The sequence below is a fragment of the Emydura macquarii genome, unplaced genomic scaffold (assembly GCF_026122565.2).
Source record: "Emydura macquarii macquarii isolate MOO-44397 ecotype Brisbane River unplaced genomic scaffold, CSIRO-AGI_Emac_v2 contig_1644, whole genome shotgun sequence".
In the NCBI taxonomy this organism is placed as follows: domain Eukaryota; kingdom Metazoa; phylum Chordata; order Testudines; family Chelidae; genus Emydura; species Emydura macquarii.
Window position 1 is genome coordinate 6,572,964 of NW_027131781.1, and position 71,824 is coordinate 6,644,787.

The 71,824-nt window shown below is 45.6% G+C and overlaps 2 protein-coding genes across 2 annotated transcripts in view; one reads left to right on the plus strand and one right to left on the minus strand.

Annotated features, from left to right (window-relative positions):
- Nucleotides 1-6,246, plus strand: part of PARP16 (poly(ADP-ribose) polymerase family member 16) — an 8,911-nt gene extending 2,665 nt beyond the window's left edge. The window contains exons 3-7 of the mRNA XM_067555565.1: nt 1,034-1,171; nt 2,536-2,742; nt 4,084-4,255; nt 5,066-5,207; nt 5,493-6,246. Of these exons, the coding sequence (XP_067411666.1) occupies nt 1,034-1,171; nt 2,536-2,742; nt 4,084-4,255; nt 5,066-5,207; nt 5,493-5,637 (804 nt within the window). The 3' untranslated portion in view covers nt 5,638-6,246. The remainder of the gene's footprint in view (nt 1-1,033; nt 1,172-2,535; nt 2,743-4,083; nt 4,256-5,065; nt 5,208-5,492) is intronic.
- A 20,625-nt stretch (nt 6,247-26,871) lies between these two features.
- On the minus strand, nt 26,872-56,731 carry LOC137158306 (gonadotropin-releasing hormone II receptor-like). Its single transcript, XM_067556092.1, has 4 exons — nt 56,613-56,731; nt 33,627-34,142; nt 29,172-29,373; nt 26,872-28,330 (listed from the first exon to the last, which is right to left on the minus strand). Exons 1-4 carry the CDS (start codon nt 56,652-56,654, stop codon nt 27,921-27,923), a joined length of 1,170 nt encoding a protein of 389 aa, XP_067412193.1. The 5' UTR covers nt 56,655-56,731; the 3' UTR covers nt 26,872-27,920.
- Nucleotides 56,732-71,824: the final 15,093 nt, after the last annotated feature.

Below are 71,824 nucleotides of genomic sequence, written 5' to 3' on the forward strand. Positions count from 1 at the left end.
CTTTGTCCCATTCACTTCTGACTTGGGGTTTTAAGACTGCACAGTCCTTGCCTTACACTCTGATATCCCCAGAAAGTCAGTCTGCCTAAAGGCCAGCACCTGTGTGTTGCTTTCTCTCTGAGGCTATAAACAGTGTATTGCCGGCAGTTACAAGTTACCAAACAGTTCTTTCTAAGCAAATATTTTTCTTAAGGTAAAAATATTACAGAGAAAACAATAAAAATAATAAAACCACATTTAAACACATAGGAAACATACCAGGAGTCACCTCCTATCAGTCTTATGGGGCCTTAGTCGGTCAAAGTCTTTCCAACCTTTCAACAAGAATTGAATATCCCCTTGGGCAGAAGGTCCTGCCTGTTTGCTGGGTCAGAAAGAAGGCCTTGAGTCAGTTTAAAGGCAGGCTTTTTAGATCAAAACCCCTTTTTTTGTCTTATGGTCTCTGGAAAACCCAGTTTGAACCATTATATGCAAGCCTCCTTGAGGTGACATCTCTGGAAGTGTTTGCAACCTAAGTGAGTCACCTTAATCACTCCCCACTGTTTTGGTTTCTGGAGGAGTAGCGGTAATCCTCCCCTCTGGTGTTGCATATAATCCCTGGTCCACAGTGATACATAACTTAATATGGCATGGTCCCCAAAGATATTGCATAGGATTACAATATTGGTCACAGTTGTAACACTCCAGATATTGCCTCTATGTTGATGTGGTGACCACATTGAGATGTTTTGGCTGACTGTTCTTATGCATACTCCCTGGATGCTGCTGCTGAATATAGATCATAGAATTATAGATGACATGTAACTTTCTCAAACCTAGTACTCAGTGTTGCATGTCAGAACAAAGGACAAATTTCCCCACGTAATCTCTATGCAAGTTTTTCAGAAGTGATTCTTGTATTTGGAAATTGTTTTTCACTTGTAGCACAGAGCGCTCCATTAGAGTGAAATATTGTTTCCTCATCACTAGAGGTCTCTGTTTAATCGTCATGATGAAGAAAAGCAAACCATGCTAAACACCTTTCTTATGTCAGATTGCAGATACAAATGCTTTGCCAAGTTTAAAGGAACTTCCAGAGTCTGTTCCAGACACAGATAAAAGGACATGGGATCTATTTAGCTGGATTTTATCATCTAAATTCTTAACCATACAAAGTACTAGAAAAAAGGAGGTAAGATTTCAAACTCTTATGGAAGTGTCATGACATGAGTTTGCTGTTTAAGACAACCACTTGCAGGTGATTACCAGGACCTGGAATTTAAGGATTGTTTATTGTAAAGATTTGAAAAGTAGGTCGAGTGAACACACTTTCTGATAAACATAGATGAAAGAAGAGACAGTGTTCCTACCCCAAAGAGCTCAAAATCTAAATAGACAAGGAACAGAAGGAGGAATGTGTGCAGCAAAAGAAATGACTCAGTGGTGACTAAATTTTTTTTTTAAATATATATATCATTTCCTATTAAAACCCCAAAAATTTGTCTTAGCAAAATGTTATATTGCTAATGTATGGGTAATCACACTTGACCACTCTGTGTATATGTGGTACTCCTACCCTGTTTTTCTGTTTAGAAAACACCTAACGTTGAGGAGGAAGAATGGTCTAGTGCAAGGGTAATCAATTATTTTTTGTCAAGGTCCAAATTTCTTGGTCAAGGTATAGTCAGTGTCCAGACTCCAGAGAAAATATAACAACAACAAGTAAATTGAAAGATTTCAGGGTCCATTCAAAAGCATCTGACAGTCTAGATTTGGCCCACAGTCTGCCTATTGACTACCCTGGTCTAAGTGATTCAGATGCCAGCCTGGGATGCAAGAGATTGGGGTTTGTTTCCATGCTCTGCCACAGACTTCCTGTATGATCTTGGTTAGGTCACTTAGTCTCTCTGTGCCTCAAGTCCCCATCTGTAAAATGGGCACTACCTCACTGGGATGTTGAGGATAAATGTGTTAAACATTGTGAGGCACTCAGATACTACAGTAATTGGGACTGTGTAAGAACCTAAGAAAGTTGCGAATGTTGCTGGAAATGATAAAAATGTCTTAGTTCCTCATGTTTTTCTTTTTCAAGGAACATATCTCATGACTATATCTATATCATAGCTTTGTTTGTGTGTTGAGATTATGATACCATAAAAGTATGTGTCTCTTCTTTTCCTCCCTCTCACTGCATCATCCACTTAACTCTGATATCTGTGTCCCACTGTTGGGAGAGGAGGTGGGGGGAGATTTAACTTTGACGTAATATCCTTACCACTCAGCAATGATCGCAAATATTCACAGAGGAGCAACAAAGGGAGAAGAGGGCAAGAGAAGTTGTGGGGGTGGGGGAAGAGGGAAAAGAAACTCTCCTACAGTTTCCACAATCCATTTGATCTTCCATGATTACCAGCTAGCTGGGTATTAATAGCTAGTTGTAAATGCACATAGGTAAATATATAAAGGAACCAGGAAAGGCTCTGAAACACTAAACAAATTTCTAGTGAATAATCTAGACCTTTAAAAATAACACTAAGATTCCTTTCTGTTTTTTAGTATGAGAAGATCCAAGAACTGATAGGAATGTCAAGTGTTGCTGTTCCTACTCCTGACTTCTTGTTTGAAATAGTGTATTGTGATCAGATGAATGCCAAATTTGATGAAACCAGGGGAGAAAGGAACCTTATCTATGCATTCCATGGGAGTCGCCTTGAGAACTTCCATTCCATACTGCACAATGGTTTACATTGCCATTTAAATAGGGTAAGGTTTCCATTATTTCTTACCTTAACGTACAGCTTCATCCTTTTCATTTACAAATTCTGATGGGTGTTTTAAACATATGTACAAACTGGTATAGGGATAAAAATAATGTGATTTGATGTTGCTATTAGTTTTCTTTGAGGGCAACACAGCACTATGCATGTGATTGTACTGGGATCGATAATGCTGATTGAGTTTAAAAAATGCAGATGCTGTGAAACATAGATATTAAATTATAGTCCTTTCTCCAGTATGCCTGGTTGTAGCCATCCTTCACTTTACAAACAAACAAACAAACGAGATGAATTTAGTGTCTCTGAACAATGCTGGCCTGTTTGATGAAAGATCTCTAGAAGAAGGAACATGGTCAGTGTAGGCTCTTTCTGCCTAGGTCTCAATCCTGGCCCACCTCTAAAGGTGAGTAACTACCTGCCAATTGTGAGTTCCTATCATCTGCCAGGACTGCTAACAAGGATGTCATTTGGTGGGACTTTGTGGATGTGCACACCTGTTTGATAGAAACTAACTGGGACCATCACTTCTTTTCATGTAGGTTGTCACATAGCTGCCAGACAGTAAAAACATGTAATCACTACCAGTCTGGGCACGTGTGAAGCAGAGACTTGTTTTGAATTTCATCCCCACATTCTTACTCCCTCACTTTCATAAGCACCAAAGTTGACATTAAAAAAAAAGTTAAAAGGCCCACACTTTTAGGGTAACAGAGGGCAAGAAAGAATCTTTACCTTCCCAGGAGAGCACAGTTGGCATAGTGCATTTCCATTTTTTTTCCACCCTCATGAATGATCACATTGACTACTGTGGGAGGCCGTGCGCTAGATTAGATGGGGTGGCAAATGCTACATTCCTAAACTATTAAAGCAATTGTATTTGGAAGAAATTCATACTTGAAAAGTACTTTTCTCCCTTGCAAAGCAAGTTTCTAAATGTCACTAAGACCTTGTCCATGCACAAAAGTTGTACCACTTTGTACAGCTTGTACTATGCTGGTATATTTAATCTCTTTAGTGTGGATGCAGTTATACTGGTATAAAAGTGTTTATACTGGTATAGCTTAATTGGTTTAAAAAAAAAAGTCACACCACTAACTGATATAGTTATACTGGTACAAAATCTGTGTGTAGGCCAACGCTAAGGAGTTTAAGATCAAAGATTTCTGAATTTCACTGCTGTGTTTTTAAGCTCCAGAATGCTTTTGGAAACAATGCGCTGGCATTTGGAAAGGAAAGAGCATTAGTGCGCTGTATTATTCTTCACTGTGAACTTTCAGCGTGTTTGATCTGATGCAGTCTCTCTTGATTTACCTTTGTGCTATTTCAGACATCCTTGTTTGGCGAAGGTACCTACCTTACCAGTGATCTAAGCCTTGCTCTTCTTTATAGCCCTCACGGTCTTGGATGGCAACGCAGTGTTTTGGGCCCTATCCTTAGTTGTGTAGCTGTTTGTGAGATTATCGATCATCCAGATGTAAAATGCCAAGTGAAGAAGAAAGGTGAGTGTATAGAAATAATTACAACTAGACAGTGAGTTAGTCTGTTAATACTCCTCAGGTCTTAGGTTGTGTATATGCTAAGAATGTACTCGTGTGTACGCTAGTTTCCCTCCTGCAGAAACTGACTTGGGGGCACCTTTTCTGGATGACCCATTAGCAAATCTACAAAAGCTTTCTACAAAAATGAAAGAATAAAACTTGATCATTCTAGGAGCGGGACCCAGCTATATTAGTATAGAAACCAAAATAGCATCCTCTTTTGTTTTAAGGTAGCGTCAATACTATAACAAAACATGTTCCATAAAACAGAGTAATTTCATTTGTACTGGAAGTGAACCCAAGCCAAGGTATTCTGGTCACAGCAGGAGTAATACACATTCTGTATTTATGCATGTTAGACTCATAACAAGGCTATTCTCTAGTAGTTAGATTCATTTTGCTGTTTTTCCCCCCACAGTTCTAGGTTCTGTTGTATTATTTCTCTATCCTTTCTGATGTTTGCAATCCCTCGAGCATTGTGCTCTAGGCCTGCCTTGTCCTAATTCTGACATGCCTCTTCTCTGCTTCCCACCCAACAACCCATAGTACCGCCGTGCCAGGAGTGACCAGTAGGGGCTGGTGTAGCCTTAAGACCACTCTGAGTCCCCTTTGGAATGCTAACAGGAACCAATCAAATTTGAGGTAGAGCCAGGAACAAGAACCCTGTCTCCTAACTCAAAGTCCTATGCCTTGACCAGCCTCTTTTACTGTCATATATGTGCTTTTGCTTTCCTTTCCATTTCCAAGAAAACCTCTTATTTTCCTATACAGATTCAGAAGAAATAGACAGGAAAAGAGCGAGAGTGAAAAACAGCGAAGGGGGCGACGTTCCACAGAAATACTTCGTTGTCACAAACAATCAGCTTTTACGAGTTAAATACTTATTAGTATATTCACAGAAACAGCACAGGAGGTAAGAGTTCAGCTGGCCAGTATGATGAGCATGGTGCAGTGCCAGATAGACAGAGAGATTTTATTTGCACATCTCTCTCTAAAACAAAAAATGCAAAAGCCAGACGTGCTTCCACTGATCGGAAGCAAAGAGGGATCCCAAAGCAAATAAAAGCGCAAGTATAGTAGCTAGGACAATCTTTACCAAAGCTTGCAAGAGCATTTAAAAATAATAAAACATAATAAATGTGTCTTAATGACTTGATTATATTTGATGTAATTCATGCATTTTTTTTTCCTTCCACAGGCCTTCTAGTCAATCCTCTTGGTTTTTCAATCATCGTTTTGCTATAATGATGACAATGTATCTACTGCTGCTAATTGTTATAGGTGCCAGCAACTCACCGGCCTTCCTGTACTTCTGGAATAGAATGTTTGACACAGAAGGATGAACAAGCTGGTTTATACGCTGTTATATTCACCACGTGCCTTAATGATAGGAGATCTACAACTTACTGTATCTGTACCAAAGTTCTGGAAATGGGGTCTCAGGAAACATTTGGTTATATTCCAGTTGCATTACCTTCATGGCCCCCTTTCCATTTATTCTTATTTATTTAGTTTTGTTTCTTTGAGTAATGAGTGAGCCTGAGAAGACTGAAATGGGAGCTGCTGGTTTTGTCCGAGCGATGCTGAAGTAGAACGCGAATAGTTCTGTACAGACATGTTTTAGTCAAGGGTTCAAGAAAAACTTCATTTAAAATGAATGAAAACTTGTGTGGAAACTATCGGGGCATGTTTATTCTCTGACAGATTAAAATAGCAATATTTATTTATAGTGCTATTGGAAGAGAGGAATTCTCTTTGCCTCACACAAAGGTTTTATTTGCAATAGGTTTTGTTGCTTGGACTTGAGAGACCGATGTGTCTTTACTGAAGAGGAAAAGTGCTGTTTCTCCTAGGATAAAGCAGGATCATCTTAATTACAATTTTTGACAGGGGATTTTTATATTCGGGCACAGTGATTGTAACAAAACACTATAAATAAAACAGTAACCAAATTGGAAGAATCTGAATGTTCTTATATATGTTATCAAAAATAAAAATCAGTGGATAAAGAACACTGACTTGTATAGCACTGTAGGCTGACAAGAGGAATATGTCTTAAGTACAGTACAATGGGCCAGATCCTCCGCTAGGTCCACATAGCATAAAGGGCAAGTCTGGGGAGGTGGTGTGCAAGATCAAAGTTGACCTTGGCCCTTCCCCCCCTGGGGGGGCCACTATATGCAGAGCTGGTCCCTAGGTCTAAAAGGCTCAAATTGGAGCTCAGGGCAGGGCAGGGGATTCCCATCAAGAAGGAAGGGGAAGGTCTACACCAGTGGCAGCTGTCTTGGGCTGGGAACATTGGTTTTGCAGCCAGTGGTGCATTGCAAAGTGGTTGCATGATGCTCCAGGATCCAGCTCTGTGTTTGTACATGTCCAGTTTCTTTTTCTGCATTTGTGACCTGATACTAACTATTACGAATGTACCAAATATTTCCTAAAACAATGTTTTTACAAATAGAATATCTTGACAGCAGTATTTATTTTGCGTCTGAGGTCAGAGAGTGATGTCAGCTTAGTATATACTGCATTCAGCTTTCTCTTGATAACTGACCATTGTACGTGTGTCTGTAAGATTTACTGTCTACATAAAGTTATCAGACGGAGATTGGTTTTTCCTCTCTGAGAATTACATTATCTGTGTTAGGTAGGCGTCATGCTGATATGTAAGAAGTAGCCATATTTTACTTTGATTTAAAAAAAAATCACATTACACTAACCTCTCATTTATTATCTGGATTTGTTTGCAAATGTATAGGTTTGTGTGAGTTCTGTGTAGTACACACTTCGAGACTTGGAACATTTAAAGAGATTTGAAAATCCCTCCCTGTCTGAATGTTTTATCTGTACTATAACTATAAAACCACCTAAAAGTAGAAAAACTGAAAAAGCTAGCAAAAAGAATTCTCTGTCATTAGTTTATGTGATTCATGTGGTGATAACTCTGCATAGGGTCAGATTCACTATTTCTCCGTCTTAAGATGAGCAAGGTAGCAGAAAACCCCATATAAAATTGCCTTAATAAAATATTTGTGAAAGCTTCAGGACACATTATTTTAAGATTGGGCTATCAGAAACTGGCAGGTTTTTTAAATTAGTCAACATAATTCAAATCGGCACTGTCCCTTTAAACACTGGGTTTTTTAGCACTCTGATTTTGAACACAGTAAAACTTTAATTTTGTGAAGATGTGAGCATGGCTGATTACTATGGCTCTAGATGTTAATCACAAATCTAAGTACAGTGATATGGTGAAAGCAGGTGACCTACAGTTCCACATTTATAAAGTAGCACACTGTCTGGTGTAAACTTTAGTTGTGTTTTGAGACAGCCAGACTTGTTCAGCACAGAAGATCTACACCCAGCAAAGTGTTATGAAAGTAAATTCAGCACCAGACTAGACAGGACTGTGAACAAAGAGTCAGGAAGGAATGAACTATTCCAGACAGAACTATTTTAATGAAGCTTTTGGGTTGATATGTAGGCTTCCCGACTTAATTTGAAAGGCATTAGAGGAATTTTCTACAAACCAGAGACAAAATATCATTTCCTGAAATGTGTATTTTCTCACCTTTGTGAGACTTTGAAATTTTGCATTATGTAAATACAGCTTACATCTTTAATGGGAATGTCCATTCTAGGGTCTAAAAGTAGCCTCACAGGGAAGTAGTAGGTCCATTTCACAGATAGGGAAACAGAAGCACAGGCACTAAGTAACTTGCCCAAGGTCACACACAGGAAATCTGTGGCAGAACTGGGAATAGAAACCAAGTCTTGTGTCTTTCCAGATGGTATGTTAGCCACTAACCATCTTTCCTCTTTTGAGCTCATGGAAACTTGGTGCTTGTCCAGTTACTATGTAATATATAAAAGTAATGGGGATATTACTGATTTGTAATTAATATGAAATGGGGCATGGATAAAAACACTTATTCATTTTAAATGGCAGTTGCTCATATAAATCTGTTATGTCAGCAGTAGTTAACATGCTGGTGTGCTATAAACTGAGGCCATTTGAAGTGAATAATTCTCAGTGTGACTGAATTTCAGTGCTTATTGAGGCAAGATCATTCATCAGGAGGGATAAAGAAGCATAGCATTTCTCATATCCTCAGTCAGGAGTAGGGTTTGCTTTATTGTCTTTTATCTACCATATATGAAACCTGAAATTCCTCTCCCAATTCTTTTATTTTAATCTTGCATGGTGTAATTTTCCAAACGAGGTAGCCTGGTAACTTCTGTGGAGGATATAGCGACGTAATTGATAGTAGATCCCTGTCTTGAACCGTGTGTGTTACTGTTATCATGCACTCTCATAAGCCACTTGCAATGTGGCTGACAATCAAGGACCCAGTTTCTAAACCATGTGGGAAACAGATGAGCTTGGAATCTTGGGAGCCAGTTAAAATTCTTAATCTGGTAAAATATCATAATATTGTAATGGATTTTAGGCTATGGGCCCTATCCTGCCCTCAAATGCACATCGTGAGGCTTTCCTTTTAACGCGCAAATTACTGTGCATACGAATCGTGCAGAGTGAATATGATCAAGGCTGAATGAAGCCAGGATCCATGGATCTGCATACCTGGGTTTGGAATGTGCCCCTGGGACTCTGCCAGAGGGTTTGTGGTCTGCCTGGAGGGCTAAGAAGCAGCAGTACCATGAGCACTTTTGCTGAATAGCTAGGGGTGCGGGAGGGGGGTTGGAGCTTTGATTTGTTTTAAGGGCCTTTTTGTCAGCCCGTAATCCACCACTGGATGCATTAGCAGTGACTTCAGGGCAGATATGATACAAGATGGTGTGTGGAGTTATAGGTGCCGGGAAAATGGTAATTACAGCATTTTACAGTGAAAATGGATGGTTTTTGAACATTTAAAATGGCAAAGGAAACCACCTCTGGGAGAGATTAAATGACTTGCTTATTAGGGTGAGGAAAGACCTGTTTGAAAAAGTTCTGTGTGTTTAAAGGCGATCACATTAAAAAAAAATCACAATTGCAAAATTTATTAACAGCTCCTATGCAAAATCTGTTCTGAACCAAACTCTAGGGAAAAGGGGGGTATCGCCTGCATCCATAGTGAACTGTCTTTTTAAGATCCATGAAGGCCACGATTATGCTCTATGCTTCTGTAGCACCTTCATCTGAGGATTTCAAACTGGTGGGTAAGTACTAAATCCATTTTACTGATGGTTAAACTTAGGTACAAAGAGGTGACTTGTCAGAGAATATACAGCAAGTCTGTGACGTAGCTGGGAATAAAACCCACTAAACTACTAGACCACATTAGATGTCTAAACTTCTGCTGATGGCTGAAATGCTGGCAAAACACAGATTAGATGATTGACAGAGAGATCCAAGGCAAGAGATAAGTTAGATGCATGCAACTGCTCGAGATTGCAATCTGACTCTTAATATGCTTGATAAATGCAGCTTTTCATTGACCAGTGAACCCTACAGCAAGATCTACTTACATATTTCTAGCAAACGAGTCTAGGGTGACTAACTCACTGACTAAGTGTGTCTAGGAAAATATCTTTTTCCTAGATGATGGTCTGTCACTTAGTTGCTAGAAATAATGACTTGATAATTGGATTTTCTAACGCAAGCCCTCAAAATGAGTTCCTTCACAGCAACCTCTCTTTTAGTTGGATGGAACTAGAAGCATTTATTCCAATTAATGTATCTGCCAGAACGCCTTTATTTATGCACTGTACAGCTTGCAAAACAAGAACATTATCATCTAATGCCACATTGCCTTTCACAGTCCATTAATACTGCCCAAATTTACAGCAGGTAGCATTTCCTGCGCCCAAGTAACGGGCACTAATTACAGAGCTGATTCGAAATTAAAATACTTATCAATTAACAGTTTATTGCTCTGTGGACTAGAGGACAGAACCCTTGTAGGCGCGCTCATTAAAGCAGCTTCCCCTTTGGTTCTCCATTACAGAAATTAGATTCATAGGTGATCTCATTCCCTTTCATTAAGCATCTGTCTGTGTTTCTGGTACACAGCAGTGTGTGTGTGTTTATACACGCACATTAGTGCCATAGGTGTGCATAGTGAATTTGAACGATTGTGAGTATAACTAGCAGTGTGGCCATGGCAGCGTGGGTGGGACCAGCAGAGGTGTAGCTTAGCCGGGCCAAGTACGCACCCACGGGATGCAGGCAGGTTTGTGTCTGTCAACGCTGCCTGTGCTGCTGCAGCTAATTGCGATTTATGCTCACGCTAGCGACGTGTACCCGAGCTAGGAACTGCACCCCTAGCTCATAGTTCAGACGTTGCTAAAGAGCCAAGAGCGGCTACCGTGCTAACCCCTCAGTGTTTGCTCCGTTGTGTAGTCGCTGCAGCTAGAATGACTCGTGGAACAGGTGGGTTTTCAAGAGCCCTTGGAAGAAGGCGTGGGAGTTCACGTGACAAACACTTAAACCTCGTGGTTGTTCCACTATAAGGAGCAGGCACAAAACTGGGAGTGGGCGATTCATTGAGACAAAAGGAGCAGCTGGGAAGAAATACAGGAATTTTTGAGACTTTGGTGCTTAGCCCAGCTGGTTCTCTGAGGGCTGGGCAGGGCTGGGCGCCTGTAGCCCACAACTGCCACTGCAAACAGCTGACATTTTGTGTGAGAAAGGAGTGAACGTCTCTGTCTGCCAGCAGCTTTTAAGCATGTCTCCCCCCCAGAAAAGAGCCATTCTTTTGGGGCCCCGAGGAAGGCTAGACCAGGGGTTAGGGCAATAGCCTGGATGTTTGGAAACCTTGTTTCAATTCCCTTCTCTGCTACAGACTTCCTGTGTGACCCTCGACAAAGTCACTTGGCCTCTCTGTGCCTCAGTTTTCCACATTTGCAATGGGGATAATAGCTCTGCCCTACCTTGCAGTGTGTTTGTGTGACGGTAAATACCTTAAAGATTGTGAGTTGTTCAGATACTACAGTAATAAGAGTCAGATAAATACCTCAGATGATCATGCATTCTGTATTCAGCACCACATCCTGCCACCATTTGTAACCAGTTCCCCCCATTGATTCCCATGTGTATTTCCCAATGCCGGCAAGACACATTCACTTGAATTACTTTGTGGTAGAAGTCACGAGGTTATGCCAAGTAACTCCCAACGGTATTTTTATTGCTTAATGTGAACCAAAGGTTAGCATGTTTAACAGTTGGCACCATGCTTCAAAGATAGAAAGTGCTATAAAAGTAGCAAGTGCATGCTTTACTTAATGGGGAATGAACTGGAGTTTTGCCTGAACAAAGTCTGAATAAAGTGTTCAGGATTAGGCCCCAGATCTGTAAAATGTCTAGATACCTCCACTTATGGAAATGGCCAATGCGCCAAATCGTGAGAATGTTTTGCTAAGACACAGAACATCCGTCAAATGCCTTTTCCTAATTGAAAGAAATATTTTATTTCAGTGAAACCAATCTTTTAAGTCACTTGCATAATATTTTACTTTTGTTTGCTGTATTGTAACACAGAAATGGGGTCATTCTCTAGTCCAGTTTGGTTAAAATCTGGTGGAGTTTTAATAAAATAAAATAAACTAGTCCTCTGGGGCCTTTGGAGCCGAGATTTTGCACTAGTGGGCTAGCATGAGAATCCAAAAATGAAACATACTAGAAACAAACTGAGACGGACTGGTCTCTCTTCCTTGCCCATGCTGAGAGAAATGCAAACAGATTCTATAAAGAATCAAGTCACTTATGTTTAAAATTTCAATTTTAACAAATTAAGATGTGGAGAGAATTTTCTAAAAGCCCATATAGCTTTAACCTGCCATCATTCCTTGAAGCTATATTTCCAGTAGCCTGCCTCAAAGAACCTCAAGAAGATCCTTCAGAAATAAATCAAGGGAATAAACGTCCTGTTTAATGTTGCAGAGTTAAGAAAGTGAAGTGGGGAATGCTAGCACCAGGTGATCAGGCATTCCTCTGTGAGAATTTTATTTCTGTAGCAGCCAGACTTAGCAGCTTTAGATGAGCCGTCACACATTAGAAATACAAGTGAGGTGCAATATTACAGCAGTAAGTCACCATAAATAAATCAATAGAAATCACCAAGAGGCTTTATGTGGAAGTTACTCTTTAAAGGTTCAATTCTGAGCCTTGCCCACCACAAGCATTCCAGAATCATGATTCAGGCCCCCCTCCAAAATCACGTGATTTGCTTAAACATCATAAATGTTTGGGTCTTTCTTATTTGCTTTCTGGTTTCTGAGCCTTTAGGCTGCTATCGCTTCACACGTCAAATTTTCCATCACAACCCGGAGGACTAGAAACATGTTTTGATTTCAAATGAGAGCCGAGAGTCTCATGCAACCTCTTTCCTAACGCCCCAGCTGCTGGAATCAAAATCCCAGATATCGCAAGACTCACAATAACGTTGTGAGTGTTGGTGACAATGAATCCCTCAAAGGCTACTGAGTAAAGTGCTTACTCCAGGAGCAGCAGACCTGGTGCTACAGGGAGGCAGAACAGATGTTGTGTCAGCCAGGTGAGTTGGCACTTGCTCTCAGCAGCTCTTCTCTCTGGCTGCTAGTGATGCTACTCAGCAAACTCAGCTGTCCCTTCACCTAACCACCACCTTCTCCTTCTGCAAGCTCCCAGCACCTTGCTCCCAGATTCTCCCTCGCCAAAGTCTGCAACCTGACCTTGCTGTTCAGCAGTTCCTCCCGTACCAGCCAGGGAAATTCACTCTCTGCTGATTCCACTCAGCTGCCTCTGCCCCCTCACTGCTTCCCACTCTCCAACCCCATCCATTTCGCTTTCAAGAATTGGTCAGTTAGCATGGCAAAGAACACATTTCAGCCGGCTGGTGGTTTGCAAACTATTCTTAATTAGCCCAGCTGGGCGAGACAGGGCCTGGAGTCACATAGCATTGCTTCTGCTCCCTGATTTGGCCTTAGTTCAGCAAAACACCAAAGCACCTGCTTACGTCCCATTGCAGACAGCGGTAGCACAACCACTTCCAGTGCATCTGCCAAGGACTTCAGCACCGGTTTAAATGCTTAGTGGCATACGATGGGCTTGTCATGTGCTTCAGGCTAGACAGGGGAGTTTCTTGACTAGGGCCTGGATGAGAGCGAGTCCAAGATGGCAGCACAAACACTTCTAGTGGCAACAAACACCTGAGTATTTGCAAGACTCACGTTCTGCCAACATTCACGTTAATGGTCCGTGAAGCCCTGGTGTGAAGGTTGGTAGTAAAGTGATTGGAAACAGCGATGAAGCAACCTGTATGAGCTTTATTTTAAACTGGTTCTTATTACAAGAAGTTCTGTTTAAGACAAAGATCCCCAAACAAAAACTTCAGCGCTAGCAAGCTGAGGCAAAGCTGACAAGTTTTATGGTCTGAACTACCAGCTAGTTTATGGAGAATTGACTGATGGGTCAAAAACCACATTCACAGAGATGTGGCATGGATTATTTTTAAAAAACCACTTCGTCACTTTTAAATACCAGTCTGAAAATAATTGCGGTGACTCACAGAAAGATTGCCGGTGGAAAACAAAATAAACTAAAACTACTGCCTTTCGGCCTCGTTCCAGCTGACTGACGCAAATGCTAAGGTGAACTAAAAAGAGTAATAGGATTTTTTTAATGAGTGTCTGGCAATATAAATAAATAGTTGGATGAAATCATATCTGGTGTATTAAAGTGAATTCAATTCTAAGGAGAGAACTAGACGTATATTAAAAGGACTCAGTAGATATCCACAGAAAATTGAGTTGGTTCTATGGCTTCTCATCAATATTGCATTGTTCCACAGGGCTGTATTTTATCGAGGGAATGAAAACATTTCAGTGAATGTTGAGGTTTCATCTTTTTCGTTAACTGGGTAGCTCTGTCATCCCTGAAAAGGATTACTGGCACTAGAAAAGCTTTGTCCCATTTTAAGTTTTGTACTTAATGGGCTCGGTTCACACTGGATGTCTTGTATCGGACAGGGAAATTTGATCCCATGCTTGGTAAAGCATAGAATCATAGAAGATTAGAGTTGGAAGGGACCTCAGAAGCTCATCTAGTCCAACCCCCTGCTCAAAGCAGGACTAACCCAACTAAATCATCCCAGCCAGGGCTTTGTGAAGCCGCAGCTTAAAAACCTCTAAGGATGGAGATTCCAACACCTCCCTAGGTAACACATTCCAGTACTTCTGGAAGTCATTGCCTCTAGATTTTCTTGTTATTTAGTAGATAATTATTGGGGAGGTAGGATCCAGAAGCAGCAATGAATAGGGTGCTTAGCTTCCCAGGAAAATGGGAGCTTCTTATATGTCCTAATAAGGGATCATGCCTTGTAAGTGGCATGTAAGATCGTGGCCTCTTCCTCCTTGGTTGTAACATTTGGGGGACTTGGCAAAATTTTCTGTTCCTAAAGAGAAATATTATATATCCCAGGTTTTGCTGCCTTCGTAATAGGTGAAAATAATTGAGAAAGAAATCCCAACAGCCACCAGCATGGAAAGACATACAGCTCACAGCTTGCCTGTATAGCCTTTTCTATGGGACTCTGGAACAAACCCGGGGCTCGCTCTCGGATCGCAGTAAAATAAAAGAATGCAACGAGCATTGCACTGTAGTTTAAGTACCACCTTTGTGCCAGTGGCGTCTGTGCTGAGAAATGTAATCTTGTACGAAGCCATAGGACTAATGCAGCTAACGTTTCAGATACCAGCTGGAATTTGGCAGGAACCCATTGCACATTGCAGGGAATTAACCCTCAATTATAGAGCTATTGATAGAGTGAACTGTAGGGCCCAAAATGGTATTATCTGACGCCAGCTACTAATCTGACTTTCATTCAAGAGATGCACACTAGGATTGGGATTGCACTACAGGAAGCAGGAGGAGGAGGCATTCTGAGCTGGAGCTGGTTTAGGCTCCAGTTAGAAGACGAAGCAGGGTTAGGGTGTGGGTTCACGTTCACACTGCATGGTGCTAAAGTCTCCTGAGCTGTTCTCAAACTCAATACCCACCTCAGCTGAAGCAATGGACCCAGAACTGCAGGGGCAGGGCCAGACCCACAGATGAGAAGCCAACCACAACCCAGAATTCCAAGGGGGCTGGATTTGAGACTCAGGGCTTCATCCCACCTGTTTTCCAGAGCAACCGACCCATTCGCTGAGCTGGACCCAGCAAACACAGCCCCATGGCAAAGCAACCCACGTGCCAGCTCTGTCACGCCGCTCTCAGTTCTGTCTCGGTTTGCTTGCTGGTGTAGCGCTCTGCATGCAGGGCGGTATATCTGGCAATCTGCCTTTTTGGTGACATTTTCTTTTCCTCATGAAAGCTGTCTCTGTCAGGCTCCCTGCCTACCCCCAGAGCGTCCTGAAACTTGTAAATGTCAGACTCCAGCACAGACAAGAAACGGGAGAAAAATAAAAACGCCTCCAGCTGCGGGAAGGAAAGGACACGGCTAGCAGCTCTTATGCTTACTGAAGGGCAGAGCTACTGGACCGCTTAGAGATGAGCCTAATCCCCTCGGTCCCCTGGCTGATCGTACCCCTGTCTTGCAAGCCTGAAGGAGGTACCTCGCTAGAGGTGAAGCTCAGAGGCTCATGTACCTTCCTCAGGAAGCGGATTGGGGTCAGGGAGGAAAAGGATACCAAGCAAAGCTGCAAACAATAATGCAGAGCTCTTCGCTAACACTTGCTAGTAGGTCTCAAGGCACTTGACAGAAGAGTTCCCTCTCACTAACCCCATTTGTAAAATGGGGAAACTGAGGCATGCGGGGGGGGGGGGGGGAGGATTTTTGTGACTTGCCCAAGGTCAGCCAGCCAAGTCTCCTGCTGCTCTAGCCACTAGGCCACATCACAACAACACCCTTCTTCCCCACTCGCCACGCAAAGCACACCAATCCCTCATGACGCTGACTGCCAGGCCAGGCCTGTAGCTTTGCTTTTGTGCCATAACCAGCAGGGAATGAGGCGAGCTGACGCTGTCACTTGACGGGCCTGACCCTGGAAGATGCGGAGCAGCCTCCGGTCCCTCAACTGCCCTTAGGACAGAGGCCGCCAGCGTGCGGGGGGGATCAGGCCTGAGGGAGCCAAACTCCTTAGGGTGGCATAGTGCTTACTGCCTGCGAAGGCATCAGAAGGCTCTGCCCAAAATAGCGCTCCATAGATAAACCAAGAGCTGGCAGCACCACCTGGGGAAGAGCGGCTGTGTGCGCCTGCCAGGCAGTTCCAGGCGCTGCTTTCTGCTGGTGAGCAGGGCAGGGCAACGTTGCAGGGCACGCCGGATTTCCTTCATGCTGTTGCAGTCTCGTGCTGGTCCCAGACGTTTCAGCCACAGCGGCGCTGCTGTTGCTCTGAGGTAACGAGCAGTTCAACGCAGGCCAGGAAAGCATCAGCGCGGCGGGGAGGCACCATGAGTTGTTATATGGGGACTCAGTCTTTGGATGCCAAGGCCTAACAGAGGCTGGCTGCAAGGAGGGTATCCCTCTCCTCCCCCCTTTCCCCCCTTTTCAAGCTGCTTATTGTACAAGGAGAGAGGCCCCAACCCAGGTCAGGAGAGGCTGGACGGGAGGTGAAGAGAACCGCCCGGCGAGTCATCCAAACAGAAATGAAACATCTTCCCAAGAGAGCTCAAATCCCAGAGGGACCTGAGGCAACGGCATGACTCTGCAACAGGCCTCGGAGATGCTCGGACATGCATGCAGGGCAGCGCTTGAGACTAGCGTATGTGGGAAAAGGGCTGGCATAGCCAGTGAGCCCGAGTAAGGGTGAGGGCCTGGCTACAGGCTTTGCACACAGCTGTGAGGGCTATCCTAGTACCCACCTGCCCCTATTACCAAAGCATCTGAGCACCTCCCCGTCCTTAACGTGTTTCTCCTGGCAGTGCTGTTATCCCGTTTTACAGGTGGGGAACTGAGGCACAGAGAGACTAAGTGACATGCCCAAGGTCAGCTAGGAAGCCTGGGGTGGGGCTGGGAATGTAACCATTGTCTGCCCAGGCTAGTTTCCTACCCCGCAGGTCATCCTCCCTCTCTGATGGGGGAGGGTTAGACCCCCGCTCCCCTCACTGCAAGGAGGCAAACTCAATAACATGACACTTGGTCATTTTCCAAATCTCTGTAGCCCCCTCCCAGGTTTTCCTATAGCTGGAGCTGGTGTAGGGACATGAAAGAACAAGCCTGGAGACTAGCAGAGAGCTTCCCTGAAGCTCGTATTTCACGGACACCTTTCTTACTTTGACAGCTGGGCTCTTCTTTGCTGTTTTCTATCTCAGCTCTCTGCTATGGTCACCAGCCACCAGATCATGAAACCTGCACGCGCTGGGGGGATGTAAATATAGTTCTGCTAGTCCACAGCCCAACACCCCCATCCCACTGGAAGATTCAGTCTTCATTTAACCCAATCCTGCTCGAATTCTTTTTGGGGTTGAAAAATGAGAACCTGTCCCTTCCCTCATTTAGCTGTAGTCTCTGGCATTTTTCAGTATACCATCACTGCACTGAAGTGGTTTCATAGATATACTGCTAAAAAAAACCCAGAGCCTGTTAATAATGTAGCAGCTGCCCCAAACCTCCACTCGTTCCTGAAGATCTCATTGCAAAAGCTGTCTCAGGAGTTTCCAAATAAAAGCAAACGTTCCCCTTGCTATCTTTGTCTTGTGTTATGAAGACACATGAAACGTATCAAATAATCTGTTTATAATCAGCATTTTTCAGGGGAATTTTTATTTTAAAAATCAGTCAAATTGAATGATTAAAACAGATGATTAAATTGCGTTACTTTGTTATTTGTGTTGCAATAGCACCTAATCTAGTCATGCAACAGGACCCCTTTGTGCCAGGCACTGTACAAACACTGAACAAAGAGACAGTCCATTGCCCAAAGAGCTTACATCTCATTGCATTTTCCAAGGACACATACGTTTAACAACAGAACCAAACAGACCAGCCGCCACATCTTTCTGCCTTATTAACCATACATCAGGAAAGGGTGAGATAGCAGCTCCGAGCTCCTAGAAAAAAATACCTTGGATGGATGGATGGATGGATGGACACACCTTTTTAATTTGTATGTGGGTGCTGGAGAGTGGGGGAATACACTAAGATTTAGGGCTGCTAAAAAATATTCCATCAAACCAGTTTATCAATGGAAAATTGGGGTTTTGAAGATATTTTTTTTTCTGCAAAAAGTGTCGTTTTTCCCATACAGAATTTATTCCCCAAGACCAAACCATTTCACTGCAGATAGCTGCTGTGGGGCTTCACGGAAGCTGTGGTTTGGTTTTCTCCTCCTCCCCATACCACTCTATGGGCTGGGGTCCCCAGCCAGACCAATCTCTCATTATGCACCCCAGTAGGGTGACCAGAGAAGTGTGAAAACGGGATGAGGTGGCGGGTAATAGGCATCTATGTAAGAAAAAGCCACCCTGCCTCTCTTCTCTGTAACAGCCAGCCAAAGTAGGTGTAAACCAAGTGAGCTAGAACCAGCTCACAATGCAAAGGTATCCGCAACGACACATGGCTTTGAAACAGCCTTCCAGCCCAACCATCCGATAGCTACATACATCTTACAGCTGTCTGTGTGGATAGAACAAAGCCACGGAGACACATGTGGAGGAGCAGTGTTTTAACCCTGGTTGCTATCTAGACGAAAACATTTTATAAAAAGATTCCTGAATATGGTTAGCCTCTAACACGGGGCGAGGGGGTGTCTCTGTTCTTTTAAAACAAACATTTGATTGTGATGATGGAACTATTCGCACCCCAACATCAAAGTTCTGAAGCTATTATTGACATTTCTCTGGTCATTTTGACAGATTTGGCATGGAGAATTATATTACTGAAGGATGTAATTCTGCAGCCTTTCACTGAACAGAGCTTTTCGTTGACATCCGTGGACATTTTGTCTGATCCGGCGCCTTCAGTAGTCAATGGGAAGACACCAATGCATCGCAACATATTTGGCGTATCGGATACCAACTCATGCCTGCTACTGCTCATCTTAGTCACCGCCACTTTTACATGAACGGAAGACACAAAAGATTGACTGCCTCTGCTACCTCCTGGAAATGACAGGAAGCTTGTAATATTAGCTGGGCAATAAACCAAAAGTTGTGCTGCAAGTGGAAATATGAGACAAAGCTCTCTCTCAATAAGAAAGGACAGATTCCAAGGACTCAGTTCAAAACCGATAAAGGTCAGAGGTAGAGAAGAGACATATTAAGGTGTTGACAGGTTAATGCATAATAAACAATTCCAGCTGGCAAAATACTGAGCAGACGAGTAAGCTTCCGAAGTCTGGTATGTGCCTTTTCTTTGATTAAATGGAAACCAAAGGCTCAAAGCAATTAAAAGTTCCACCTCAGCTGCGCTGAAGATTCTGTTATAACATGTTCTCTGTCCGCTCTCTTGCTTCCAGATAAAAGGTTACAAACAAATGCTCCTGTACAGTCATCAGCCTGTTCCATCATCTCAGTGAAGTGCCTCTTGCAGCCGTTTCTCAGCATGGGCCAGGAATCTGTCTCACGTACCCCACTTTCTATACCAACTCACCCAGGGAAGGTCCCCAAGCTAACCCAAATATAGCCTGATTAATTGTGCTATGGGGACAGAAAAGGACAATGATTCAAAATGAGAATGTGGAAGTTGTTTCCTAGAGACAACTGGTTTATTTGCTGTCAAAAAGCCAGAGGCAACAACTTTCAGTCACTGGCTTCCAACCTGCCTTACATTTCACCCAGTGACATCCATGTGAAAGGCTACCTGCAACTTCCTGCACTCTCTCGTCTTGTTTTCCTAGCCCTCCACCCACCGGAGCCTGCAAACTTGGTATGAGTTATTCGATGACACATTAAAACATGTTCTGTGTAAGATCCTGTGTAAGACAGGTCCTGGGCTAGATGGACCATTGGTCTGATCCAGTATGGCCATTCTGTTCTGATGTCTCACACTGTCTGCGTATTCACACGCTGAGCCAGTGAATTGAGAGATTGTGAAATCAACATGAGACGAAATCTACAGGAAGAACCAACAGGGGACCGTCCGTTTCATGAATTATACAAAGGATGGATCTGGTATACCCTGGAGTGCAAAAATACACACTGAATCCTTCACCTAGGAGGCAACCTGGCAGCGTCTTTGTCCCATGAAAGAGGAGACACAGTCAGCCTGGCTGTAAGGATTTTGGGTGAGCAATGCTTAGTTAGACAGGAGAGGATCTCTAGCACCTGTGTTATGATTTTATTTTACATGTAACTGTTTGTTTCCAATACTTCGACTCCCAACAGCTTGGATCTCTGGGCTTTGCCGAACAAACGGGTATCTGATCTCACCACAAATACATCTAAGTCTTGCGTGTGAAGCGGAGCTGATCTGAGGTGGAACTGGGAAGCTGGGGTGTGCTGTTTCTGCAGTGAATCTGTGAATGCAGCGAGTGGCCCACGGACCAAGGCCTGGACGCTCCCGGCAGATGCTCAGGGGTCTGGAGGATTGGGATGCGCCAGTTGCGAAGCTGTAGAGAGACAGGGGGGCCAGTGAGGCTTAGAGGGCGGCGTTTGTGCTGCCCGTGGCTGATGGAGCAGGAAGCTGTGCTCCCCTCCCCTCCTCGCAGGCGCAGACAGTCCTCGTGCTAGGGGCAGGTGAGTGCGAGGTGCCTCACAACCCAGGCTGCCCCGGGGAAGTGTCCCAGGGCTGAGCTTTACTGACAATAGAGCACAGCCAGAGCAAAAGAGGGTTCTGTTACTTTAACCCGCTTCCCAGGCCAGGCTTTGATTGCCAGGAAGGTTTCCTGGCCAGCCTAGGGAGATAAGGAGACGGTCAACTGAAGGCAGGGGCAGATCCAGTGAGCGGCCCGCCTGCCCTGGCAGCCCAGCAGATATTGGGCTGTTAACGCCGTGCTTGACAGGGTTCCTTTCCGTTCCCCGTGTTCATGCCCCTCGAAAGAGGTCTGGGGAAGGTCCAGGCATGACAAGGGGAGCTATGCTGCTAGAGAGAGTGCACTGGGTGGGGTTGAGCTTTGTGGGGTGAAAGCCTCACTCCTTGATGCTTCCCTCAGGCCGCAAATCCCTCCTAGCAGAGGGGAAATTGCCACTGAGCCACCCGGGAGTTTTCCGAGCCCTCTTGCGGGTTTGCCCCGGGAAGGAGGAAGAGGCCTGGCTGTTGTACACAATGCTGGACTGGCACCATGCAGGGAACAGATGGGGAGTAGCCGCAGGAGATCGAAGCAGTGCCCGGCCATTTGGGGCTAGTCAGAAAGCCGGCCTTGAAGGCCTAACTCCCATCGCGTGCCCCCAGTGATTTAAACAGGGGAAAACATTCGCACCTCCTAACGCAAATAGCTCCTGTCACCTGGAAGGCATTCCTGCCTGCGGGGGGTCAAGTCAGGACAGCCTGTGAGTGGTTAGTTCTGCTCCCCGTTAGCACCGCTTAATTAACCTTCACCAGAACAAGCCGAGGAAAGTGAAAACATTAATTATGCATCTCATCGGAGTTTGGGAGCAGTCTAAAGGTTTCAAATTAATCCCTGCAAAAGCAGACAGCGCTCTCGGAGCTGTAATAAAAATTCTTACCAGGCAGCACATCTGGTGCGGAGGGAAAGACAAGTTATTTGGTATGGCTCCTACTCCCAGCCCACAGTCAGACAGAAACACACACACACACTTGCCCCATTGCCCAGAAATAATCAGCCAGGAGGTGCCATTTCCCATGCCTATGATTTAAATTTGACTGCCCACTTCCCTCTTTCCTAACAGAGGAGAAAGAACAGCCTGACCCACAGATGAAAAGGGCAACTCTGCCCTTGAAGGCACTAGCTAGCACTAGGGAATTAGGTAAACCCCTGTCTATCTGTGGTGGGAACCAGAACAGAACGGGAGCCCCCAAGGTAAAGACACAGGATTTGGATCTGATTACTCGGGGGCCGGTCTCTAGGGAGACTTCATCTATCTATCCCCTCCCAGATTCCCAGAGCTGGTCAGGAATTTTTCAACAAAACATTTTTTCATCAGAAAACACAGAGATTTACCGAAAGCCAAACTTTGCCTGGAAAAGGGCTGAGTTTGACAAATTTTTTTACTTGAAAGTTTGAGAGAAAAATGTGGGTTTTTTTAAAGAAAAATTCTGCTTTGCTGGTTCCAAAAGCATTGTTTCAAAATGTAAGCCAGTTAACACCATACAAAAAAAGGTGAAATCATATCAAAACATTTTTGTTGACCCAAACTATTTTTGAAAAAATGAGAGCTTATGCCCGCAGACGTTTGTTAGTCTTTAAGGTGCTACAGGGACTCTCCTTGAATAAAGACTAACATGGCTACCCCTCTAGAACTCTATTTGGTTTTTAGTTAATGAAAGGTTTCAAATTCTCACCCCAGTTTAGGAAAAGAACATTTTTCAGGATCTAGAAAACCTTACATAAGAGTAGAGAACCATTTCCCAGGCAATGCTACTCACAATTACTCAGCTGGTCTGGGCTGGCTCCTTCTATCCAGTACAATCCTTGCTTTGATTCTCTGCTCTGAACAGCCATCTGACTTCTGCTAGTACAACCCCAGCTAAGCTCAACCTCTCTACACATTAGCTCTACTCATAAGCTAGTGTTGTACAAAGGGCTCCATCCCCTACAGGCCTTCAGTAAGGGTGACTGTGCTGGGCAACAAAACAACCTCTCCAGCTCTCCAGATATGCTGCCCAGATCAGACCAAATACAAATAACTCCCTTGCAAACATTTTTAATGCTGAACAAAAGCACTGTCACCTAAACACAGCAGCCACCTGACTATCCAGCATGACTACCCAGCCACCTGAGTATCTATGCAAATTACCAAACAGTTAATTCAGTTCCATCTTTATACCAACAGGTGGTGCCAGCATTAATCCAACAATCACTAAACGCCGGCTCGCCTTCAACACATAAAATAAACCCAACAGCATTTCCCATCCTGGAAGGCTTGCTGGTTCTCCTTCCATCTCTCCGTTTTTTGCCCTCTTTCTCCTCCTGCCTCTCAACTCTTACCTTTAAACTGTTTTTTCTTCCTTTTGTAAATAACTATTTTTCTCTCCCCCCTTTTCTCTCTTCCTCTGCTCCCTTCATCTTACCCCCTTCTCACTTTCTTGGATCCTCAAAACAGGTTTAAACTGGGCTTAAAAAGGTGCCTACGTTGAGTTCTCACCCTCTGTCTTATCACCAGCAGATGCTCTGTGCCTCAGTTTACCCATCTAGCAAATATTTACTTGCCTCAGAGGGGTGTGAGGAATGGGAATGTCTGTAGGGATCGCTGGATACAAGTACCAGTGCAGAGAATTACTGTTTAACTTGCCTGCAGTCCCCAGGGGGAAGTCAAACTCAGACACTGTCCTGTCCATCACCCTCTGTGTCTCCACAGACATGCACTGTCAGTCTTTTCCACGACAACCCCACTTTCCACCACAAACTCTGCCTGACAGGACCTCCCAGCGGCATTGCAAGAGAAGTAGATCAGAGGGGGTGTGCAGCTTTCTTCTTTTGGAAGCCTCTGGATAGGAGAAGTGTGGCATTCGGGCTGAATGTATGGGGAAAGGATTCCCGCTGAGAAATACAGGAAATGGGCCAAACCCCAAGGTCCTTCCCTCAGGCAAACTCTGATTGAGGTGAAAGCCAATGAGAACTTGAGTAAGGGATAAATAAAAGTAGAGTAAGGACATCAGACCTACACGCGGATGGCTGAGTGAGATGGAGCCATCTGTCCGGTGCTCCTGTGAGGTCCAGTTCACAATGCTTAGCACCTTTCGTTGGATTGGGATATTAGAATCCCCTCTCTTTACACCACAGTCTGGTCTAATTCCCACTGACTCCTTTATTTTCCTCAATGGGAATTTTGCCTGAATAAAGAGTGCAGGATCAGGCCCTTTTTTTAAAATTTGGAAACCTGCATTCTAGCACAGAGAAGAGGAAGCTTGACAATAGAAGCGAGGTCAGCATGAGAATTCGTTACAATTGCCCTGATGCCAGTTACTCGACCGGCCCAGATCCTGCTCTGTCATTATCAACTTGTGGCGTCTGATTTGGCCATATCTCCTGCTTCCCCTACACACCCACCCGGGATAACCAGGGCAGGGGCGAGCGGGGCAGCCACCCAGGATGTGAAGGTGTGGGGGGCAGAAAAATGGGATGGCAGTGGGGGGAGAATGCAGGGTCTCATGGCCCTCCCCCCAGATTTCTGCTTTAGCACAGAGGTTTTCAAACTGTGCGGAGCACACAAACATCTATGCTAAATGGAAGGCAGACCCTGTGTGAACCCCTACGCATCACCTCAAGGGGGCCCAAATCTGCTTGCTTGCCCCATGCGCTAAAATGCCTCGTGATGGCACCCACCACCCTCTCTCACTACTGAATGAAAGCATACAGCTTATTCTGCCGGGGAACGGAACATGTCATAACTGAGATCAGCTAGACCGTCTTCCTCCAGATCCCAAAAGTAGCTGATTAACACGTCCTGCATTAACACCCTTCTGGTCTTCGTGCTCCTTCTCCTGGAGATCCCCAAACAGCCAAAGTGCTGATGCTGGGGTCCAGGATTTGCCCCATAGCATTTATAAAGCATGTTGAGAGCCATGGACAGACGGTGCTACAGAACTACCAGTGCATTAGTAACAGCAAGAGATGGGGGCGTGAATTTGAGACAGATTTCTAGCAGAAGCACTATTGGGATGTGCTGAAAGTGTGTTTCCTCTTGGATTCTAGTATTCAAAGGTGCTAGCAATGGGAAGATGGGAGCATCTAGGGATTTTCTCAGCATGAAAATAGGCTCATCTCATGGGAAGTACAAAGTAAAATCCACCTGTGGGGGCCAAAAGTCGGACACTGGACGAGGAGTCGTGCTTTCTGTTCCCAGCTTCGCTACTGACCTGCTGTATGCCCTTGGGCAAAGTGGCTTTCAGGGTCCTCACCTTTAAAATGGGGATAATGGAATGTATCTTCCTCTATAAAGCACTTTGAGATCCATGAATGAAGAAAGCACTATCGAGGAGTTCAGTACCATTATCTGTGCCCATCTCTCCTCTGCACAATGAGCCCATTTGCTGTGTCTTTACCCTTGAAGGGTTGAAGTATTATGATGAGAATGAAACAATCCCCTGCAGAACTCATTTGTTTCTCATTCCAGATACAATGTGGGATTTATGCTGAACATTTGGTCAGATGTACAAACAAGCAATCTGTGCTCCGATGTGATCATGATTGACTGCCAGCATCCTTCCCTCTTGAAATCCCAGCCTGGCAGATGGCCCAGGGGGGCCAGGATGCTGCCCACAATGGTGCTAGGGTTTTACTTGTAACTGACATAAGCATAGGAAATGTGAGGCTGGAGAGAGACTCTGGAGCTGACTGAATCTAGGTTTGTTTCTGGTTTGGACGTCATTCCAATTTGCAGGGCTGACTGGACTGTGGAAATGTTTCTTAGCCTAGCTCACAGCCTGGTGTGACCAAGGCTTCAGACAATTTACAACCCACAGTCCAGGTTCAGCCTACACTACACCCAGAAACAATGTTTGTAACTAGGTTAGAGAACAAGTGTGCTCTAACCAGTTTCCCAGACATCGTTCCATTTGCGGTGTAGACCTGGCCCACAGCCTCCTTTGATGATCAGCATAGCTCCGTTGACTTTCACAGAGTGATCCAGTTTACACCAGCTAAGAATATGGCCCAGAGTCTGTATGTCCCATCTCTATCCCACTGCAAGTATTGAAAAGGCTGTCAGAGCACTTCCGATAAGGATAAATTCAAAGGGCCACTCCCTGAGCTGCATTTGAGCATGGTGCATCTGGCTCAGCGCATTTACTGCCTATAGGTCTCATTCCCCACTTGGTTCCTCTGCTGCCTCTCCATGTAACACTAATGTAACAGAGGGGCGAGTCACGCGCTCTGTTGATACAGGCGCTGGTTTCTGTGCCTTTGCTGTATTTTGGTTAGTAATTCTGTATGAGTCCATTTCAAACTTTTGTATAAAGTGCCTGTAGCCGGCCAGCTCAGGCCCCCCTGCTGCTCCGGGCCTACGGTCCCACAAACCATGCGCAGATCACAGCTTCGTGCTCCCACTTCATGCTCTTTATTTACAGGCTTTTACAAGTACAGTGCAGGCTCAGGGGCCACACGGTCTCAGCCTGAACTGGGGGCAGCTCCCCGCCAACTGTGGATTCTCCCTCCCAGGCTGACCACCCCTGCTGCTGCTGCTCCTGCTCTCTGGTCAGGACGCCCCCCCTTGGGTGCCTTCCTGTGAGCCTGTATAGGGCTGTCAAATGAGCGTAACCGCTGCTTCCGTTAGCCCCATCCCCACAGGCTCGCTTAGCTGGCTCCACTCCCCCTTTGGTTAGGGCTCCAGTGGCAGAGGGCTGGCTTAATCTTCAGTTCTCAGCCAGTGCCCTGTCCCAGTGCCTCTTTGCCCCATAGACGAGTCAAGAAGAAAACCCAGAAATCCTAGATCATGTATAAAAAGCTAAGGGCCAGATTTTCAAAAGAGCTCAGCTCCTGCTGCATCACATGGACTAAATGCGAGGGCATAATGTGGCTGCCACTGTGCGAAGGTGAAACAGGAACAAACTGCGTTGTTACACTGCCCTGATCGGGCAGAAAACCATACGCCCTCAAGCTACTAGAATACCCACACTGGCATCTTTTATTTGTAATCACGTCAACTCAAGCATAGCTCGGAGAGTTCCCGGGACAGGTGCAGGGCACGGACACAGCTAAAGATTTTCCACACACAGTCCATTGACTGTTTATTTCCACTGTATGTATATCCAAAAGTACAATGCAAGCGCTCTGCGCGAGTTCACTTCCCAGGGATTCGAAACAGTCACAGGAATTACAGTGGAAGGGTTCGGGCTGGATCTGCAGGTTCTGACGCATGGGAGTAGCATTTAATGCTGGACGGGTGAGTGGAAATCCGAGGAGGAGGTGATGTCACTAGCAGGCTGGCCGGGAAGACAAGACCATGACTTTGTATGAAAAAAACCTGAAATGTCACATTTTTGTCATGGAAGTCATGGCTGTGAGAAGCACTCAGCCTTTGCGCCCGGTTCTGCAAACACCTCCGTCCCTGCGTGCCTTTAGCCCCATGATGCCACAGATGCCGAAAGGAAAGGACATTCTTTTGCAAGGCTGGCCCGTTCTCTGTACATTGGAGAAGCCAAGATATTTTTCCCAAAAAACAGTGGTTGGAAGAGGCTGGCAGATACCGAATTCTGGAATCATTGCGGTAGGTTGCATCTGGTCCCAGAGCGGCCTAAGAAGGCCAGAAAACGGGTGGAACCAGCCCACAGGGAACACTATCAGCATAAAGGACTTCTGCAGAATGGGTGGCGCAGCAGGACGTCAGCCCTTCTCTCAGTCTCTCCCATGTTTCCAAGGGGTCCTCGGAAGCAGAGCACAAGGAGCCAGGCCCAGACTAAGGGGAAATCAATGGGATTCCTGGGAGAGCACAGGGAAACTCAGAGTAAGTGCGGCAGAAGCTGGCGCTTGGTTATCAATTTCGGGTGACTGTTCCAGTCTAACCTAATTTAGGAGGGGCGGATGGCTGAACGACATGCCAGTGTCAGTACTGGACATCCCCGGTAATCTCCGTAATAGGAGCGATTGGCCAATGCAACGCCCCTGATCAAGAACACCAAGTTCCTGTCCTCCTGCCAGATGCTTTTCTTTAGCAGACCGTGTGGATGGTTGTGCCATTGGAAGCACCTGAAGCCACTCCCCCATTTATAATGTAATCCTTTATGTTCATCTCAGAACTTGACATTGGTTTGTTTCTCTCCTGCCCCGTAATTACCGTTTCAATTCCTCTAAGACACATCCTTAGGTCCTCTCGGAAGGAAGGGGTGTAGAGTCCGTAAATGATAGGATCAGTGCATGTGTGCAGCAAGCCGAAGAGAAAGAGACTGTGGTTGATGTACTCGGGCATGCTTTGAATCATGTCTGGCTGGAACCAGTACCACAGGCCTAGGAGATAATATGGAGTCCAGCAGATAATGAAGGATGCAACTATCACAATGGTCATTTTAAGGGTCTTCATTCGCGCCTTGGAGATGTGGTCATTTTTGCTTCTTGCCAGACCTGCCGGGAAGAGTCAAAGGGATAATTGTATATGCTGCAGCAGCAGACAACCAAGAAGGGACCAACATTCACCGCCCTGTCCCCGTCAAAGTCAGTAAGACTTCAAGACTTAGGGTCTGATCCAAAGCCCGTTGGAGTCAATGGGAGAGTTTCCATTGAGTTGAATGGGCACTGGATTAAGCACAAGGTGATGCTGAATTGAGTTACCATAGGGCTGAAGTAGAGCCCAGAGGCCTGCACTTGCCCTCTGTATTGGGGTGTATTTCACCCTAAAGGGCTTCAGTGGGACTTAAAGTCATGAACAAGGCCCGGGTTGGGCCTCTCCCAGGGGGTCGATGAATAAGGATGTCAGGTTTCAAGGCTTTCCTCACCATAAATTCACTTGACTGAACTGAGGCCTACACAGCCTTGAAGAAGTATAAAGAAGAGAAAGCCACCTCCCTTCCCTATCTCCCTGGCCCTTGCACACCCTCCCCATATCTTCTCATCAGGCCTGCAGAAGACAGTAGCAGGTGTGGGCATGATAATCCTGGAAGAAGTGGGCAGAGAGGGGTGGCAGATTCCATGGTCTGCACTCCTCTCCACCATATGTACAATTTCTCTCACCAAGTATTACATTTTACAAGGCTCCCCTATGAAAATGTTCATCAGAGAGGACGTCCCATCCCCAGAGACACATCTGCTGCTTCTCATTTTCCAAGCTTGGAGATGTCAGGCAATTATGCTGATTATGCCACATAAGATGCCTATGAAATCTAAGGGCTCTGGCAGGGAAAAGTACAATGTCTCAGCAATACCGATAAGATCACACGGAAGTATAAAATAGCCACAGCCTGCTCACCCTTGTTGATCTTCAGTTGCTTACTGATCTCCCAGATGATGCGGATGTAGCAGACAATCATGACACTCAGGGGGGCGATGTAGAGGGTGGTAAAGGTGAACATGTTGTAGATGGTTTCTTCCCAGTGCTCTTGGAAACTCCCGTGGGTCACACACTGAGTAAAATTGATACCCGGGACAGTGTGCAGATGAAAAAGGAAAAGCTGAAATTAAGAATGAAACACCCATTCAGAGAGCATTCGTTAAGGGGCATTGTCACAATGAAAATCGCCTTCCTTGGCTGACTGGGAACACCTTGCGTCAATTATTAAACCCAAAAAGCATTTAAAAATGCCTTATTACATAGGATTTGCATCAGACCACAGGTCCATCCAGTTCAATACCCTCTTTTGACAGTGGTCAGCACTAGGTGCTTTAGAGGAGGGTGGCAGATGTGGCTGAAGTGGCAGATGTGAGATAATCTGTCCCCACATTAAGGCTTGTTCTGTCTCTCTTTGTTAGAGCATGAGGATAAATATTGACTTTGCACCATATGTTCTCTTTGCTGACTCAGCCCGTCCCTCCTTTTGAGCAATAGTTTGGTCCGTTCACGGTCAATTCCATGGTCCAGTTCTCATGCACTAGTACCACACTGCAACGTTTGGGTTGCAGCTACAGCAGGAGAAAAATGGCTTCGGTTGAACTGAAAAGCTCTTTGTTTTTTTCTCCAGGCCTTGATAATAAACCTCAGCCATGACTGTAATTATTCCTTACTTGGTGCAAATAGACAAAATTGTACCAACTACTGGAAAATGCATCAATTAATTCTATAAGCCCAGGTTCTTATAAATAAATCAGAGATAAAGTCTGTGATTTGAGGTGGATTTGTCTCTCCTTTCCATGTATTATGATGCTGTTCTGCATGATAAAAATGATTCCAGTATCAAAAATATACTCGGCCTACTAGCAGAAAATAACCCCCAACACGCTCTTAAACCAATGGATGGATTTTTTAAATGTTGTTCCCAGCCATGCAATATTTGATGGATTCAGAAGCTGGGTGAGGAGCCATTTCTCTCTCTCAGGAACTCAGAATTGTTTTGTGCCACTACTGCACCATAGATCTCATGCTCACAAGATTTATTTTCACTTGACGGTGGCTTCCTGTTCTGAACCAACAATACACCCCACTTATTTCCATTAGTGTCAGACGTTTCAATTGCTGTCTGAAGCAGCAGCATCTTGTGAATGAAAAGTCTCCATTTTAACCTTTAAGAATGCCAGTCACTCTATATTTTCAGTCTCCCAACTTGGCTGCCCTTGCAACACTGAAATTGCACACCAAATAAGCAGCGGGAGGAGGACAGGTTAAGTAGTTTGTAACAGCTGTTGTCCAGACACACCATATTTTGGATATGAGAGATCAAGACCCAACTCCTCAAAGGCAGTTAAGTGCCTAACTCCCATTGGTTTCAATGGGAGTTAGGTGTCTAAATACATTTGAAGATCTGAGCCCTATAGCCCTTCCCAAAGAGATAGTCTGATTATCATCTAGCATGGTGTTTCTCAATGACCAGTCTGTGGACCGGTGCCAGCCCCTGAGATCTCCCTGATACAGTTTAGGAAGGCAGCAAGCCGGTCTCTGGTACCAGAAAGATAGATTAACAGGTTTCCTCATCCGTACAGGTAGCTAGTGACAGCGTTACACCAGTGGGCATTTCCTGCTGGGTGCTTTTGACTATTGCATTGATGAAACTACTGAATTTAGAACGAGCCGCTTGAAAGAGTGGCAGAAGCAATAGACAGGAGAGGAAGATGGCTAGTTCTGTGCACACTGCAGTGATTGCATTTGAAGCCCTTTTCCAAGGTGGCTGCTCCAGCCCAGCATAGTTATGACCTGGTTCATGTCTACACCTTGCCTTGAAAGAATGCTGCAGGCTGCCTAGAAGAGTGGTCTATGGAGCTGGTCAACAGGGAGATTTTTGCCAAAATTTCCTACTGTTGCTGCCAGCATTTCAGCTCTGTGGGGAGCGGCAACAAGAGGGGATTTACTGTAGGCTGCGTTCCAGGCAGCTGATGGTGTTTTAAGCACCATGCTATTTCACCTCGGTTCAGCAGGTCTTGCCAACATGTTGGCTTAAGGCGCTGGTGGTCGCTGGCAACGTGGCCGTGCCAGCGAGTAACAACTGGAGGAAATATTTGGCAAGCGCAGACAAGGCCAGGAGCTCTGTCTAAGTCAGTAGGGTTTTCAAATCTCCGCACAATGGATTGGGAAGCTGCTAGCTGCAGTTGGGGGTGCTCAATGGGCTGAGTCTAATTCCTCAGGGTTACTAGATGTGCTGAGGAGCAGGGCAAAGAGATGTTCTGATGGGGACTAATATGGGACAGATGCTCTCTCCCTGTCAGCAAGCACTGAGGTTACATTTACGCTGCAGAAAAAAGCTTCAGCAAGTCTCAGAGCCCCGGTCAACTGCCTTGGGTTTGCATTGTTACACAAGTGGGCTTCCACCCACTCCCATTGCCAGGTCTCGGAGCTTGCGCGCCAGCCCGAGCAGGAATGTCTACACGGCTAGTTTTAGCCCCATAGTGCGGGGCCCGTGAGCCTGAGTCAGCTGACCTGGGCTTGGAGACTCGCAGACACAGGGATTTTTTTTTGCAGAGGAGACATACGCCTCGTGGTGAAGTGACAATACTCCACCTGTTTTTGGATTACGTTTTCTCTCAGACTCAAAAGGTTTGGCTTATTTGCACACCGCAAAATAACCCATCCTCCACAGTGAGTTAAACAAGGCCACTACAGTTGCGGTGTTGATCAACCCCACTGCACGTCATGAAAGCTGAAAGCCATAGGACTAAATTCTGCTCTCATTCCCAACTGTGCAACACACCGAATAAGGTCATTTGTGCATAACAGCAGAATCTGGCCTGTAGTTTGAGCTATGGATTGATTATCTTTTGGATGTCCAGCTATTGTATCAATAGCAGATTTGTATGTAGTTCTCTCATGTGAATTTCTTAGGGCAGATAAGAAGGTGGCCAGGTAGGTCATTAAAAAGGTTCTATCACTAGCAAATTTACCCCCCTAGAAATCTGGGGTCAGAGCCGCAGCTGGTGTGAATCAGTGTAGTTTCATTACACTTCGAATCAGCTCACACCACATAGGAAGACTAGAATTCTATAGCAAACGCATGCCCAGTTAAGTGAATGGAATGCAGTAGCTAATGCATCCCCATGCAAAGAATGGGGTTCAAGAATGAATGGTTCCCATTTTAACTAATGGACCCCAGGAGCTACTGCCTCCAATGCTCAGCCCAGTCGAAATGTCAATTGACATTTCCTGGCTGCTCCCTGGTACGGCATCACCACGTTTGACTCACTCTTCCTCACAAGATGGAATAATCAGAAAGTGGCAGTGAGCCAATCAGGGCTAATCTGAGGGCTCATCTCAGTTCCAGGGTACTCTAGTCTGCAGAATGCACTGACCACGGATTTTTGAGAACTTGGAGCGGTTCCAGAGACAGGCATGGGGCAGAGAATAGAAGTTTTAATCCTGGCACAGACAGTGAGTTCTTCCATGACGCTGGGCCTGTTACTTCATCTTCCTGTGCCTCACTTTCCCAGTGTGCAATGGAGATTGTAACAATTACCGCTGTCACTGGGGTGTGATGAATGAATGAACATCCATAAGACGAATTCTCTGAAAACAGCTGCTCCATGTTTGGCAGCAGTCAAAAAAGCTAACAGAATGCTAGGAGCCACCAGGAAAGGGATAGATAAGAAGATAGAAAATCTAATGCCACTACAGAATGCCATTATGGGCCCACATCTTGAATACTGTGGGCATACAATGGCATTATATTGTGGCATTATATTTTCTATCTTCCTTATTAACGTTGTGCACACCATTCATGATGTTATAGATTTCTATCATACTCTCCCTTAGTCGTCTCTTTTCCCCCAGTCTTTTTAATCTCTCCTCAGATGGAAGCTGTTCCATACCCTTAATCATTTTTGTTGCCCTCCTCTGTACTCTTTCCAATGCCACAAAATTCAGCAACAAGTTAGGACCTGGGTTCATCTTGGAAAACAATGGGCATATTAACAATCTCTCCGAGGTACTGCAGATGGCTCCCCATCACTGCAGTACCTGAACACGCCACAAGCTCTAATGCATTTATCCTCACAACACCCCAGTGAGGTAGGGCAGGGCTATTATGCCCATTGTACAGACTGGGAATTGAGGCACAGAGCCAATGAGCGATTTGCCCAAGGCCACACAGGAAGTCGGTGGTAGAGCAGAGCCTTGAACCCAGGTCTCTAGCTAGTGTCCTAACCACTGGATCATCCTTCCTCTTGATTAGGGATTATCACCCAACCATTTGCCCAGCCCAAGGTGGCCATTCACTTTTGCTTATTCCAAAGTCTGGCACTTCCTGTTTGAAGTGAACCCGGCTTTACAACGGTGTTGAGCTCATACCTGAGGCGAGGCCAGCAGGAGGCTCATGACCCAAGCTACGCATAACATGACTCTGTTGCGTCGACTGGAATTAGCGAAGGCAAAGGGATGGAGGATGGCTGAGTGCCGGTCTATGCTGATAACCACGAGCACCAGTGCTGAAGAGTACATGGCAAACAGCTTGAGGAAGTTCAGCAATTTACACGGCAGATCCCCGGCATACCATTGGACTGTCACGTTCCACACGGCGTCCAGGGGCATGACCATGAAGGTCACCAGTAAATCTGCCACAGTTAAGCTCAGTATCAGCAGCCGGACATGGGACTTCCTTCTCTTCCTCATGATGCTGTACAACGCTATTGAGTTGCTGGACGCTGCTATCAGGAAAAAGCAGATGGTGATGATCACCCGGACCCTGGCTGCTAGAGTGAAAGTGGGTTCGATCCAGGGCTCGGGGTAGCTGGAAACAGAGAGGTTTTCATCCACGACACCAGCTGACTGAGGAGGAGTCATAAGGTCCTGCTCTTCAGGCATTCCCTATAGAAGAGCAAATGGCAAAATCAGACAAGAAAGCTAGTCCCGAAATCCCTGTCAGGTGCCCATTCAGCATGATACAGCTTTAAATGTGATGGAGAAGGTAGCTTAATAGGCTTAGTCAAGGATTCTCACATGTTTTAATGTCCTTATTCTGGTAGTGTCTTAACAGCCCCAACCAGGGCTGGTGGCCCATTGTGCTAGGCACTGGGGTCTGACTAGATGATCTAAAGGTCTAGTCTAGCCATGAACTCTATGAAATTTCAACTCTATTCAAACCAAAAGGCGGTCCCTATCCCAAAGAGCTTACAGGCTAAAAGACAAGAGAGACAAAAATAGGCAGAGACAAGCAACAAACAACCAATTTGTCAACAGAACAGTATAATTTCTTCTCCCTTTCCCAGTTTCCATAGTGTGGGCTGCATCCTACTGGAAAGATGATCTCATTGAGCTGCATCCTCTGCATGGACCATCTCCTCCTCCTCTTCATAATCACACATCATCCCCATGGAGACTATAGCAACTGCTCACATGGAAATAGATTTGGAGCACTTTTCAATGCTGCTTGGCAGGTGGAAACAAGGAGGCAGTTCCCATGTGACCAGCCAACCATGCCGTTGACCAATAAGAGCTTTGTGGGGCCCAGATGGTCCACTGACCATAAATAAAGAACTTCTGGTCTAATGAGGAGCTTAAATGTATCTGAAATACCAGGAATTCCTGGAACTGTGGCTGGCACGTTCTGAAGTAGATACACTGGGTTCCATGAAGTTTAATCTGGATGTGGCGGGGAGTATCCATGTGATAAGACCTTAAAAACCAAGGCTCTGACTCCTTATTGAAAACCCTTTGGCACTTTTCTTTAGAGTAGGGGTGTCCAACCCAATGTCCTTGGTTAAACTCTTCCTGTGTCTGCTGTTGTGCAGTGTGCTTGAATCTGAGGCTTTGGGGACAGATCCACTGGCTGTTGTACGTGAGTGTGCAGAGAAATCTCATCCATTCACACCACAATCCCAGGAAAGCTCCAGGAGGTGGAGACCTACGGAATCTTCCTTTCCTCGTGTGTATTTCCATGGGAGGAAGAAATCTGAGCAAAAATACCTCTCCTATCCATGTTAGCACAGTCATGGCACCTCAGGCACGCACATATTGTGCTGTCCAGGTCACTGGGATTATATTATTATTCTTCAGTATTTATTATTTATATTACTGTCGTGCCTGGAAGCCTTAGTCATGGACCAGCACCCCATTGTGCTAGGCGCTGTACAAACACAGAACAAAAAGACAGTCCCCGCCCAAGGTACTTACAATCTATGTATAAGACAAGAGGAAACAGATAGATATAGACAAACTGATGGAGGAGCACAAGGAAACAATACGACAACCTTGGTCAGTAGGACAGGCAGTGGTCTCTGCACACTGGCAGCCGATAACACAGCAGCCTATATTGTGAAAACTTGTCCTGCACTCTGCCCATGGAAATACCTAGCAATAATCATCCAGTATTTATTCACTCACAGCATGGACATGTTTCAGGGCTGCCAATTTTCTCTGTTTATTTCCTGGAATATAAGAGCATTGAGCTATATTAGCACAATACAGACCACACTTAGAAGAATTAGACACCGCAGGTCACCTTTGGTGTGAGACCCTTGTAGTCGGTCTGTATTACACCAGGAATGAATTGGGCCCAAGGTGTTGGGTTTTTTTTAAATCTCTGATCTAAACTCATCACGTGCTAAGTGGAGATGGGCCATTGGCCTGAGTCCTCTGAACTTTGGAAGGCCAAAAAAAAAAAAATAGGACCCATGGCTGGGTTGGCAGGTTTGTTTTACAAACAAAAAACATGAATGGCAAGTTTTAGAGAGAGCACACCATGCCTGATTTTGCTCTGTTTGAAATAGATAGGGACCTGTTTTAGAATCATTTATGCCAATCCCTATGCACACACACACTCCTGGAGCATTGTGGGTTCAGAGAGAAAAGGATCAGATTCTGAACCACTGCCAAAATCACTGCAAAACCCAAATCAAATGACATGATTTTTCCAAACCAGCTCCAGGTATCACCCATCTTTGTGGTCCAGATTCATGACACTTTTTCAGTCATTATGAATCTGCTCTCCAGGGCTGCCTGTCAATATTTTATTCTGATTTCCAGTGTAAACAAACCCACAGACCTCACCTGCTGCTTAGTGGAACAGAGACATGCAGCAGAGGTCTGGGTTCAGTAAGCAAAAGGAAATAAAAGATGAGGTTAAAAAAAAAGAGAGAGAGAAGATTCTATTTCTTTTTCCTTTCTGCTCACAATAAAGATGCATACAAGCATTTCTCAGTGATGTGAAGAGGTTCACACCCCCTCTTTCATTCATCTTGATGGTGAACATGAAGTCATTCCCCATATGTTCCCCCCCAGCCGTCTCTAAAGAGTTTATATATGGTTTTTTTCCCTAGAGAAATCTGCGACCCATACAATTTCAATATCAGGATGCTCGCCCAGGTGACAACAGTACAGAATCACCATTGTTCCACGTAAATCGCCCTGCGCTCCGGTACAGAATGATATTGTGAACAAACCAAATTTCCAGGGCAAAGACTTTCAAACTTAGAACACCAACAATCAGCACCAAGGAACGCGAGCACCTTGCAAAGCGTTTCATGCAGCCAGGGCTGATGCTTCATTTCGCTTACACAGAAATAATCTCCTTTCCCCTGGTGAAATTACAGAAATAAAACAATCAGCAGAGACGGAATCTACATCCTGCTTTCCAACTAATCTATTGCTACTATACATTTACACTTGCCATACCTCTTAACCTTACTGTCATTTATTCTACACTCCACATTTAGTTCCAGCTATGTGCTTTGCTGCAGCCCCCACAAAGAAAGTAAGCACAAACATTACCGGATTCCTAGATCAAAACCAAAAGGCAAACAAAAAGCAGTAGCAACGACAGTCCCAAACTGGTTGTTTCTCCTATTATTGCCCATCCACAGAAAGGAGGCATGACACCGAAGGAAACCCTGTATCTTTGCTGATTGGAGGTGCTGTATCCAATTCATTGGATGGGAACGCACCTGGAATCCACACGCCCCTAAGGGAAAGGAAAACGCTGCCTCTCTATTTTTTCTTCCTAGCCAGTGCCAAAAATTTCAGCCGGCTCCTCTGCTGCATTGATCCAGCAGTCTCCATGATGCAGATCTGCCTCCCAGGAAAGAGAAGGTGCAGAGAGATAGCAGGGTGGATGGGAGTGCTGTTACAGTGCTTTGTCTGTGCACAAGAGGAGCGCATCCTGATAAGTCTCTCTGTACTCCTGCCACTGGAATTATCATAGAGAGACCCCACTGCCCAATGTCATACAGGTTAGCCTAGCAAAATGCTTTAACAATGTGCAAGGAAAGGGGGGGGAGCGCTCCTCAGTTACTCTGCTCCAGGGCATTCAGGGCTTAGAAGAGGTGTTTATTGATGCACGTTAGGTCTGTATTTTAACTTGATTTGCAGAACCTCTGTGATGGGATGGGGTCTGAATGGGAAGCTCTATATATAATATTGCTGCATCCTTATTATTATCGTATTGCTACAGAGATCATGAAACACACACATTAACCTGGTCCTGAATCAAACTGCTCTAAAGAAAAGCAGAAAAAATTCTTTGCCATGGGTCAAACCTTAGGTCCTTATTCCATTTTTTACCTGGTCCATATACAGGCAAACCTGCAGATGGACTGGGTAAAACCAGAACATGGACCTCAAGATTTGGCTCATATGTGAAAACAGATATCAAGCAGTGAATGTCCAGGTACCACAGACATTTCAGTAGAGCACTTGGACTGGATCCATGCAGGGACCAGTGTGGGAGCGCTTTGGGTTTTCAAATGTTAATGATTAAATTGGCCTCTTTTCTCGTTAGGATATAATGAGCCACCCACTTGAGGATTTAATGAGCAGGCATAGGAGACAATGGCAGATCTGCTGTATTCAGAGAAACGGCCACATTCAGACACTGCACCTGCTTACAGTGCAGCTGAATTTTGCCTCTTCAGGCACAGCATCACCATTCCAGTGCATTGGCTGTCCGTAAATCGGTAATTATTACATGAATTCTTTGTGAGCACGTGGTTGCTTAGACAACTGTGATGCTCACACACACACGCATGCATACAAAAGCACACACCCAGCAATGCTCCAGGATCATATAGCTCTTTATTAGCCCCACTGATTGAGATTAACAAGGAGGGCATGTGATTCAGAATGGAAAGTCACTAATTGGGAATTAAATACAGAGAGAAGAGGAGGACAGGAACCAAAGGTCTTGGTTAAAATTTTCAGAAGTTCCTTAGTGACTCAGAAGCCCATGACCCGCCTTCAAAAGAGACTTTGGCGCTCAGCACTAGATCCACAAAGGAATTAGGCTGGCACCCAATTTTAGACATTCTGCCCCCAGTGGAATCGTCAGTCCTGAGTTAGATGCCCAGGCTCTCTATACAATGCGTGGAGACAGCTGGGCACCCACGGACGGGATTCCCAGAAGTCAGCACGCTGAGCGGGGAGCTGCCTAAGATAGCCAGTAGGAAAGGCTTAGGAGAGGGGTGTGGCTTAAGCTCTGCCCCTCAAAGGGACTCAGGCACCTCCCATTGGCCTGGACGTAGCGTACACCATAACCACCTGCCCCCTCTCCCTGCCCTCAGAGGCATTAGAGCACAGGCCCCCTGGCGGAAATGTAGGGGACATTACCAGCAGAGATGTAGGCAGCAGCTGAACCGAGGTTCTGAAGATCTATATTTTGGATTTAGGCACCTAACGTGGCAGTTAGGTACCTACATCTCTTCGTGGCTCTAGTCCTAAAAGACTAAATCTCATGGCAAGTCAATGGGATTTAGACAATGCCGGAATCACTTTTGAAAATGGGACTTAGCGTAGCAAAACCAGTGTGACTTAGAGAGCTGAGTGGAACAATGCCTAACTCCCTGTACAAATCTGTGCAGAGGATCAGCTGTTCAAAGGATCCTCTCCTGCCAGATGATCTAAGGCGAGGTGTTGAGGGTTGCATGTCCTGCTCTCTGGCCCATGGGAAGGAGATGCGGAAGCAGGTGCTGTAAAGAAAGAAGAGTTCCTGGGATGACATAAGGACAGTGATGAAGAGATGGGCTATAACACCCGTGTGGGTAACTAGAAGTCTCACACACACTGAATTGTGTGTATCAGAAAGAAAATCACATGAAAGGGTCAATGCTAAAACTTAGTTAATAACTTTGGATGCTGTCTTCGACATTCATACGAGTCTCCAGAAGATGGCGCCTCCAAGTAGTCAGCGGAGGTATGGTTCAGCCTTCAGCTCCCAGAGCTGGGTCAGTTTTCTGTAACCAAACCTGCAATGGGGTGATGTACACGTGCCATCAAGTTTTATTGCAAAGCCCAGATGCAGGCCAAGATTGCTGAGGTTCTCAAACCTACCAGCAAACCTGTTAAATCTGAGCTGAATATTTCATGGGCAGCACACAAAACAAGATGGCTTTGTGCAAAACCAAGTGGTTTCGACCTGAAAGTTAGGCAAAACTTTTTGCCAAGTTTCAATTTTGAAGCAGGGAATTATTCACACCTGCAACTCAAAGTAAACCTCAGGGTGTGTGAACCCCGAAACATTGGCTCTGTCTGTGATGCCCTGCAAGTGAGTGCAGAATTCTAGGTGTAATTGAAACATACAGGCAAAACCAATAGACCCAAGGAGATTAAATGGCCAAACTCCCATTGATTTCCATGGGAGCAATAGCAAGCCACATTATTTTCCCTGGTTTCATGAATAATTATGGATTCGAGCCAAACGCTGTGACCTTTAGAGAAGCTGTTACAATCCCCTGGAGGAGAGGCAATAACGATATTTATTCACACAAAAGATCTGAGTGCTAGTGACTCAATATAAAATAAGGCAACCTTTTCTTCCAAGGGGCCCTGTACAAGAAACTACATACAGATAAAACCACCCAGAATTACACAGATTAACAAAGGAAATGAGAGGGAAAGCCCTGGAGAGCATGACTTGCTAGGTGCCTAACGGTTATGTGCAAAATGTCCCTATATTTGCACACCAAATGCGTGCATGGAAATACTGCAGCTGTGTACACAACGTGGATATCTGTGAGTGGAAATGAATTAGGGTCGTTTGTAACTGATTGATTTTTGAGGGGAAAAGTGGTTAATTGCCTGTGCAAACAGGTGAAAAAAGGAGCAGAGGGAGAGAAATGTTTGAGTGAAAAACAAATAGACCACGGAATGGCTGTGGGAATAATGGATTGTTCAGTTTGCTCAGAATTAAAAAAAAATAATTTTAAAAAGTAGTTTCGGGTTGAACCAAAACTGACCTTTTTCAGGATTTGGTTCATAATATGCTGCCTTCCAACTTCGCTTCTCAAACAATCGCTGCTGAGCAGATGGACATTGGATTACTTACAAAACACACTTGTTCCTGGAAATGTCATTTTGTACCAAATGGTGACATCAACCCGTGGACTACCCCCGAGGCCCAGACAGTGTCATAACACAGCTGCAATTCAGACAGCATGCATAGATCAGGTTTCCTGAAGACAGTGGAGGAAGAGGACAGCTTCCTGTCTTGCAGCAGAACATGCTTCTCCACGAAAGATAAAGCCATGCAGAACTCATCCAGGAGATTAGAGAGGCTAACTCGCACCGAGTCCCTCTCCATTCATTAGCAGCCAATGATAACCGGAAAACTGTGGGCATATTTTGCTCCGGGATGCCTTTTGGTTTGAGTAATGGTGGGGGAAGGGCATGCATTCCTCCAGCATTATTTTGTGTAGCTGTAATTTATGCCCTAGGAAAGGCTTTTGTTATATCAGGCCTGTGCAGTGACATACAGATGCTAGCCTCCTCAGTGAAGCCATTCAAGGTACATCTACCCTGCCATTAAACGCCCGCGGCTGGCCCGTGTCAGCTGACTCAGGCTACGGGGCTGCTTAACTGCGGTGTGTAGGCATCCGGGCTCCAAAAGACAATCACAGTAGGCAACAGTCACCCCTGTGCCTGTCCACACCGTACCTTGGATCAGGACGTCAGTGAGAGCTCTAATAGGGGCAATGAATTCTCACTCAAGCAATGAGCATTCAGTCTGGCCATCTTCAACACAATCAGCCATCTGGGAGCAGCTGACTTTGCCTGTTTCCAGCTGCCGCAGAAGAGCACAGAAAACAGGCGCCTGGTTACATTTTTTAATTCTTCGCTGATTTGGGAGTTCAGCCTCTAGTCAAAGCACTGACTTTTCCTCTTACAGAGCTGATCCCAAGGCTCTTCATAATGGAAAGCGAGCTGGTTGCAAAGAGATCACCAGGGGCCTCACGTTTGATCAGTACAAGTGTATTGAAGCCCAGAGCTTGATTTCAGCCTGTAAAAATGATCTCAATTCAGTTTTATTCTTATTGAGAGAATGAGAGTCATTTCTGGCAATGCTGTTATTTACTGAGTGGGGGGTGGGAACACCTGTCAGGCTGGGATACAAAGGAGCTGCTTCTTCACCAGGAAAATTGCTATCGCAATGTGCTTCTCTGATAAAACCACTTGGGAGCAGTACCTGTGTATTTGAGGGAACGAGACCCCACAACCTAATTATATAACTTGACGAGTCAAACTCTCCTCTTAGATACACCAGCGTAAGTCAAGCTACCTCAGTTCATACTGGGGTAACCAAGGGCTTGTCCACACACAGTTTTTGTACCACTTTAACTATATTGGTTTGAAATGGACATAATTAAAATCAGTAAAACCCCTAGTGTGGATGCAGTTATATTGCTATATAGGTGCCATAGACTGGTACAGCTTGGTACTGTATAGCTACATCCATATTAGGATTGTACCAAGTTAACCGTTTGATTACAAAGCCTGTAACCTTACAGGTCACTTGGTACAAACACTGTGTATAGACCAGGCCTGAGTTTTGCGTGAGGTCAGACTAGATAATCACCTGGCCCCTTCTGGTCTTAGAATCTATGAAAGAGGAGGAGTTGGTGCAAAGTACCTTACAGACATTATTAGCTAATTAATCCCCACAGCACCTCTGATTTTACACACAGGGAAACTTAGGCACAGAAAAATTCAGTGGTCACACACACGGAGTCATTGTCAGAGCCAGTATTAAAACCCAGGTTTTCCTGGCTCCCAGTCCAACATCAGACAAATGTTGACTCCGGGTGCCCAGGGAAAACCTGCACTTGCTCTACAAACCATTCATAAAGCCAAGGATGAAGACAGAGAGAGAGTAGATGGATTGTCAGCAAACAGCACATTTAACCTCAAGTGGAGAGAACAGGTTTGGAGGAGGCTAGAGGCTGACAAATCTGCTTTTCAGACTATCTGGCAGGGACGCTGAATGGTTTTGTAAGCATCCACCAGTACATGTTGTCCTTCTTAAAAACAAAGGGAACAAACAAAGCGTTAGAAAATCCCTTGTGATCTCTTCATCATCTGCTAAGATACTCAGCAAGGAAACACTCACCAGACAGAGAACGTGCTGTTCAGATCGCCACACCATTGACATGCACTAGAGTGATGTGCAAGTTTACCTGTTCTAAAAACCCTGGGCTAGCACAAGAGGTTTCTTCTGATTAACTCCTGTATACGGAGGGACAACCAAATGGGGGATGGGCATATTATTTCCTTCTGTAGTTTATTGTTCGGTATCACACACTGCATCTGATCTAATGAATGCTTTCAAACACTGTAACGGGCTCTGGCAGACAAAGGTATAAAAAGATCCAGTGGTGGGAAGCTGAAGCTCAGTAAATTCAGACTCAAAATAAGGTGCAATGATTTAATAGCGTGGGTAATAAACAATTGCAACAACTTGCTGAGGGCGGTGGTGGATTCATCAGCACTTGGCAATCTTTACACCAAGACTGGATGTCTTTCTACAAAAATAGGCTATGCAGTGTAGCTTAGCCAGACATTATGGGCTTGAGGCAGGAATCACTGGGTAAATTTCAATGGTTCACATGATGCAGGGGGTCAGACTAAATGGTCATCATTAAAATATATTTACAATTTACAATATATTTACAATTGTTTGTAGACAAATATCAATTTACTATCACATGGTCTCCTCTTTACACACAGTTGCTTCTCCCGGTCAGGAGGGGACACATCCTTTCACTGGAATCGTTTGGCTCTGTTGCTGCTAAGCTGTTCTCCAGGAGCTTGACTGTGTTTTCACATGTTTCAACAAGGTAACGCATTATCTCCTCTGAAAGCAAATCTGCTCCATCTCCAATGCAAAAGACCTCTTTGGCATAGGTTCATGTCATGGAAATTAAAGGAGGTTTTTGCACCTTGTGACCAAAACAAGGGCCCAGGCTACAGTCTGACTTGCAGGGAATCGGTCAACTGCTTAACAGGGTGTGAAATAGATTTACTTTAGAGTCCAAAAACACCCCAAAGAAAACACTGAGTTCAGGCTTGTCTTTCTTGCTTTCACTGTCTCTTCCTGAAAAACATTGGGCCTGAAGAATCTCACACACCAGTGAGAATCAGGAGTAACACTGTTGAAATCAATGGAGTCACACTTGGTGTAAAATGGTGCAGACCCCTTCTGAATACAGACCCATGAATGAAATACAGAAATACTCTACACCCTGGGTCCTCAGTCTGGGGGTCAGGACCACCCGGCTCTCTCATATTGTTAAATAAGAAGGGGTCCCGGGTAGATGAGTGGGAAGTCGTGGTTTGGTAAAGGCTGAGACCAGGCCCTATAATCTGCCACCGCAAGAGTTTGCAGCACATAGACACTGAAGAATGTGATGTGCCTTTCAAAAGAATGGCTAAGTGTTTGGACGTAATCCAAATAGTAGCAAAGACCAGGGGAATGGATGGCTCAGCAGGGCTCTGACAACTACAGCCCCAGCCAGCAGGGAGTGACTAGCATTACCTCTTACGGCAGTGAGCTGCCGGGAGGTTTGTCAGTCCAGTTTCCTTCACAAAACACGCCCCCTACAATTGGCACCTTTCCTGGCAATCTCAGCAGAGACGCAAGTGAAAGGATGGGCCATGGCATGCTGGTCTGTTTCGACTGTAAGCTCATTGGGTCAGGTGTTGGCTCTCCCAATGGGTCTGCCCAGCCGCCAGCATAATAGGGCCCTGCTCTGTGATGGAGATCTCTGACGGAGCATCTAGGTGCTCCTTGGCTGGGCAAGGTGAGGCCTAACACTCAGCTCACTGCCGTTTTGCTGCTTGCCCATCCGTGCGTCATGGGATAACTTCGGAAGATCCCATCTGCTCACTTCTAAAACGTCCGGGACTGGCCTAGGCGGCAGTGGGCAGAACCCTAGTGATTATGGTGGCACCAGAAATGCCTGACCTCCACACTGTGCCCATTGGACGCGGCCTGCGGAGGAGCATTGTGACATCAGAGACAACTCGGCCAGTCATCCCTCCCTCTCTTCCGCCAGTTCATTTGCATACTTCCATCCCATTGGTTGAAGTGAGTCAGCAAATGGAACTGCAGGTCAGGACTGAGGTGCTTTGACCGAGAGGATGGGGCGCCAGGGGTGCGGGACTGGAAGGAATAGCAAGGGCTGCATCAGATCAGGCGCTGTACTGGCCGACGAGGAGTCAGGCTGGAGATTTGCACCGCGGCTCCCTCCACGCTATGCTTGGCTCAGGCACGTGCATTTACCGTCGCCCAGTCGGAACTGTTTGAGTTCAGTGAAACAGTGCCCCGCCGGGGTTTGCTTCCTCTACCTGCAGCACCAGATAGGCACTGTCTAGCGGAGAGACGACCAAGGCAGGCTGCAGGGTTCGGCTTGGCGGAATGAGCAACGGCTGGCTGAGGTACCGTTCATGTCACAATGCTACTGCTCTGTCTCCTCTGCCTGCAGCACTGCAGGGACCACGTCGAGGGGAAGCGGTTGACATGAAATGGATAAAACGACGATGAGAAGCGGCTTAGACAACTTAAGAATAACAGTTAGGGCTAATGGCAGTTACAGGTTCCGGGAGAGAGACTACGTTCCTCTCCCGCCCACTGCGCCAGGTCAGCCCGCATCAGTAACCACGTGTGCAGCCGGAGGAGAACCCCGGTGTGGCTCTGAAGTGGCAGGTGAGGCTCTGATGGGGAAACAGTTCCAGTGGGAGCAAAAGGCAATGGTTTGCATCTCTTGCTTCTTTCCAACAAACAACTTAATGGAAACCTTGATGCGTGTTTTCCCCCCACTTGGTTCAGCTGCCCTGTTTTCTAGATTAGTTCTTGTTATGAAGCCCCTTTTGTCCCATAGGAAGCACAGCTATCCATTCTGGAAAAAAAACACAGTCCCGGCTGAGACAAGTCAGCATGGATCATTTTACAATAAACCCATAAATGACGCAGAGTGGAGGCTGAAATGCTTTTGCTGTTTGTTTGTGGGCAAGCCTGGCTCTGTTCCAAGCCTAGAAACACGGGTAGGAAAAGCAGTGTGTTGTATCTAGGTCGGTGCAGCTAGCTTCCCCGGTTTGTGTTTGTAAGTTTGTTCCTAGGAGCTCCCTATTGCTCTGAGTCCAGGAACTACAATTCCCAGGATGCACCCACAGGAGGAGGAGGAGGAGGAGAAGGAAAGGAAGAATGTGAGCTCTGTGAAAGGTTGAGAGGAATAAACATTTCCCTTTCTGTTATCAAGTTTCCTGAGTCTTCCTCAGAGGGGTTCACGTACAAAACAGTAGTAGCATTTGGTCTGTATTACCTGTCCAGCCACCTAGGGTTTGTCTACACTGCAATAAAAGACCCGCTGCATACCCATGGCTGGGCCAGGTCTCGAGCTGCAGGGCTATAAAATTGCAGCATAGATGTGAGGTGGAGCCTGGGCTCTGAGATCCTATGTGGGGGTTTGTGTCTGTGTTTTTCTTGTTCTGTTGAAGCTTGCTGTCCAGTTATTCTGGAACCCCTCCAGCAAACTGGATCTTCACCACTAGGCCACCAGTTCAAATCCAACCCAGGTCTGTAATGTCTGTCTGAAAGTTGACACACATCTAATGGCTGTTTGGTGGCCTGTGTGAAGTAAGTCTATCACCTGATTGGCATTAATCTGTCACACTTGTTGCCTCCCAGCTGCTGCCTCCTGTCCTAGCCCAACCACCTGCCATTCTGCCTCCTGTGCAGGAGATAAATCATCCACCATAAGGAAGATGAGGAAGAGTGTTGGGGAATGGAAAGGGAGAAGGTGATGCCTGCAGACAATGGAGAATTGAGCCTGATATGTTTACTTACAGTTACATTAGTCAACCACTAGGTGCCTGTGTTATATGGAATTCCAAACAGAATGCGGCCTCTGGTAAACAAGGCAGACAAAGCTGGAACATGAGCTGAGTGGAAGCCTGATTAATGTAGTGGTTTTCTTCAGTCAAACCCTTCTGTTTAACATGGACTTTGATTCCAAAGAGCATGACAATCTCCATGTATTTTTTAATTCATTCTTTTTCAACTGCCCTGAACCCATGAAATATCCAGGCAAGAATGTATACTCTATTTGTGCTTCTTCCCCCATTGCAAACCTCCCAGTCTAGAGAACATCTCTCCACTTTCACTACTGCATGATGTCACAATGGATCAGGATTCTTCTTTTGAAATTTCCAGCCATTAGTTATATTAAAAAAAGGCTTCTGTTCTGGTTCAGGGAGGATTTTTTTTTTTAAATCATGCTGTCATGCAGGAATGTATTGGCCAAGGATAAGCCTCATTTTAATGTGCAGTTGTGTGTATTAAAATTATTATTTTCTGCTTTTGCACAATAGCTCTTGTCTGTTTTCTCTTGCCTCTCAAGAGGTCTTCTTGAAAGTTCTGCAACCATCAACTGACGTATTATCTAATCGGTTTGACTATCAGATTTTTGGTCATCAAGATTATGAAATAGCGTTAGATAGCAGAACCAGAGGACATTGTTTCTCTGCTGCAACAGTCTGTACATCTGCAAGGAAGTTGCATTCTGAAAGGATATAAAGGCCAAGTTCTGATCTATTACTCTAGTATAAATCTAGAGTCTCTGTTGGAATAAACTGTTAGAATTTACTCTAATAGAATCAGAGTATTGAGTCAGCTTTACACTGGCGTAACAGAGAGCAAAATTTGGCCCTGTACATTTAGGTATCACGTATGTTCTGAAATATTTGTGGTTACAAACGAATAATGGGAAACTATTGTTCTTATTACCAAAAAAAGCAACTAAAAGTGAACAGGAACGATATGAAATTCCCATGAGCTACTTTTATCAGCTGCCAAACCTGACATTCCCAACGCTACACATCTGAGTCCTCGCTTCAAGATACATGTAGAGTGCCATGCCTGGAGGAGCTGAGCACCCTCCTCTCCCACTGACTGCAATAGAGTTGAGGGGCCCCAGCACATCACAGGATCAAGCCGTCAAAGCAAAACAACATTGCACAAATTTCCGTCAGCTGTTTTCAGCACTTAAAGAAAAGGTTAATGACAAAGGTAACCTGCGACATTGGCAAGAGAGCAAGGTGATCTTAATACAATGTACTGTGTGTAACGTCTCTTTGTTTTGGTAATGAGAATAATCTACATTTATTATCTATTTGTTCACATGGATATATTTCTGTTTGGTCAGAATAATTTATAGCCTCAAATAGAGTTATTCAGATACTGATTTTTCCCCTTAATTTTTTGTAAAGGCTTGTGTTGTTTCAAAAGCAACTTGTCCAAGGAAACTTCTGCCTCATGTTGGATTTGAAACAGCAAGTCTAGTCAGGGAGGACATCTAACGTACAGAGTTTCTGTGAGTAAATACCAGCATCCATGCCGTCATTTCCTTGGGTTAGGAGGGAAATGAGCTCACTGCTGGAATGACTTCTTGATACCGGCCAGAAAGTTCACAAGTTAAAAATATGTTTGCGAAGTTCCCATTTATCATTAAAAACATTATCTGGGCTCCATTTTCAAAATCACTGTGCTGAGCTAGAACTAATTCCATAAAGCGCCTCGCGTGGTGGACACGGCTCTGTCAGCTGTGTAAATAAAGAGAGTAACCATGGACTTCCAGAGCAGCCTTCATGCCAGGAGCTCAAAGTCCTTTGAAACATTCACCGAGCCTGACAATATTCCTGTGAGGCAATTCATCTTCACGCCAGAGCGAGGGAAACTGAGGCACAGAGCAGTTGAGGCAGGCTAGCTCGCACAGAGAGGTTAACTTGCCTAAAATCACTTCGAGAAAGCAGTGGCAGGGCCACATATACAGTCCAGTCATCCTGGCTACTAGATCCCTTCTCTCCTCCCTCACTCCACTTATGCAGAAGCAGAAGCTCATTACTTTTAAGAAAATTCATAGATTCATAGAGTTTAAGGCTAGAAGGGACCATCTAGTCTGACCTCCTGTATAGCTCAGGACATTACATTTCACCAAGAGCTGGATGCTTTTATAAATACAAATATCCATCACCCTGACTACAACGATAAAGGTTGGGAGCGTACTTCAAGGACCGCTTCACTTGTGTGTGCTGTACAAAGAGTTCGTGCTACGCTGGCGGGGGGATGGAGACGTGCCCCAACCATGGGTCTGAAACCAGCACAATGTTTTGCACATTAATGAGCAAAGAGAAGAAAACTGGTGAAACAAAAAGAATGACGTCCAATGGGGTGGAGTAATATCTACCAGTACCTCTTGGGGCAAAACGTCAGCCCAGCACCCAGCCTGGGTGCGAAGGGGGAAAGGAATCCAGCCTCCTCTCAAGCCACAGAACTGCACCATGGCAGCTATCTCAGCTCTGAGGCCACAGTAGCACCCTAACACCTTTACAGAAGCACACCCTCTGGCCCTGCCTTGCACACGCGTGTAACAGCTTCCTGCTTGTGTCAGCAACAAGGTTTGAACCTAGGACTTCCAGGACTACATCGCAGACCTCTGCTGCCTGAACTAGCAGAGGAACTCCATTAGTTCCTACATAGTAGGCTATTATCTTCTAGTGGACCAGCCACTAGTGGGAGATGTTCTACATTTGGCCAGCATTGCAGCGGGATGCAGTGAGCCACCCAGATCCTTCCTGCCCTTGCACAGTACAACAACCCCAGGAGGTAGAGGCGGAGGCAGGATCCAGCCTTTAGCAAGAGCAGAAACTAGTGCAAACGTTGCCTGATTCTGTCCACACCAGTTGTTTGGTTTTTTGGAACTCCTGCTGGAGCCCGAAAATGGAACTCTAATTAGTCCCCACTCGTCTGAGGACACATTTATGACTCCTGTGCTGCACAAATTGTGCTCCGTGGATAACACGGAGGACATGATCTACTGGGTGTTCATGTGACAAGATCGTAGGGAGGAAAGAGTTTATTTTCCTTAGTGGTAGATGTCTGATCAAAGGAAACATTTGAGAGCTACGGCATACTTATTCCACAAGGCTCTCTCTGTTATTGGACCTCAGTTCCCATCTGCAGTGAACCCTGCGGTAATTGCTCTCACACCTTGCCTTCATTAAGGCACACAACACACTTGGTTTCCAAGGCTGGTGTCATAATAAGGAAAAATCGTAGCCGAGGGTTATAAAAATGTATAAAACGCCCAATGTTCAGAAATGCTTTGGTAGCTGAACGGGGGTGTTTGGGTCTCAGTCTAGATTAGGGTTAGACTAGGGCTCAGAGTCTGGGTGAAAGGCAGAACCAGGCTGCGATTCCGAGTTAGCCAGTAACAAAATCTCATGATCTCCACCCACAAATGGTGAGAATTTCACACCATCAGCTGTTCTTGTGAGATCTCCATCGCCTACGCCCTATTCAGAATCAGACCCCTTCTGATCTGCGATCTAATCCAGAAAGGGGTGGGGATCCCAACACAAACATCCCATCCCTGGAACGTATTTGGGTGGAGGGGCATACAGAGATGCTGCTTCTTCTCCGGAGAGTTAACTCGGGCGATCAGCACCAGATTCGCTGAGCCTGGCTGAGAGCGGCCCTGCTGTACAGCCAGAATCAAGTTACCCTATCCTCCCTGCTGCCTCACTTCTCCGGGTCTATAACCGGGCACCTGACCCCATCTTCTTGGTATCCTGACCTGGCTTGACCCCCACCCCACTAGGATGGGCTTCTAGGACACATCCCATAGTTCTGCAGTGAGCTTCCCCAGTAAAATTGTGCAAGAAATTGTAACCCTTCTGCCAGACAGAGTCGGCAGCAGCAAGAGCCGGGTTCTATATCTCGGGATCCCTGTCAATGATACCACATCAAACTGACTCGAGCCCCCAGCCAGTCACCTGGGAAATCACACACTATCTCCTGGGGACCCCAACGGGCAATATTTCCCCTCTCACAAGCACAGAGTCTGAGTGTAGAAAGTAAACCTTTTAATAACAGAAGGGAAGTAACACAGCACTGGTTTGGGAAACGGTGCAAACAGAATTCATGAACTCAATGAGCCAAAGCCATCCCAGAGGACTGGGGCCGCGTCCAGTTTTGCACTGTCCGCTCGTGGGGCAGTAACCGCCCCTTCTTGCTTTCCCTTATACTGACCATCATAGTGGCAATGTCCACCTCTCGGTTGGGGCTCAGCCAGTCCCCCTCTGCAGGCTCCTGCCGGACGTAGGCTTGACCAGGCCTCCTCTGCTGCTGCCTCCTGATACCTCCGGGCCTCACTGAGTCCCTGCTGCTGGCTCCCGCCGTCTGCTGGTGCCAACCGCTCCTGGCGCCTGCTGTCTGCTGGCGCCCCTCTGTTTACAGAGGCTAACCAATCCTGGCATCTGCAGGCGCTGACCGCTCCTGCTCCCGCCGTCTGCTGATGCCAACCAATCCCACCATCTGCTGGCATTGACCGCTGTTGCCCTTGCCATCTACTGCCGCTGACGGATCCTGCCATCTGCAGGTGCTGCCCACTGCTGGCACCTCTCTGGTGGTTTTCAGTCAAGGTTTCCCAGTCTCTCTAGTGATTCAGCTCTTAGTGAATTTCAGCTCATGGGAAAACCTTCTACTGACACAGAAGCAATGTCCCTGCTTTTAACAAACAAAAGACTCCGAGAGGAACCATTCATTCTACTCAATCCATGCCTGAGGGTGGCCCTTTGCCAGGGCTAGTGCAATCTCAACAGAAAACTTCTCACCCCTCTCTTTCCCCTTGCAATGCTGAAACATCCGTCCGCCACCCTTTTCGGGCTCTGTTGGGGTGAGAGTGAATTTTTTTTATCAGAACAGGCTAAGCACAGATCTGATGCCATTGGTTCACACAACCGAAGGACAACATTTCATTACCCCTGCAGGTAACACAAAAGTGACTTGTAACACAATACCAGACACACTGACCATTTCCCATCATGCTCAACATCTAGTGTGCTTATGCAATATGCTGAGCACTTAATTGTCCTCATGCAAATACAAAGCCCATGCAAATAACATGCCCCCCTTTCAGCTGCTGAGCAGGGAGAGTGCCACTCAGACCTGGCTTACATCTGTCTGTCTTTCTGGGCGCACTGGGGGAATGGTGGGAAGGCCTTGGAGGACTAGGAGCACTCGAGTGGCTTAGCTTCACAGCCTGGGTGAAAGCAGCCCCTGAGCTCTAGCCTGTCCCCAGGACAGGCCAGCTAGCCTGGGTTTAAAGCACCAAACACAAGTGAGAGGCTGTGCTTTTGATGGGAGGAGGGGCTAGGATCAACTCCCAAGTAAGAGCTTGGGCTAACCCTGCAGTGAAGACAAACCTAGTGTCAGGGCCGGGCCGTGGGCAACCTGTGTGCACTGATCAGCTGGTAAGTTGCAGTCGGGAGATGAGTAGCGGGGTGGGGTCAAACCAGGTCAGGATACCAGGAAGATGGAGTCAGGTGCCAGGTTATAGACGCAATCAAATAGTAAAGTCGAGGACGGATCAAGGTCAGTAGCCAGTGTCTAAGGTCTACAGCAAGCAGTGTCTGGGGCAAGGACAGGCAGTCAGTCTGCATGATTGCTCAGACAACCCCCCATGATGATTTCCTGGTTTAAATACTAGCCGCAGCCAATCAGTGGGCTCTGAGGGGCTGCCACTCAGGTCCTGCTGGGTGGTACTTCCTGCCAAGCCTAGCTCCACAGCCTGGTCCTCTAGCAGAAAGCCAGCCTGAGCTCCCAGTGGTGATGCGGAAACGTCAGCAGCCCCGAACCTGCCCGGTTCTAATCCTACAGGCTCTTACGTGTAGAGAGGTTCTGCCCTTGCCCGTCAGCATGCATCACGCTGAACCACTTCATCATCAGCCGGCTCACTCGATCTGAGTTACCGGCCAAAGCTTCCCCAACTCCAACAAGTTCTATAGACCACAGAAGCCATTTGAGAGGCTTGCAAACCTATCCCCAGCCTGCTGCCATTTGTCTTGTGTCTCACATGGTTAATCGTAACCACAGTCACGCATCAAAACTAGAAATGGGCCAAGGCCCGGACATCCCTAAGGCTTTGGGATGCTGATCAGAACATGGTAACACAGGCCCATCTACAAGAGAAACAATCCTCCAAGCTGCTATTATTAACGATCCCTGGGCATGAGCCCCTCACGGCAGCTCTGCGTATCTGCAGTGCAGACCAGGTGCCTTCGTTACAGTTTATACCTCACTGGCCTAGTTAGGCTGATGTGCTCACCTGCCTGAATAGCTGAGTCACCACTAAGGCTCATTTTTCGCTTTCCTTCGAGCTGGAGGAGGCTGGCAGGGAAGAACTGCTGCCCACCTGCTCTTCAGGAGTTCTGCATCCAGGGCACTGCCTGGCCAGGCTAGGATATGGATCAGGATTCAAACTGATGTCCCCGGCAGACGCTGTGACTGCTTGTGTGCACATCCCAGCATTGCTGATTGGGAAGTTGGGACTTCACTCCAGCACAGGCCCGAGGGCAGGTGGTTTCTAGCCCACGTGGAATCCCTTGTCGAACCGCAAAAGGCTCAGAGGGCCCATAAGAGGCCGGGAAAGGGTTAGTAATTTGAAGATGAGCTAAAACGACAGTAACAGAGTCACAGATGGTCCTGGAATGCTCTCTGCATTTCAGACTTGCTCACAAGGGATGGAAACAGAGAAGGGCCCTGTCTGAAACCTGAGATCTAGCTATAAGTGCTGGGGGAGCATGGGTCTCCACCTGACCTGTGTGTCTAGAACCCGTCTCTGGCAGGCAACGCTGCAAAGTGACTCTGTAGCCCATTGCCAATATTCTTGGCCAGCCATTACCCTGGCCTGAGTTTCTCTGCTTGTTGCTAGAAGCAATGAGAGTTACATGAGAGGGGCAGATCGCTGCTAGGGTGGATGGACCCAATACAAGGGCCACCAAGACCCCATTTCAGGAAACTGGAATCCCTATCCACTGCCAATGATTCGTGTGGTTACCTAGTCCTCCTCTTCCCCACTCTGCAAACTCTGGCTGACTGTTGCAGAGGTTTTGTATAGTTGGCAGTAGCTGCTTTGGTGTCCTAGGAAAATATGGGGTTTGATCTCCTTCCCCCACCTGAATCACTTGAAGCACAGACCAAATCGCATAACCTCTGTGCCTCAGTTTCCACATCAGTCAAACAAGGATAACAACATGGACCTGCTTCACAGGGACGTCGCGAAGCTTGATTCATGAATGTCTGCAAAGAGCTTTGAGGCGCTTCGATATCTTTGGAGGTTACAGAAATGCAGAGCGTCACTAACGATCATCCTTCAGCTGCTGCCTCTGGTTCTAGAATCTGTTCCAGCAGCTGCAGCTGCAGAGACAGTAGCACAAAAGCCGTTACAAAGCTTTGTGGGAGGACGCTGGAGGTCAGAGAGCAGCTGCTGAGCAGAAACAAGGCACAGGGAAGTAGAAACCTTGTGGCCGACAGACCCAGTCTATTGGTGGGTGACCACGATAGACCCGGTACTCTTTCCCATGCAGTGCCACCGACATCGCCTGTGTCTAAGGATGCTATTTACCAGCAGGCACCAGATTGGTGCCTCTGCAGGTTGCCAGGAAAAAGGATGGATGGTGCTGCTGACACACCTCTGACCGTACCTTTAGTGTCTACAACGAATGCTTTCTAAGGCTAATGGATAACGAAAGGGTCTTACATCTTTGGACCAGCTGTAGGCTGCTTCTTGCAGCCAGCAATAAGTTTTCTGGGGTCCAGCTTGATTCTTTCCTGACCTGTGAGTCCCCTCCCCCCCTTTGCATAGGTTCTTATGTGGAAAGTTACACACAAGGAGCCAAATTCTGAGTGTAAACCCCAAGCAGCTCCAGGGGACTTCAGTGCAGCTACTGCGGCCATATGTTAGTGAAACAGAGCAGCCCGGGGTCCATTGGACCCAGTTATGGTGATAATTGCTCCAGTCGAGCAATTGACTGTACTGAGAGCAGGACTGAGCCGTTAGGGCCTGATCCAAAGCCCACTGAAATTAACAGTAACCTTCCCCTGACTCCAGTGGCTCTGGCTCAGACCAATGACCAGGAACCCACCAAACTGGGCTGTCAATCCAGCACTTTAAGTAGATACCATGGATCTGACCCAGAGCCCACTGAATTCAGTAGAAAGACTCGATTCGAATGTTTCTAGGGCAAGTGTAATGCGGCCACTCTGCCATTGTGCTTTTGTCCCTTCCTGTAAATCTCAGGTGCTGTGGATCTGATTTTATACAACCCATTTGTTTCTCTCCATTTCTCGTTAATGCAGAAAACACAATTGGGGGGGGGAGGTCTTTGCTTTCTTTGTTGTGAGTTCCAGAAATGCAATTCCAAACCTTTCCGGGTGAAGTGAGTATCTTTTCATGTCAGGTCATGTTTTCACATCACCGGGGGCCGTTTGCTTTATGCTGTATTGGAAAATGATCCATACGCAGAAGGCTGCCAACCACCCTTTCATCAAGTTTACAGTTACCTCTGATGCACCGATTTGCCGGCTGTCTGTACGTTGTGTGACTCCATTCATCCACCAGGATTTATGGGGAAATAAATAGGGATTCTGAAAATGAGCTTTGCTGTGAGCAGATTTATGTCCATAACAGAAGCTTCAGAAGTGAGAAGACGCTTGCAATACAAGAACACTTCCCATTAAACCATATCCTACCTAATTCAAGCATAGCCATCCAAATGAGTTCTTCCGTTCTTTTATGGAAGTTGGTAAATTAAATGGCAGCAAGTCAACATGGTAATTCAATACCCTTTAGAAGCATGAATGTTGAGAAAGATCAAATGAGGAAATAATATGTAGCTACTGTACTGCCGAGGAATAAAAAGTCCAAGAATACACCCAGGAAATTACCATTTCCAAGGAACACAACACACCATGTGCTCATAAAATAAAATGCTATATTAAGAATTGCAATAGCCTGAATGTGCATTCAGGCATTTCGCTGTAGAATGATAATATTCTGCTGTTATATAGCAGAATCTTTGTGCAAAGCTCTCAGAGTATTTTTCAGCCACTGATGAAATAAGCCTCAGAGCTAGAAATAAGTACAGAACAGACCCAGTTCCAAATGCTACAAAATCTGGGGTGTTTATAATTTGCATTTCAATTCCAAGTGTTATGGCTTGGGGCCATGTCTACTCACAAACACTGCAGAAAGCTGATAATACTTAAAGTATTATCATCCCCATTTTACAGATGGAGAAACCGAGGCACAGAGGTGTCACCAAGCCAACAGTGAAGCAGTGGCAAAAACAGGAATAGAATTCAATAATTACGGTGCCTAGCCCCTTGATCTAGCCCCTAAGACACACCACCTTTTCTGTTCCCTTTCATCCACAAAACAGATTCAGCCTGGGCAACAGCAGTGCAAACTTCTCCACAAGTCCCACCAGCATGCCATCCTGACTCTAGGAGTGAGAGGGGAATTCATTTGCCCTGCTCATCCAAGCTTGGCCTTTTTGATGAGACTGCCAAGAAGGAAAATAATTATTGCCATGGACTGGGTTTGTTGGCAAACCAGTGGCTTTTTATCCCATTTCTGATACTCTGTGCCACCCAGGCCCTCCAAAGAGGTTCTAATTTAACATAGAGGTTTAAATTTATGCCTGGTGTAAGTCTATTGAAGTCAGGGTTAGTCATACGAGGGATAAATTCAAGCAAGCATGTTTAACTCGTTAGTAAACATTCATCTTCTTTTGGACCATTTCTGCATGAAATAAAGTACTGGGTCAGGACTCAACATCTAATTGTGCTGTATTTCAGAACACCTCGAGACTATCAGTCACTGCCCCTTTTCTTTGGGAGATTCTAGGTGCATTGTCTAATTTAGTAAATTTGCATCGAGGCCTAAAATGCTTTCAGCACTCACAAGATTTTCCTTTTTTGTGATAGTAACCTACTATCAGATTTCTAATTTCTCAAGCACCAGAGACATCAGCAGTCCAGCCTGAACTTCAAACAAGGATGCCTGAAAATATGAGCACTTAAATCTATATTCACTAGGTTACTTACGTCTTAATTTAGGTACCTCGCATTTTAGCCACACTGGTTGCCTTAATGTTTGACTAAAGATTTATTTCCACTTCCTGCTCATAATTAAATGCTCTGAGAATGAGAGTCAAAAGTTCTCTCAGTTAACTTACAGCAGAGAATGTTTTATCCGTGAGGATGGCAGCTGAAAGCATTATTTCCAGAGGCAAGCGGCTTCCCTAGGTTCCGAGAAGTGTGGAGCGGTTGTGCTGTGTTTTTTTCACCCTTCACCTGCTGCTTTAACTCCAGCACTTTAACAGCAGGGTGGAATTCCACCCAGGATTCTAAATGACCTCACACTGAGAATTTAGTAGCCTCACTCCCATTCAAAAAGCGCAGTTCCTACCAAACCACAGCTGCTGGGCATTACAGTCAAGCCTGGTTCACTGGCTGCGCCATCAGCGTGAGGGTGTTTCTGGCTTTGACATTTGCCCATGATCATTAAATTGAATTGATGACGCAGGGCACGTGGACCCCGCCACCCTGGAAGGGGGCAAGGTGGGGAGCCTTGGGGCAGCGGGGCCTAGTGGTCTGAGTCCTTAATGGCCCCTAGGCTCCCTGTTGTTCAGGGCCAGGCAGCTTAGCGGCCAGAGTCAGTGGTGGCCCTTGCATTTAGGGCCAGTGGAGCAGAAAGGGGGACGGTCTGCCACCGGGAAGTGGACGGAGTGGGGGGCCCAGACCCTCCCTGCTCTACTAGGCCCCAGCCCAGGGCCCTACCAGTGACTTGGGGTGGTCACTGCCACAGCAGGGGTCTGGCCAAAACACATTGTCTCTTCAAGAGCCATTCAGTAGCCTTTCCCCTGGGCCACTTCCTACCCCCGATTCCCGAAGTCTCCATCTCAGCGTCCCCCAGGTCCCCAACTCCTGCGGCAGGAGTAGCAGCTGGTGGGGCAGATGCAGGGCCTTCTGGCTCCCGGGCTGGGCTCTCCACTGTGCATCCTCCCTGCTCAGCGTCCAGTCCCAGGTGAGCTGGGCGGGCGTCTCCTCTTTATACTGCTGCAGCAGTTGGAGCATGTCCAGCAGGGGCAGGGGGCGTGGCTTCTGCTACCAGGAGTATTGGCTTATCCCCTTCATCTCCAGTGTGGGGCAAGTACACCCCATCACATGAATGACCAATGGTCTATGTGGAACTGAAAGTGAGTCTAGATTAAATATTTAAAAGGCACCAAAATGGACAACCTCCCCTCACCTCACACCTACCCACCCCCCAGCCCATCTCTTAAAGTAAACAAGACAGACAAATGAATTTGTCACAGTGGGCCAAACCCTGAGGCCAAACAGTCCTGGGAGTCACTGGGAGTTGGGCTGAGGCAGGACAGAATACAAACTAAAGGCCACATCCTCCCACGTGGGAGGGAGGATAACCCCCAGCTCACAGAGTCTCCTATGAATTCTGTCATGGTGGATGGCCCTTGGAGAGCACAATGGTTACAGGCCTTGTGCTTCTAGGACTCCCCAGACCACAGACGCCTTTGCTCCAGTGAGGGAGAAGACGCCCAGGTTAACAGAGCCGCAGGTTTTGGGAGGAGCAAGTATTCAAATAAACCCAGCTGCTTTCTAGGCCCCATCCCCTCCAGCACCTGTTGTATCAACTTTCTTACTGTGTGCGCACATGGGGAGGTGATACCCGGCCCTCTCAGCCTTCCACCCCTTGCCTGGTCGTTCCCTGACAAGGACAACCTTCAAGGCTCCAGGCAGGAAGGGATGGTGCCGGGGGGAAGATACAGGAGAAGGGAACACACAGAGGGTACACAGCCCCAGTGATCAGGATGAGGCCCGGGCCCTTGCTTTTAACAAATACAGTTTCTGGGTTTGGGTTTTCATTAATCCTAAAATATCAACGAACCCTTCCAGTTCCAGTGGAGCTCAGCACAGCACCTGCACGGGAAACCTCCTGTCCTCTCACATCCAGCTTGGTCATTTCAGTGCTTAGCTGCTGGACTCGTTCCATGGAATGGATGTTCCAGACACAGGACTGTTTGCTTTGGAGGAACCAACACTGGAGTATCTTATACACACAAAGTTCCAGGAACAACTCAGAGCACCAGACAACACTGAGGCAATAAGGGCTGGATGCGAGTAGCAGCTCTCAGCAGGAACTGAAGGGACGTTTCTGGAGATAGACAAGCTGTGTGTGTGAATGAGGGATGCTTATGAGACTTTCAACATTGTAGCATGAGACCTGGCATAACATGTATTTTGCTGTATTTCTTAAATGCCGTCCCGACAGGATTTTCGAAGATAATTGAGCAGTGGAATGTCCTGCTCTGCTAAGATTTTCTTGGCTGTCAGAAGTGATGTCTGAACAGGCAAAGTGCAATTCTGGAGCACCGCACCACAGGGCAAACAGAAGCAGTGTTTGTTCAATCACCTGGCTTTACAGACCTACTTATCTGCCTCAGCACATGGTGCCCCCTGTGAAACAATACTCAAAGAGTTCACCCATCAGGTTCCATCCTCTGATATTCACAGGCACTGACTTTGGTGACACAGCAAGGTCCAAAGGATGGGCAAGGGTCAGGAGACCTGGTTTTAGTCCTGGTCCTGCCACTGATCTGGAGCAGATCCCTTCCCTTCTGCCTCTGTCTCCCCTCACCCTCTGTGCGTCTTGTCTATTTAGATGGTCAATTCCTTGGGATAGGAAGGTGTCTTATGTGTATGGCAGCGGCGATCCCTCAGGGTCGAGGATGACCTCTTTCACAGGTTTTATTTTATATGGGTCCTTGGGTGACTGAGAAGTCCAATCCTTGAGCTGCAGACTCGTGTTGGAAGGCAGGGTTGGGCCACGATTGCTGCATGATAGTTGTCTATCCTTTCTTTTCTGGCGTTTTTCTGTGACCAGGGCAAGGTGATTTTCCTCAAAAGTGGTCCTTCCTTCTCTGACAAGCCTTTGCCAGTTAGCCCTGTCTTGAGCTACCGTCTCCCAATGTGTGGTGTCAATGCCACATCTCTTGATGCTGGTCTTGAGAGTGTCTTTGAAGTGTTTCTTTGGGCCTCCCCATTTCCTTTCTCCTTCGGTGAGTTGGACGTACAGCACTTGTTTTGGGGGGTGTGCATCAGGTATGCGCACACGGTGCCTGCTCCACCTCAGCTGGTGCTGAATAATCAGGAACTCAGCAATGAAGATGTTGGCCTTGGTGAGGACACTGAAGTTAGTGCGGCGATCCTTCCACTTTATGTTGAGGATCTTCCGGAGAAAGTGCCGGCGCTGGTGTTCCAGGTTCTTCAGGTGTTTTCTGTAGGTCACCCAAGTCTTGCAGCCATAGAGGAGAGTTGGGATTACCACTGCTTTGTAAACTAAGAGTCTCGTATGTGTTCTGATGTCATGGTTGTTGAACACCCGGCAAGACGGTCTGCCGAAGGCAAGGCTGGCACAGCTGATTCTATGCTGAATCTCGAGGTCTATGTTTGCCATCTGTAAAAGATGGCTATCACGGTAGGCAAAGTGTTTTACATTTTCCAGTTCCTCTCTGTCAATGTAGAACTTCCTTGCTGGGTCTGATGATTGACTGGGAGCAGGCTGGTGGAGAACTTTTGTTTTGCCGATGTTCAAGGTTAGCCCTAGGCTGCGGAGTGAAGTTTGGTTACTGCTGTTGCCGATGTTACTTTAGTTCTGGCATGGAGGCAAGAAAGGTTGAAGAGGTTGCCGTCAGTTCAATATTGGATGCCAATGCCCCTGTGTATGTACAGCACCTGGCACAGTGGGGGCCATAATCTTAGTTGGGGACTCTGGGCACCACTGTAATTCACCTAATAATAACAATGACAACTATGCAGAGGCTATGTTCACCTTGTAAGCTTAGGCTCAAAGGATTACAACACCACCCAGAAAGAAGTTTGGCCAGACCCTGGGCCCTAATGGTTTATATGAAGACTACATGTTAGCTGATATCCCATGACATCCTTCTTCCTGGTGGTCACTGCACAAAACTTGGGATGGAGTTGTGCAGTATAATCAGTATGTTACAAGTCCTGTCAGCCACAAATTTATGTTTTCTGTAGAGTTTTAGAGCTTTTTCTTTTTTGAAGGGGGGTAAAGGAAGGCAGAGTTTTGGTGCCAGCATGAGGTTCAAGGTAAATTAACACCAACAATCAATGCAATTCTCAGAACTTTGCCGTGAGTTGGTAAGAAGTCCACTGTGAACTCCTTCCTCACCCTTGCTAGCGTGCTGCAAAGAATCATCTAAGCTGCTTGTCTGCCCAGCATTCGTTTGTGTTGAGATCAAAACACGCCCCTTGCCAGAAATGTGTTAGGTTTCTTAAACCCAAAATGCTTTGCCAAAGTGCTGAGCACCCTAAAGGTTTCCTATCCTGCTGGCACTGATTAATTTATACACAAAAGAAAAAGCACTGAAACCCTTTTTAAAATTACCTAACATAACCACAGAGGAACTTAAATACAGGGCAGTTTGGGAGAACTAATATAAAGCACTTGAAAGCAATTCTTCTCTGGCATTTTATACAGTATAGTTTATATGGCATGCTGATAATACACAGTCTCACAAAATGCTGCACAGAAAGATCCTAACAAGTGTTGTACTGCAAAGTCATTCCTTGTGGCTGGTGTAGAGGTTGTAGCTGGAGAGAGAATTCCCTTTCCTCCCCTGACCCCCCTGCATAACCCCAGATGCTGCAATAGCCCCTTGGGTTTTCAGAATGTAGGAGAAGCCCGGAGGCTGCTCTAAGTTATGCCAGGGGACCAGACTGGCACCCAGTTGGGCCAGGCTCAAGGGAGCGCAAAAGTTTATTAAAGCCATTTTTGCCATGGAAAGAACACACTGTTCCTTGCAAGCAGCGCCACAAATGTATATTTAAATGGCCAAGTGTTTATTTTTTCTTGTGCCTTATTTCCTCTCGTGTCCAAGCACAGGCCTGTTTAGTGCTAGACAATGATACAGAGGTTGCAATGTTAAAAATGAGAAATAAAAAGTTCATAAAAAATAGAAAACAGCTCCATTCTTTACTTCTTCCTTCTGTCACTTCAAGAGAAAACACTGGCTTCTGCTTTATTCCTGGCAACGTTCACCACCTGCAAATCCATTTTAAAGGGGCACTCTGAATTATCCAGATGTTGTCTTTGAAGCACAGTATACATTCATCCTCTGCTTGCAGACATGGCTGTTCCTGAGCACAGCCCTACCCTGCTCTGCTTTGAAGCTTCACTGCTGTTTCCTTCCGTGCTGGTTAGGAAGGTGTTGATGCGGGTAGAAGGTTAAAATTCTAACGGATCTGCACTGAAACATCATCACCAATGTCAACACACTTCATCAGCAAGCCCTTAGGAAAACACGTACAAGCTGCAAGGCCCAGTCTTTATGTCACCAGCAGGTTGTTCCTATCCTGGCATCTCTGCCAAGGCTGGGTCTAACTCTAGGACACTAAGGACTGTGGATGTCAGGTTTGGTTCACACCAGGATTGAACTGTTCTCAATAAACATACACTGCATGTAAATCATTCTCAGTCCTATTGGACTTCTGTATCAGAGAGGGAGAGTTACACACGTGCCTTTCACCATCACTCTCCCAATTACTTGACCAGGTTATCAGTTTGCACAGGAACCGTGTTATCAGAAGATGGGGCGGTCATGCATCTGGCAAGCTCCACACGATGTAATTATTATACAGCACGCACTTCAGACATGAGAACTAGTGCTGGGAAGACAGCTGAGGCTGCCAAGTCTCAGTGATAAGGCCTATGATTAGTGATGAGTGAAACTGTTTGGTAGGACTGTGTAGGCAACATAGTTGGATGAATATTTTCCGATACCAACTGTTTGAACTTCAACAGTATCAATACTTTTATTCTGTGGCTTATTCTACCACAGTAAGAGCACAGCTGAAATGTCAGATCCAAAGATCCCTGAATATTGGGGTGTTCAAGATCCCAATTTGAATTTTACAGCTTCAGTCCATCCCTATTTACCAAGACAACTGATAGAAAGTAAACATTTTTGAGGTAAGCTGCTAAAACTGTCAGGGTTCTAGGAAACTAACACTAATACTAATGAGATTTGTAAAGATTAGTACTAATGTAATGAGATTTGTGCTGAAAACAGGAAAGTATGATATAGCAGTATGTCATGCCACTGTAAGAACTGGTGGGATTTGGCCTCGCCCACACTGAAAAGGAGTTCTTAAAGTTGCGTTTAAACAGGGCTCTCATTCTCATTTTGACCCTTAATGTGGGTGAGGCCCAAAGACATTATACTGGTTAACAAACTAAGGAGAAGAGGCACACTCTAATAATCCCTCTCCAGGAAGGATGTCTGCCATGAAACCCAAGATACCAAGAAAAATGTGACTCATCACACCCCATCCTTTCAAAGTTCCAGTGAACTACAATCCACTGAAGTCAATGGATCTGTGCCCATATACACCAGCTAAGGATCAGCCCCCACATTAATTAGCAGAATGATAAATCCAAAATAAATTCTAGTATGATTCAGCCAAATCTCTCACTAAAGAAGGACTTTATAGTCTGAGCTCAAATTTCCTAAATAACCAGGTCAACATCCGCAAGACTTATAGTTTCCATCTTAGCTAAACATTGTTTTTCCATGTTTTCTAAGGAATGGTGACTTAATTAATTGCTTAAATTAAGTCATAAATGCAGCACAAAGTCATGATATTTAAGTGATACTTAAGAAAGATGATATATAATGAGGTCAACAAAATGAAGTGACTGGCCTTCACTATAAACTAAAGAAATGACCTCCACAGGCTTTATTTCACAATGATCTTGTTCGTTTAAAGAAGCTGGCATATTTTACGGTGGTCAGGAAATGAAAGGGAAGGACATAATCCAGTGAGTTGAGTTGGCTCTCAGCCCGTCAGTGAAATGATTACAAATGCATGCCCTATAAAATGTAAACATGGCATGCTTTAAAAGGCCTGGTCATTCCCTGAAATGATCTCTTTTTTTTAAATCAGAGATGATGATTGGCTCAAGAAATGACTTTAGTTCCATGTCTGGGTGTCCTTACCTTCCTTTATATTTTCCAGACACAGGAAAGCTCAGAATTTCAGGGTTCAAACTGTACGTAGTTGACTTCTGTCTTAGTCCCGGCTCTAACCCTCTAGGTCAAGTTTGAGTCCATTGTCTTCCAAGAAGTTATGCTGACCTACAAATAGTGTAACTGAGTAAAAAATCAGGTCCTCTGGCTGTTTAAAGGGTTCTGTACAGCTGCTTACAGCACCAGAGCACAGTCCTATACATTCTGCCTAGAACATTATTTTAACCCAACATTTTATTCCCCACAGTCCCAGCAAAAGCTAAGCAAGTGACCTTGTAACTCCTGTATCTCTGTAATACTTATCCGGGGTAACTAGAATCTAACTGTCCCCAGCTTTCTCGTTCTTTCTTCCACTGTGCCCCAACCTGCTTGTGCTATCAGCTACATATGAGGTAGGTCATAGGCTGCAAATCAGTCTTCTCCACCAGGCCATGATGACACATACAGCTTTTTTGTTGGTTTGTTTTTTACTCAACCAGATCTAGAGCAACAAATGGTTGCTCTCTTGGACTCTTCCTTTCCCCTCCAACTGATTTCAAATAAACCTAAAATCTCCAACGAACACAGGAATCACCAGACTGGATGTGCCTCAGCCAGGCGTGGGCAGTCAGACCAAGTGGTCAGAGCAGCAGTGGTCAGAGGTCAGGGACAGCGCCAAAGGAACCAGAAGTCAAGCCAAGGGTCAGAGCCAGAGACCAGAGCAGGGAACAGGAAAAAGGCAGGAACCAGAAACAGGTCTGGAAAGCCAAGGTCAGGAGTTGGCCAAGAAGGCAGCATCCAATGTAGCAGCTAGCCAGGAATTACCCAGTTGCATAGAGAATGTCCTGTGCCTCCTTCTGGCTTAAATATCACCACGGCTGAATGCTCCTTCAATCAGGACATCCAATGGGCGGTGCCTCTGGTGGGGCCAGGGTTCCATTAGCCACTAGCAAGCCACCACCTGGTGGCCAAGCTGCAAAGGTTGTCCCAGACCCAGGTTCAAGACTCATGGATCCTCACAGGATCAAACTCAAGCTAGTCCATTATCTGGTCACTAAAGTGACCAGCCCCAGCTTCTTCTTCAGATGGTGGAAGAACTCTGTAGGAAGCGGATCTGGGACAACCTGCCCCCAGGAAAATTTTCCTCCTGACCTCTAATAATTATTTGGATGATGGTCTGAAACATTAGTGTTTATATCCCTTCCAACACTAGTTTATTTTTTAAACTAGTGTAACTCCGGATATTCTTGTTATCCATATAAATGTCTGATCCATTTTCGGATCCTGCCAAGGCAAAGTACAACTTAAACCACTGATCTTAGGTTTGGGTTGGAACTATGATAAACCACATGGTGCTGAAAGTAACCATACATTCCTCCCCAGTATGGACAGGGAGGCTCTCATCTCTCACCTGAAAACAATCCCAAGGCTCATGCAAGACCTGGCCAATCTTCCACTAAAACTGGCCAGAGTGTTGAGTTTGTAATTCAACTCCAAACCAGTCAAAGTTCTGTCTGGTTAAGTTTCATTGGGCAAGGCTGTGAGATGGAAGAACACACAAATAAGGCCGCTCCTACAGCTAAATAATCATGAACTCTTTGGGCCAGGGACTGTCCTTTTGTTCTGTGTTTGTACACCACCAAGCATAATGGGGTCCTGCTCCATGACTAGGGCTCCTAAGCCCTACTGGAATACAAATAATAAATAATAATAATGTAAACATTTCTTCAGGCTTAAGCAATTCCCAAGTCATCATGAAGAAATTTCTGGCTTGATAAAGGAAAATCAGCCTGAATTCGCGGAGGAAAGGTAACAGCCAGTCAAACGTGCAGAGGTCTGTGAGTGGGACAGCGACAAAGGTGTGAACTTTGTATATCTAGATTTCAGAAAAGTCTTAAATACTGCAGCACCCAAAACACCGAGCTATTGCCAGTCTGTTCTGTTCTATGTAGGTTTTTATACTCTGCTCATCACCGTAATATCTGAGCGCCTTCCAGTAGTGCATTAAGCTACATGACTACACATCTGTCATGTGTTTCTTCTCTGATCTTCTCCCCAGAGGGAGAAGCATGTGCAGTGGAGTGCCTTGTTTTGGTAGGGTATGTCTTTCATATATACAGCAGAATTAAAATGGACTGACACTTTCTAGAGCTTAGGTTCTTGGGATTCATTATCAATGTGTTTTGGGCACTGCTAACAGCTGCCCCTGTCTACCGCACTTTGTGATGGAGGAAACAGAGTTTGCAATAGTTGAATTTGCTCATGTGGTATTACACAAAAAATAATCCACAGCGTTTTATATGCAACAAGAATATTCTGTGTCCACTAACTACAAAAGAAAGTAACAATATCATATAATATGCTACAAAAGTACAGTCCTATCCCTTTCAGAATTCTCCTATCCTGCAAGGAATCTCCTGCCCAACAAATGAATTCCAATGAATAACACTGAGTTCCTGCCAGACAAAAACCTTCTCTTCCAGCAGGGCAGGGGACATTTTAACGGGAGACAACTATATCTTTATTTTGGTTTGGTTTACCAAACGTAGTCTAGTCAGCTAAGAAAGGGTCACGTGAGCTAAATCAGTTTTGCACTAGTCACATCTCAGCTGGCCAAGACTTTGGAGCCCAGAAATAGCCAGCTAACTATGGAGGCCCTGTTCAGTGCTAATTTCCAAGGCTCCTGGACACAGTGTAAACTGGGAGCCGCTACCATATTACAATAGGAAATAAATAGTAAATCTTGTCTCTAAATTTTATTGTGAGCCAAAGCACAACACAGTGGTAATAGAAACTGTTTTACACTTATTCTGATGATTTAAAAACATCGCTTTCTGGATTTGTGGGCAGCAAAGTCACGAATGAGATCTGAAAATTCAATTTCCTGAAGCACATTGGACTCAATATTCACCAGAGACAGAGAATTCAATCTTGGCTGTAGCATATGACTGCGTTACTCATTTTTTATCCACTTCAATTCTAAAAATGACCGTTTGCCATGGCAGTTTGTTACCATCATAGACCAGAGAATTCACAAAGCAATTTTCAGTGTTAGGGAATGTGGAAGCCAGCTTGTCAGTCTTTATCTCCAAAGAAAGGCTGGGCATGGACACTGATTCTGCTGCTTCACCTGAAACATCATGCTGATATTCAGAAATAAGATCAGCTTTGTCCAGGTCATTTTGTAGTAAAGAGAGGTAAACTTCTCACGATGCTCTGCAATCACCTCATTATTCATATCCCTCACTTTCATGAAGAAACTAAATTGACCACTGATGTCTTTGATTAAGATGGGGTGAGGTATACAACCAGCTGATGACTGGGAAGTGTTTCAATTTTGAACTTTTGGCTTCCTTGAAGAACAGTGTTACCAGCAGCTCTTTCAAAGCAAGTTAGGCAACAGCTTCATTCTTTTACTGTTTCTGTAATCAGCCTCTGGCTCTTCTGCCTTTGCCTTGCATTCACGTTCATTGAATTGCTCTCTTGGGTCTTGTATATATGACTTCAAAGATTGGATGATGATGATGACAACAACAGACCAGTTCACATCTCCTTGTTATACAGTCTTGCCTGTTTCACTGAAACAGATGAGAATGTCTTTCCAAAGAATGGTCATCAATGCTGCCTCCAGCTTGCCTATTTTTTTACTGAGATTTTGAGCATCGTGCATGGTATCTCTTGGCTGATTATTATCATTGGCCAAGGAATGACATAAATCTTTTGTTCACATACAGACAGCCTGGTAATAATCAGCAACAAGGGAAGGAGTTAGAAGGAAAGTACGCGTGGTTTTATAGAAGTTTGGTAAAATGTCGTATCTGTGCAAACTTCCTTAGGGAGGCAATGGTTTCCCAAATTGGGCCAAACCCTATTGTCTACTCTCTCAAGCTGGATTTTTACCTAATGATGACCTGATTGTGCAAGAGACTTAAGAGGGTGCTTAGCTCCTTGCAGGGGGCATTCACCTTGCAGAATCAGACCCTAAGGGCTTGATCCTATATTCTGCACATAGGCAAAGCTCCCATTGAAGCCATAACACAGAGAGAGCAGGTTTTCCGATTCTATATTTGGGCCTGGTCTTGCTTCCATTGCAATGGAAACCTGTCTCTATGGGCGTGCTTCATTCTCCTGGTGAAGACTGTACGCACAGAAAACAGTGCAAATTAATCATACCAAAGTCTGGGGGAAAGTACCCTCCCTCCTGCCAGCAGTCCCATTGCGCTCTTAAGAGTACAAATTCATGTCCCCCTTTGAAAGCCAATAGTCCAGGGGTGGCCAAACCAGGGCTCGTGAGCCATGTGTGGCTATTTTACAGTTAAAGTGCGGCTTGTGGAGCTCCCTATGACCTCCCCCCGCATTCTCCACCTACCAGACTGGGATGGAGAGCTCTGAGCTTCTGCCCTGCAGCAGGGTGGTGGGGCTAGAGGATTCTGCCCTACGGGGAGAGGAGTCTCGGGGGCTCATTAAGTTTGGCCACCCTGAATAGTCTGTTTGCCTGCCTTCTACAGCATGGGCCAGATCCTCTGTTGAGTTCCATTGACTTCAGTGTATTTGACTGTGTGGTGTTTTCACTGTCTCTGAATATGTTGCACTGGATTCCAAGAGTCACTATTTCAGGAACATTCATGACAAAGACTTTCTCTGCAACACTAGGAGAAGGTTATTCCACATATGAAGAAAACTAAACTGGGTATTCAAACTAGATTGCTGCGGGTGCAGGCCTGTCTGCTTGAGATTTTCCAGCTGTTCTTGTCTGAGCCTGTCCTGTCAAGGACAAACGCAGATGGAGAGACTACAAAGAACGTGCAGGAGACATACACACAGAGCTCAGAGAGAGACCACCAGCATGTGAATGCAGAGTTTCACTAAAAACACTTCTCTGTGGCATTCAGACCTTGTGATCGGTCTCTGGTTTTATCATCACTAATCTGCAGTTATTGCACCAGTTTAATGGCAGGTCAATCTGTGCATGGGGCATTTTAAAGCTGAGCTAGAACCTGATAGGTATTGCTCCGCAGAGAGTTCAACTTCTTTCCACTAGCCACAGGTGGAAGATACAATCAGCTCTCCAGTTTGGCAGGCAGATGCTGCTTTGCTACCATGCGTCCACAGAGTTGTAAGCGGCATAGTCAGACAAGAGCTGATTGTTTCTGAGCAGTGATGTGCTGATAAACATTAGTTATGGCTGTCCCTGTCCACTGTGGTTTATTCTCACATTCTCCAAGACTCTTTATATGATGTCTATATAATAATGCACTGTATTTGTATGTCTGCCTGTCTTCCAATATTTATATGTGCTCTCTGCCATGTGTAATGGCAGAGCAGTGTCTGAGTGCGTAGGATTGTGTCACGATGTAGCGGTTAACTTCTACTGTAAAAGCTAAGGTACTGTCTCTAAAGTATGCCATGTTGCCCTCCAGTGACTGAAATTTGCTTGTACATAAAATAAAACTTGTACATACAGTAGAACCTCAGAGTTACAAACACCTTGGGATTCAAGGTTGTTCATAACTCTGAAATGTTTATAACTCTGAACAAAACATTATGGTTGTTCTTTCAAAAGTTTACAAGTGAACATAGACATAATACAGCTTTGAAATTAATTAATTGTTGACTTTTTTTTTTAAATCTTGTTTGATACCCCAGCCCCTAACAATGTTTTCCATGTCATATATTAAGTCTTGAAGTTGCCATAGGTCCCGGAGGCTGACTGTGAGGTTTGAACCATTCTCAAACCTTTCAGTCACAAAATTATTTTGTAACTTAAAACAAACAGTCCTTCGGCACAAAGGTCTGGCCCAGCCGCTTAAAATCTTTGGAAAAGATCCAGAAAATGTACTACAGTTGTTTGCTTTTATTGCACAAAGGAGAATTTACAATCTGTGACTAGGAGTAAAGGAATGACCAGACATTTCCCACTGGAAGGATTTAGTTATGTGTTAAACTGTGGACCCTGGTTAAATGCCATTTAGTTTTACATGAATCATTTATGTAACAGAGGTAAAAGCTACCTCTGAAGTGTTAAAAGCACTTTGGGAGCTTGAGACTCTGTGGCTGGTGAAAGATTAATTTTAAGCTACAACTAGAATTCTGGCATTGTAGGCAAAGCCTTCCAGACAAGATGCGAAGAAAAAAGAGCCTGGTAGCTGGGGATCTCAGGAAGCATGTTTCATATCAGTGTTTCCAAACCAAAATATTGCACGGTAATTATAACAAAGCAAGCAGGGGAGGATGGTCCCTGTCTCATTGCTGACTTCTCAACATGTTGTAATGCACCACACCATGGATTAGAAACAGGTTCTTGAAAACAAAAATATGAGGGCACCACTTTTTCTTAGCCACTGTATGTGAAACATTCGCCTGGAATCACAGAAAAGTAATGGTGGTGGTTGTTGTTTCATTTATTATGTGTGTGGTTGTAGCTCCTAGGAGGCCTAGTCATGGACCAGTACCTGTTGTATTAATTTAGATGGGCTATATGGCCTAAAGGTTTTAACATACCCCAGTCACTGTCCGACATTAAACAGCGTTCAACAAGGTTCGGGGTTTGGCATACAGAGATCTCAGCCTGCTTAGTACCATGGCAAATACACCATTAAAAATCCTTCCGCCTTTTATTAACGATCAAAAAAAGAAGGAAAATCACTTAAAGTATTTGAAATGCAAAGTATCAAATAAGGCTTTCATTTTAACAACATCCCATGTTCCATTTTTCTTTAGTTGGTGAGAGTCCTTAGAAGGAAAAACCCCCTTGTCCGACAGTCTCTTAAATGGTATCAAAGACGGAATAACTGATGATAATAAAGAGAAGTCAGTTGAGTTGGGCTGGAGGCATTGTTGTTAAAGTCCGATCCCATTTCATCCCAAGGGGTGGTTGGGATTCAGCTGGAGCTAGTAGAGGGGGGCGTTAAGGCAGCTGAATGCAGCATGCGAGTTGTCTCAGACTTTGACTTTATGCAAAGGTTGTACACATTTTTTACTTTGTCTATTCATCGCTGGAATGTGTTGGTGTCTCCTGTAGGCCCCAGAACACAAGGTTGTGAAGTGCTTGTCTAACACTTAGTGGTAAGCTCATGCTGACACAGTCAAGGATCTGCCTGATGTCTATGAAGGGATTAAAAACAAAGTTAATTAAACTGAAACTCTATTGAACTGGAGATGGGCCCAGACCAAAACCCAGGTCAGAACATTCACCAGCTTTAAGGAGTCTGCTGTCCAAATTCAGACTTGCAGCCACATTTCGCAAATAGCCCTGGACGTTGGTAATGCACCAAACCTAAGCCTCTGACTCAGAAATCTAGGTGCAGTTCTGTGGCTGGAGCTCATCTCCAGACGGAACGTCCCATGCAGCCCTACGTAGGGTGGGTCAGACATTATGCGCCCATATTTTAGATGGAGCCACCTCACCATGTTTGTGGGATATAAAGCAGGACTAAGGGGGCAGGAAGTAGTGTGAGGCCTTTTTATATAAGGTTTTGTTTCCGCCCATATTTCCATCAAGTCCCAGCCTACCAAACATATCTGGATATCTGGTCCGGCCTTGTGAGGTTATTCCATCCAAGAACAGGAGCATTAACAGCCAAAGTGTTGTCATTTTGTTACTGAAATAGCAAAACTGTCTCTGTGGCAAGTCTGGCAAGGAGAGAACTACATGGTGTACAGAGAAGTTGGACAGACAGTAACCAGAAGCTTGAGTCCCATGTAACGCCACTGGAAGTCACCAGCTGGCACGACTGCAGACAGAGTGGTGAGCTCTGTTTATCTGAAGGCACAGTTAGCTCTTGGACAAATGCTTTAGTGCCACTGGTGATGCACTTTGAGACACTCAACATAGCGCTAGGAAAGTCTGCTCTGCTATAAATGAATCTCTTATTAAAAGCATTCCTAGGTAGAGAGTTGCTGCCTACATGGTGCTAAAACCATGGCCTTCTGATAACCAAACCTTAAACCACCTCTCTTGGATTGAGATACATAATCCCTAGCTCTTATCCAGCACTTTGCAGCAGTAGATCTCAAAGTGCTTTACAGAGGGGGGCTGTATCATTATCCCCATTTTACAGATGGGGAAACTGAGGCACAGAGAAGGGCAGTGACTTGCCCAAGGTCACCCAGCAGGTCAATGGCAGAGCTGGGAACAGGATCCAAGTCTCCTGAGTCCTAATCCTGTGCTCTATCCACTAGACAACACTGCTCATTGACAGGGAATGAATAGGGGTAAAAGGAGTACCAGTTGTAAATGTTAAACCTGTAGCTCCTTCTCCCAGGCACTCTGATTTGCAGCTATGCTCTTTTTCTTGCCTTTTCTGCTCCCCGAGTATATCAGCTGAGTTTGG

Coding starts and splice junctions, on each gene's coding strand:
- LOC137158306 (XM_067556092.1), bottom strand. CDS start 56,654: ATGCTTTCAGCTGCCATCCTCACGGATAAAACATTCTCTGCT. Junction 34,143..56,612: donor CGGATAAAACATTCTCTGCT/GTAAGTTAACTG, acceptor GCTCTTCTATAG/GGAATGCCTGAAGAGCAGGA. Junction 28,331..29,171: donor GCAACTGAAGATCAACAAGG/GTGAGCAGGCTG, acceptor TCTTCCCGGCAG/GTCTGGCAAGAAGCAAAAAT.